This window comes from Acinonyx jubatus, chromosome B3 (genome assembly GCF_027475565.1).
Source record: "Acinonyx jubatus isolate Ajub_Pintada_27869175 chromosome B3, VMU_Ajub_asm_v1.0, whole genome shotgun sequence".
Taxonomy (NCBI): Eukaryota; Metazoa; Chordata; class Mammalia; order Carnivora; family Felidae; genus Acinonyx; species Acinonyx jubatus.
In genome coordinates, this window is record NC_069386.1 from 30,498,714 (window position 1) to 30,570,802 (window position 72,089).

The window sequence follows — 72,089 nt, forward strand, 5'->3', positions numbered from 1 at the left end:
CTTGCTACAGAGATCAAGGGACTAAGGAACAGTCACGAGGAGCTGAAAAATGCTTTAAACGAAATGCAAAACAAAATGGAAACCACCACGGCTCGGATTGAAGAGGCAGAGGAGAGAATAGGTGAACTAGAAGATAAAGTTATGGAAAAAGAGGAAGCTGAGAAAAAGAGAGATAAAAAAATCCAGGAGTATGAGGGGAAAATTAGAGAACTAAGTGATACACTAAAAAGAAATAATATACGCATAATTGGTATCCCAGAGGAGGAAGAGAGAGGGAAAGGTGCTGAAGGGGTACTTGAAGAAATAATAGCTGAGAACTTCCCTGAACTGGGGAAGGAAAAAGGCATTGAAATCCAAGAGGCACAGAGAACTCCCTTCAGACGTAACTTGAATCGATCTTCTGCACGACATATCATAGTGAAACTGGCAAAATACAAGGATAAAGAGAAAATTCTGAAAGCCGCAAGGGGTAAACGTGCCCTCACATATAAAGGGAGACCTATAAGACTCGTGACTGATCTCTCTTTTGAAACTTGGCAGGCCAGAAAGAATTGGCACGAGATTTTCAGTGTGCTAGACAGAAAAAATATGCAGCCGAGAATCCTTTATCCAGCAAGTCTGTCATTTAGAATAGAAGGAGAGATAAAGGTCTTCCCAAACAAACAAAAACTGAAGGCATTTGTCACCACTAAACCAGCCTTACAAGAGATCCTAAGGGGGACCCTGTGAGACAAAGTACCAGAGACATCACTACAAGCATAAAACATACAGACAGCACAATGACTCTAAACCTGTATCTTTCTATAATAACACTGAATGTAAATGGATTAAATGTGCCAACCAAAAGACATAGGGTATCAGAATGGATAAAAAAACAAGACCCATCTATTTGCTGTCTACAAGAGACTCATTTTAGATCTGAGGATACCTTTAGATTGAGAGTGAGGGGATGGAGAACTATTTATCATGCTACTGGAAGCCAAAAGAAAGCTGGAGTAGCCATACTTATATCAGACAAACTAGACTTTAAATTAAAGGCTGTAACAAGAGATGAAGAAGGACATTATATAATAGTTACAGGGTCTATCCATCAGGAAGAGCTAACAATTATAAATGTCTATGCGCCGAATACCGGAGCCCCCAAATATATAAAACAATTACTCATAAACATAAGCAACCTTATTGAGAAGAATGTGGTAATTGCAGGGGACTTTAACACCCCACTTACAGAAATGGATAGATCATCTAGACACACGGTCAATAAAGAAACAAGGGCCCTGAATGAGACATTGGATCAGATGGACTTGACAGATATATTTAGAACTCTGCATCCCAAAGCAAGAGAATATACTTTCTTCTCGAGTGCACATGGAACATTCTCCAAGATAGATCATATACTGGGTCACAAAACAGCCCTTCATAAGTTTACAAGAATTGAAATTATACCATGCATACTTTCAGACCACAATGCTATGAAGCTTGAAATCAACCACAGAAAAAAGTCTGGAAAACCTCCAAAAGCATGGAGGTTAAAGAACACCCTACTAATGAATGAGTGGGTCAACCAGGCAATTAGAGAAGAAATTAAAAAATATATGGAAACAAACGAAAATGAAAATACAACAATCCAAACGCTTTGGGACGCAGCGAAGGCAGTCCTGAGAGGAAAATACATTGCAATCCAGGCCTATCTCAAGAAACAAGAAAAATCCCAAACACAAAATCTAACAGCACACCTAAAGGAAATAGAAGCAGAACAGCAAAGGCAGCCTAAACCCAGCAGAAGAAGAGAAATAATAAAGATCAGAGCAGAAATAAACAATATAGAATCTAAAAAAACTGTAGAGCAGATCAACGAAACCAAGAGTTGGTTTTTTGAAAAAATAAACAAAATCGACAACCCTCTAGCCAGGCTTCTCAAAAAGAAAAGGGAGATGACCCAAATAGATAAAATCATGAATGAAAATGGAATTATTACAACCAATCCCTCAGAGATACAAACAATTATCAGGGAATACTATGAAAAATTATATGCCAACAAATTGGACAACCTGGAAGAAATGGACAAATTCCTGAACACCCACACTCTTCCAAAACTCAATCAGGAGGAAATAGAAAGCTTGAACAGACCCATAACCAGCGAAGAAATTGAATCGGTTATCAAAAATCTCCCAACAAATAAGAGTCCAGGACCAGATGGCTTCCCAGGGGAGTTCTACCAGACGTTTAAAGCAGAGATAATACCTATCCTTCTCAAGCTATTCCAAGAAATAGAAAGGGAAGGAAAACTTCCAGACTCATTCTATGAAGCCAGTATTACTTGGATTCCTAAACCAGACAGAGACCCAGTAAAAAAAGAGAACTACAGGCCAATATCCCTGATGAATATGGATGCAAAAATTCTCAATAAGATACTAGCAAATCGAATTCAACAGCATATAAAAAGAATTATTCACCATGATCAAGTGGGATTCATTCCTGGGATGCAGGGCTGGTTCAACATTCACAAATCAATCAACGTGATACATCACATTAATAAAAGAAAAGATAAGAACCATATGATCCTGTCAACCGATGCAGAAAAAGCATTTGACCGAATTCAGCATCCTTTCTTAATAAAAACCCTCGAGAAAGTCGGGATAGAAGGAACATACTTAAAGATCATAAAAGCCATTTATGAAAAGCCCACAGCTAACATCATCCTCAACGGGGAAAAACTGAGAGCTTTTTCCCTGAGTTCAGGAACACGACACGGATGCCCACTCTCACCACTGTTGTTTAACATAGTGCTGGAAGTTCTAGCATCAGCAAGCAGACAACAAAAGGAAATCAAAGGCATCAAAATTGGCAAAGATGAAGTCAAGCTTTCGCTTTTTGCAGATGACATGATATTATACATGGAAAATCCGATAGACTCCACCAAAAGTCTGCTAGAACTGATACATGAATTCAGCAAAGTTGCAGGATACAAAATCAATGTAAAGAAATCAGTTGCATTCTTATACACTAACAATGAAGCAACAGAAAGACATATAAAGAAACTGATCCCATTCACAATTGCACCAAGAAGCATAAAATACCTAGGAATAAATCTAACCAAAGATGTAAAGGATCTGTATGCTGAAAACTATAGAAAGCTTATGAAGGTAATTGAAGAAGATTTAAAGAAATGGAAAGACATTCCCTGCTCATGGATTGGAAGAATATTGTCAAAATGTCAATACTACCCAAAGCTATCTACACATTCAATGCAATCCCAATCAAAATTGCACCAGCATTCTTCTCGAAACTAGAACAAGCAATCCTAAAATTCATATGGAACCACAAAAGGCCCCGAATAGCCAAAGGAATTTTGAAGAAAAAGACCAAAGCAGGAGGCATCACAATCCCAGACTTTAGCCTCTACTACAAAGCTGTAATCATCAAGACAGCATGGTATTGGCACAAAAACAGACACATAGACCAATGGAATAGAATAGAAACCCCAGAACTAGACCCACAAACGTATGGCCAACTCATCTTTGACAAAGCAGGAAAGAACATCCAATGGAAAAAAGACAGTCTCTTTAACAAATGGTGCTGGGAGAACTGGACAGCAACATGCAGAAGGTTGAAACTAGACCACTTTCTCACACCATTCACAAAAATAAACTCAAAATGGATAAAGGACCTGAATGTGAGACAGGAAACCATCAAAACCTTAGAGGAGAAAGCAGGAAAAGACCTCTCTGACCTCAGTCGTAGCAATCTCTTACTCGACACATCCCCAAAGGCAAGGGAATTAAAAGCAAAAGTGAATTACTGGGACCTTATGAAGATAAAAAGCTTCTGCACAGCAAAGGAAACAACCAACAAAACTAAAAGGCAACCAACGGAATGGGAAAAGATATTTGCAAATGACATATCGGACAAAGGGCTAGTATCCAAAATCTATAAAGAGCTCACCAAACTCCACACCCGAAAAACAAATAACCCAGTGAAGAAATGGGCAGAAAACATGAATAGACACTTCTCTAAAGAAAACATCCGGATGGCCAACAGGCACATGAAAAGATGTTCAGCGTCGCTCCTTATCAGGGAAATACAAATCAAAACCACACTCAGGTATCACCTCACGCCAGTCAGAGTGGCCAAAATGAACAAATCAGGAGACTATAGATGCTGGAGAGGATGTGGAGAAACGGGAACCCTCTTGCACTGTTGGTGGGAATGCAAATTGGTGCAGCCGCTCTGGAAAACAGTGTGGAGGTTCCTCAGAAAATTAAAAATAGACCTACCCTACGACCCAGCAATAGCACTGCTAGGAATTTATCCAAGGGATACAGGAGTACTGATGCATAGGGGCACTTGTACCCCAATGTTCATAGCAGCACTCTCAACAATAGCCAAATTATGGAAAGAGCCTAAATGTCCATCAACTGATGAATGGATAAAGAAATTGTGGTTTATATACACAATGGAATACTACGTGGCAATGAGAAAGGTTGAAATATGGCCTTTTGTAGCAACGTGGATGGAACTGGAGAGTGTGATGCTAAGTGAAATAAGCCATACAGAGAAAGACAGATACCATATGGTTTCACTCTTATATGGATCCTGAGAAACTTAACAGGAACCCATGGGGGAGGGGAAGGGGGGAAAAAAAAAAGAGGTTAGAGTGGGAGAGAGCCAAAGCATAAGAGACTGTTAAAAACTGAGAACAAACTGAGGGTTGATGGGGGGTGGGAGGGAGGGGAGGGTGGGTGATGGGTATTGAGGAGGGCACCTTTTGGGATGATCACTGGGTGTTGTATGGAAACCAATTTGACAATAAATTTCATATATTAAAAAATAAAATAAAATAAAATAAAATAAAATAAAATAAAATAAAATAAAATAACATAACATTTATTTGTTGATGGGGTGCCTGGGTGGCTCAGTCGGTTAAACGTCCATCTTTGGCTCCGGTCATGATCTCACAGTTTGTGAGTTCGAGCCCCGCACCAGGCTCTGTGCTGACAGCTCAGAGCCTGGAACCTGCTTCAGATTCTGTGTCTCATTCTCTCTCTGCCCGTCCCCCACGTGTGCTCTGTCTCTCTCTGTCTCTCAAAAATAAATAAAAATGTAAAAAAATCTTTTTCTAATTTATTTGTTGGTAAAGGTAAACAAATAAAGAATACAATACAGAAGGCAGTGCTCTCAAAGTGCGGTCCCTGGGCCCTGAGGGTCTCCAAGGTCCTTCCAGGAGATCCACGAGGTCAAGATTATTTTCAGACTAAAACTAAGACATTATTATTTTGCCCTTTGCACTGCGTTATCATTTGATCATTCAAAAGAGTGGCAGGTAAAACTGAGCACTGAATTATGGCAGTGGTACCTGAAGGGATCAGCATATACCACCCCCAAATAAGCCTCTTTAGCCTAAGGATTATTTGGACCGGAAGGTAATTGAAAATCAGCGGGTACAGGAAGAATTCTTTGTCCTGCCTTTGTCTGATTAAGGTAGGGCACCAATTTTTCTTTGTGGAAGTGTTTTCGCCCCACACCAGGAAGGGAAGAGCCACCCTCATCACTGGAGATGGAGCACGGACAACAAGCCGAGTCTGCATAGACAGACCTTCTTGAAATAAGCCTTATCTTTCATTAGTTCCCTCATAGAAGTCCTACCTACTTTCCCACATTCCATTGTCCCTTGAAGACCAGAGCTCCTTCCTTTGTTAGAATGGGATATAAACCCTCAAGTTCACCCACCTCTTTGAGTTTCACTGTTTGGTGAATGCTCCGTGCATGTAAATACTAATGAAAATTCCATGCCTTTCTCCTGTTAACCTGTCTTTTGTTGGTTTAATTCTCAGGCTCCCAAATTCTAAATTTAAGAGAAGAGAATTCTAAATTCTAAATTTTTTTTGTTCTCCCCAAAGCATCAGATTGTACTAGTAGTCATTGTATATCTTCATTGCCATGTATTTGCCATGAACATTAAGAAAAATGTTCATGGGGTGCCTGTCTGGCTCAATTGGTAGGGCACGCGGCTCTTGATTTAGGGGGTTGTGAGTTTGAGCCCCATGCTCAGTATAGAGATTACTTAATAAATAAAAGTAAAAACAAAACAACAAAAATTTTTTTTTAATTTTTTTAAACGTTTATTTATTTTTGAGACAGAGAGAGACAGAGTATGAACAGGGGAGGGGTAGAGAGAGAGGGAGACACAGAATCTGAAACAGGCTCCAGGCTCTGAGTGGTCAGCACAGAGCCCGACGCGGGGCTCGAACTCACGGACCGTGAGATCATGACCTGAGCCGAAGTCGGACGCTTAACCGACCGAGCCACCCAGGCGCCCCAACCAAACTTATTTTTTAATGTTGATTTATGAATGTTCTTGATGAAGCAGTAAAAGACATTAATTTTATTAACTCTCAATCTGTGAGTAGAATACATCTTTGTCTTAAAAAAAATTTTTTTTTAACGTTTATTTATTACTGAGAGACAGAGACAGACAGAGAATGAGCAGGGGAGGGGCAGAGAGAGGAGGAGACACAGAATCCAGAGCAGACTCCAGGCTCCGAGCTGTCAGCACAGAGCCTAAGGCGGGGCTCGCTGACGCGGGGGCTCGAGCTCACAAACCCCGAGATCATGACCTGAGCCGAAGTCAGAGGCTCAACCGACTGAGCCACCCAGGTGCCCCCATCTTTGTCTTTTTAATATTCTGTGCAAGAAAGGGGGAAAGTATATATACACACAGCACTTTTGCTGCTTACCAGAGAATGTTGTTCGTCTTAAGGAAAAGCATTTGTGTGATTCTCTGAGTTGCCAGCCAAACTGGCTTTTTTCATGGAATCCCAGTTTTACTTGAAAGAAAGGCTGACAAGCAGTGGGGACTCAGACTCTGATAACTGGCGGACATTTTCTCAAACATTGATTTGAAGTGAGGCTGTCACTCAAGAAACCACTGGCAGTATTTGTTGCTTATAAAGTTTGAGCTCCCAAGCAAAAGTGAGAATTTTGGAAAATTTGTATCAACCATCGTGAGTTTGACAGCTTCCCAGTTGTGATACTGCGATATAATAAGTAACGTGTGTTTGGTCTTCCTCCCTGTTCTGGGCACAGAGCTCCTAAAATCCTTGGAATTTCTGGAGAAACAGGTTGAGTGGAGGGTCTTTTGTTATTCACAATAGACTCCTTTCCTTGGTACCTGAGTTTATGCCATTAGGGTGACTCCTGGCGGATGGGGGCTGGTTGCCAGAGGAATCTGTCCTATGATCAGAGCTGGAACTTTTGGTACCATCGCCTTTCTCTGGGGAGGGGAGAGGACCTGGAGATTGAGTTAATCACCAATGGCAAATAATTAAATCAATCACACCTACAAAATGAGGCCTCCATGAGAGCCCTAACCAAAAGAGTTTAGAGAGCTTCTGGGTGAAAATATACATGAGCTGGGAGCTGGGACACCCCAACTCTATGGGGACAGAAGCTCTTGCACTCAGGGCCCTTCCAGATCTTGCCCTGGGTACCTCTTTATCTGCCTGTTCATCTCTTTACTGTATCCTTTATAATAAACCAATAAATGTAAGTAAGCATCTCCCTGAGTTTTGTGAGACATTATGGCAAATTATCGAAACTGGAAAGGGAGTTGTGGAACCCCAGATTTACAGCTGATTGGTTAGAAGCACAGGTGACAACCTGGCACGTGTGGCTGGGATCTACATTGGGACTCAGTCTGTGGGACTGAGCCCTTAACGGTGGGATCTGCTCTAAGGGCAAGTTGCTGGTGTCAGAACTGAATTGTAGGACGCCCAGTTGGTGTCCAGAGAATTGGTTGAGGTGGGGACCCCCCACATTTGGGGGTCAGAAGTGTGAGTAAGGAGGAAACAATACTTTTTTTCTTTTACTAGTACTTAAAGACTTTTCTGATGAGATTAGTAGTGATAATAGCAAATGTGATTTTTCAATATTGTACAATGCAATGTGTTAAAATTTGGAAGATCTGCATAAATTAGTCAATGTTTTCCAAATATCAAATGCATGTTGTTACAAAATTGTGCGTACGTAGAAAATTCATTCACATTGCAAGGTAGAATAATAGAACAATAGATTTTAATGTAACTGAGTATGAAAATGTCATTACTATGGTTTCAGATTCTACATTGCAACCAACCTTTAAGAAACTGCCACTCATTGGAGCACTGGGTGGCTCAGTTAGTTAAGCGTCTGACTTTGGCTCAAGCCGTGGTCTCACGGTTCGTGAGTTGCAGCCCCACATCAGGCTCTGTGCTGACAGCTCAGAGCCCGGATCCTGCTTCAGGATTCTGTGTCTCCCTCTCTCTCTGCCCACCCTCCCCCCGCCCCAATCATTCTCTCTCAAAAATAAATGATATTTAAAAAAAACTTTTAAATTAAAAAAAATAAGAAACTGCCACTTGCCGAATTTTGATGTGCTATCAAAGAATATACACAAAAGGCTATTAAAATACTCCTCCCTTTTCTAACTTTGTGACACTGAATTTTCTTCACATACCTTAAGTAAAACAATATATGCAACAGAATGCAGAAGCAGATATGAGAATCAAGCTGTTTTCTATTAAGCCAGACATTAAAGAGATTTTCAAAAATGCAAAACAAAGCCATTTTTCTCACTAAAATTTTTTGTTATGGAAAAAATAGTTACTTTTCACACACACAAAAATGTTCTTTACATCACCATATAATTGGCTTATTATAGTATTTATAAATGTATGTATAATTTTTTAAATGTCTTAATTTCTTTCTTTTAAAAAAATTTAATGTTTATTTATTTTTGAGCGAGGCAGAGACAGAGGGCAAGCAGGGGAGGTGTAGAAAGACAGGGAGACCCAGAATCTGAAGCAAGCTCCAGGCTCCAGCCTGTCAGCACAGAGCCCAGTGCAGGGCTGGAACTCACGAACTGTGAGACCATGACCTGAGCTGAAGTCAGACATTTAACTGAGCCACCCAGGCGCCCCTCATTTCTTTCTTTTTCTTCTTTTTAAAAATATTTATTTTGGGGAAAACGCAAGTGGGGGAGGGACAGAGAGAGGGACAGAGGATCTGAAGAGGCCTCTGCACTGATAGTCTGACAGCAGTGAGCCCAATGTGGGGCTCGAACTCAACAAACCGCAAGATCATGACCTGAGCCAAAGTTGGACGCTCAACCAACTGAGCTACCCAGGTGCCCATTAACTCTCATTTCTTTTTTTTTTTTTTTCAATATATGAAGTTTATTGTCAAATTGGTTTCCATGCAACACCCAGTGCTCATCCCAAAAGGTGCTCTCCTCAATGCCCATCACCCACCCTCACCTCCCTCCCACCCCCATCAACCCTCAGTTTGTTCTCAGTTTTTAAGAGTCTCTTATACTTTGGCTCTCTCCCACTCTAACCTCTTTTTTTTTTCCTTCCCCTCCCCCATGGGTTTCTGTTAAGTTTCTCAGGATCCACATAAGAGTGAAACCATATGGTATCTGTCTTTCTCTGTATGGCTTATTTCACTTAGCATCACACTCTCCAGTTCCATCCACGTTGCTACAAAAGGCCATATTTCAACCTTTCTCATTGCCACGTAGTATTCCATTGTGTATATAAACCACAATTTCTTTTATCCATTCATCAGTTGATGGACATTTAGGCTCTTTCCATAATTTGGCTATTGTTGAGAGTGCTGCTACAAACATTGGGGTACATGTGCCCCTCTGCATCAGCACTCCTGTATCCCTTGGGTAAATTCCTAGCAGTGCTACTTCTGGGTCATAGGGTAGGTCTATTTTTAATTTTTTGAGGAACCTCCACACTGCTTTCCAGAGCGGCTGCACCAATTTGCATTCCCACCAAGAGTGCAAGAGGGTTCCCGTTTCTCCACATCCTCTCCAGCATCTATAGTCTCCTGATTTGTTCATTTTGGCCACTCTGACTGGCGTGAGGTGATACCTGAGTGTGGTTTTGATTTGTATTTCCCTGATGAGGAGTGACGTTGTAGCTCTCATTTCTAATAGCCCTCATTAACAGAAGTGCTTTGGGGTCCTCAATGATTTTTAGCAGTATAAAGGAGTTCTGACACCAAAATTTTGAGAACCACTGCGAAATAGATTATGTGAAAAAGTCTTCATCTTATTCCTGAATCTCAGCCTCATTTGTTTCTCTCCAAAGGCAACTGCTGTGACCGACATCTTACCCATCCTCTTCTACATTCTGACTTTGTACCCCAAAGGTCCCCACTATTCTGCACCGGGTTCTGTTCAGTATGAAAAGACTGGGCCATAGGAAGCCGTCCATATCGGCACACATGCGGCTGCTGCCGTCTTTGTAATGGCTGCGTTGTTTGCCCACAATGTGAATGTGACGGAGCCTAGTAAGCCATTCCCCTGTTGCTGCACATTTGGGTTTTTCCTAATTTTTTAAAACTAATTTAAACAATGATGCAATGAACATCCTTGGAAATATTTTAAGCAGGTCAGCGATATGATCAGATTTGCTTGTTAAAAAAAGATCATCCTGACATCCCGAAGGGGTAAACCGCTGAAGAATGAACAAGCTCGGTGGATGCACGTCAATGTCAATTTCCTGCTGGTGAGTAGGATCCTATTGCAAGATGTTATCATTGGGGAAAACTGGGGGGTGGCAACCAAGTGAAGGGGATCTCTCTAGTATTCCTTCTAACTGCAGGTGAACCTGACAATGATCTCAAAATAAAGAGTTTAATTAAAAAATACTGACACCACTAGGAGGGCTGCTGTCAAAAACAACAGGAAATAGCAAGTGTTGGTGAGGATGTAAAGAAATTGGGACTTTTGTGCATTGTTGGTAGGAACATAAAATGGTATACAGCCTCTGTGGGAAACAGTATAGAAGTTCCTTAAGAAAATTAAGGCCAGAATTACCATATGATCCAGCACTTCCATTTCTGCATATATACCCAAAAGAATTCAAAGCATGATCTCAAAGAGACATTTAGACTTTCTTTCCTTCTTCCTTCCTTCCTTCTTTTTTTTTTAAGTAGGCTCCACCCCCAACATTGGGCTCAAACTCACCGCCCTGAGATCAAGAGCCACATGGTTTACCGACTGAGCCAGCTGAGAGCCCCTCAAAGAGATATTTGTACACCCATGTTCATAGCAGAACTGTGCGCAATGGCTAAAACAAGGATGTGACCGAAGTGTCCATCAATGGATGAATGGAGAAACAAAATGAGGTGTATACAATGAAATATTCGGCCTTCAAAATTCTGCAGCAGGCAGTGACCTTGAGGACATTAAGCTAAGTGAGATAAGCCAATCACAAGAAGATAAATATTATGTGATTCCACTTATATGAGCTTTCCAGAGGAGTCAAATTAATAGAAACAGAAAGTAGAATGGTGGTTGCCAGGGGCCGGGTAGGGAGTTGTTTAATGGCTGTAGAGTTTCAGTTTTGCAAAATCAAAAAATTCTGCAGATTGGTTGCACAACAATGCAAGTAGACTTAACACCACTGACCTATCCACTTAGAAATGGTTAAGATGGTCAATTTATGTTATGTCTTTTTTATTACAATTATTAAAAAAAAATTTTAATGCTTATTTACTTTTGAGAGAGAGAGAGAGAGAGACAGAGTGTGAGTGGGAGAGGGGAAGAGAGAGAGGGAGACACAGAATCTAAAGCAGGCTCCAGGCTCTAAACTGTCAGCACAGAGCCTGACACAGGGCTCGAACCCACAAACAGCGAGATCGTGACCTGAGCCAAAGTCAGAAGCTCAACTGACTGAGCCACCCAGACCACCTTACAATTAGGGCTAGTGAAAAAAAAGTTACTCTTGCAGCAGCAAGGTTTGGAAGGGCCAGACTAGAGGCAAGAAGATCTCCTAGCAGAATGTTCTTATTGTGCAATGCTGGGGCTTCAACCAAGTCAGTGAGTGGCATGGAACTAAAGGGGCTATGAGAGATTGGGTTATTGGTCCAGAACGTTGCTCCACTGTAATAGAATTTGGTCTTCGTGGGCAAGGAATATTTTCCCATCTTTGGACTTCGTGTTTGGCCATGTGACTTGCTTTGGCCAAGAGGAAGTTTGTGAATCTGATAAGAGAAGCTTTGAAATGTGCTTGCTCAGTAGGACATGGCCTCCCAAGCTGCAGTTATCTGCCCTGATAAGAACATACCCTAGATAGCGCTTCTTTTTCAATCTGGGTCCTGGAATGAGTCTCCAAGAACAGACCATTTGCCCTGGATAGCCACTGGTGCAAGGAGAATGAGAGCCATGTTAAACACACCTGAACTGAACCTGTAATTTGGAGCCTGAAGCTAGATCAGTCAAGGGATGGCTGACCTACAGACCCACAAGCATGACAATATATAATTATTGCTTTAAGCTTCAGCATTGTTGTGTTTGTTTTTGTTATGGCACAAATAATCATTTTATTTATTTGTTTATTACAAATAATCATTTTATAACGACATTTAGCAGGCTTTTATAACCTCAGCCATCATTTGGCTAATAGCAAATTTTACCATCCAGCAACATTCAACTCCAAATACAGAAGGCTTTCCAAAGGCAGTCAGGAGAGGGCTGAGATGGTTTAAATCCATGTACATTCATGTACTGACTGCTGGTGAAAGCAGAGTAAAGAATCCCAGAAGACTGTTTCCTAGATGGGAGGGAGTATACTAAGTATACTATACGAAGACCTTAGCTGTAGCTCAGTCAGGACAGTGGTATAAACTCTGTAGGAGAACATGATCAGCTCTTAGCACAACCTTTCTGGAGTGGCTGGAGTCTGGAGATTGAAATGAATATATTTTTTATTGGTTGGGATTATTTGAATGCTACTGGGAATAAGCATTGTCCTGTGATGATGAATCACTGGCCCTTGCAGGATGGAAGGGGCCCAGAGCTGTTAACTTGCCACCGAGGAAGCAGCTGGTCTTTTTGAGGAATGGTGTTAGTTGGGGGCCTTGGTGGTCATCTGTGTTGCTGGCAGGTTGGACGTTCTGTAGCAACAGTAGCTAAGTCACCCTTTACTGGGAGCACTTATTTTTTGTTGGGCCCAAGCGTAGCCTCCTTCCCTCTGACTGTGGCTACTTCCCTCATGTGTCCATTATGCCAGCATCAGAGTGGTCAATGACTGAAGCTGGCTGATGTCAGATGATGAAGTCATCTTGGTAGTTTAGTGCCTCTTCAAAGGTGGACACACTTCTGAGTTTTGGGGGGCCGTTTGTTACACAGCCACATTGTAGCTATAACAAACTAATCAGAAGAATTAAAAAACTTACTGTGGGAAATCTCAGACATATGCAAAAATAGTTTGTTTTTGTATATATAGTATATATAATATATATGTATATATATGTGTGTGTATATATATATATATATATATATATATATAGTATTGTATATACTACACATATATATAGTATAATAAATCTCTGGGCACCCCTGTGTCATATGGCCAATCTCAATCCAATCCAGTCCTCCCACACCCTTGGATTATCTGAAGCAAGCTCAAGACATATCATTTCGTCTGTAAATATTTCGGTATGTAGTTCCAAAAGATAAGGAATTAAAAAATACTACATTATCATGCAAAAGATTAATAATGATTCTTTAATAGAAACAGCTATATAGTTTATATTTCTTCTATTATAACTTTCTTTCTCTCATTTTCCTATTTAAAATCTTTTTTTCATTTTTATTTATTTTGAGAGAGAGAGAGCGCACACGTGAGTCTGCACGTGAGCCAGGGAAGAGCAGGGAGAGAGGGAGAGAAGGAGAGAGAGAATCCCAAGCAGTCTCCACACTGTCAGCACAAAGCCCCACAAACCATGAGATCATGACCTAAGCCTAAATCAAGAGTCAGATAGATGCTTTAACCGACTGAGCCACCCAGGAGTCCCTGAGTTACTTTGTTTTTAAGGTTCACACTTTTTACCTTGACTACATCAACCTGAAAAGAGTGAAATGCTTCCTGGTTGGGCCCCAGACTAGGGTGAGGGGGCAGCTGGCTCTAGTTGTGTACCCATTCCCTGGGCCTGGATTTCCTACCCCCTTCCACAGAACTCCAGCAGGGACAGTCACCAGTCTACAAGAAAGAAGGGTTCATGATTTGCCTGGAATTGGGAGTTGCTAGCATCGGCCTTCAAAGGCCTGTTGGGGCCCTTGCAGTTTTCTTGGGTAGGTAGGAAAGCTCCGTGTGTCTACTGGCTCAAACTCAAACTCAGCTTCCTGCTCCTAGTCAGCTGCCCAGGGACCCTGGAACTTAAGCACTCTTCTGGGCTGATTGTATGTTTTGAGAAAAGTACTGTGGAAAGAAGGGAAGGCTTTTCTGAAGAAAGGCAGACTTGGTAGAGAAAGTGGGGAAACTCTGGACTAAATTCTGGCTCAGCAGCTGGTACACTATATGGTCTTGGGCAATCTCTGTAGGCCTCAGTTTCCTCATCTATTAAATGGGAACCAAAGTGACTGTCCTAATATGGTTGTACGGATTCACTGAGATAATGCTTATAAAGCACTCAGCACATGACAGCTAGGAGCCTGGAGCCTGCTTCGGATTCTGTGTCTCCCTCTCTCTCTGCCCCTCCCCCGCTCATGCTCTGTCTCTCTCTCTCTCTCTCTGTCAAAACTAAATAAACATTAAAAAAATTATTTCAATAAAGCACTCAGCACAGTGTCTAGCACATTATAAGGATTAAAAAAGTGGTAGCGTTAGCTCTTACTATTATCGACTGGCCTGTTTTCCAAAATAGGGCATAAAAGGTAGATTCTGGGAACTCCAGAAAAGGATGCTTAATTTCGACAACTTCCTTGATTTGACACTTTTAGAAGAAATCTTAAAGTACATATTAAGCATTTTGGACCATGACATTTACTTCTGTATCTGGCAATATGCAGGCTAGATGAGTAGTGAAATCTTTCCCTTAAAATGCTGAATGTAAAAACTGTGTATTTTTTTAAATTCTGTTTTAATGTTTAGTTTTTATTTTTGAGAGAGAGAGAGAGAGACAGAGCGTGAGCAGGGAAGGGGCAGAGAGAGAGGGAGACACAGAATCTGAAGGAGGTTCCAGGCTCTGAGCCTTCCGCACAGACCCCAATTCGGGGCTCAAACTCCCTAACCATGAGATCATGACCTGAGCTGAAGTCCGACCTCTAGCCAACTGAACGACCCAGGTGCCCCTAAAAACTGTGTATTTAAAGCACAGAGAAGCTCTGAGTCTATTGGAGTCCACAGGGTAGGGTCCCCTTGGGAATCTCTTGGACCTCCACACATGTACATCTGGAGAAGTTAATGCCTATAGGGCCACTCTTGATCACTGGGTGACAGAAACAACAAACGTTTCTCCCTCCAGCCGCTATTTCACAAGGCTCCTCAGAAGGTTCTGTGAGAATCAAGAAATATCAGAGGTCCCCTTGATAAGGTGACCTTGTACTGGCTTCTCTTCTTTCTTTCTTCCACTCTCCCCATCCCTCACTCCTGTTCCCTGGAATCACTTCCTAAATTAAGTACATGCAAGCCTCTGTCTGAAGCTCCGGTTTTAGGAGAACCAAAACAAAGCAGGACAGAGAAGAAAAAGCCTTAGGTCTGTGCCTAAAAGAGGTCATCAAGGACCCCATCAAGGATCCCAAATTTGGGGCTTTCTCAAAAGTCAGTGCTCTAGGGAAGAAACGGGGGTAAATAGTTCACCCACAGAAGGCTTTCCTATGTCACTCAGCTCTGGGTGGAGTAGGAACACAGGGAATAAAAGAAGTCTGTGAGGATTCCTGACACAAGCTAACACTCATGCAGAGGGAAGCCCCAAATCATCTTTCTTATGTGACTAGATAAAACCCAAGACCAAAACTTACTTAAAAGTAGTTCTGAGTTGGGGCACCTGGGTAGCTCAGTTGGTTGAGTGCCCGACTTTTGACTTCGGCTCAGGTTATGATCTTGCAGTTCGTCAGTTTGAGCCCCACAGAGGGCTCTGTGCTGGCAGTGCAGACCCTGCTTGGGATTCTGTCTCCCTCTCTCCCCTTCCCCCACTTGCTCTCTATCTCTCTCTCAAAATAAATAAAAACAAACTTAAAAAAAAAAAAGTAGTTCTGAGTTGGAAGTACCCCTAGGTGACTGGCAGAAGCAAACAAAGTCCTCTCTGGAGTAACAGGTTTTATTTATTTATTTATTTTTGAGAGAGAGAGAGAGAGAGAGAGAGCACGCACGCAAGTTGGGGAGGGGCAGAGAGAGAGAGGGACAGAGGATACGAAGCAGGCTCCACGCCCAGTGCAGGGCTTGAACTCACGAACCCATGAGATCATGACCTGAGTCAAAGTCCGAGGCTCAAAAGACTGAGACACCCACGTGCCCCTGCAATAACGGATTTTAAACACAAATCTCAAAGAATTCCAAGGAACATTAAGCTCAAAATAAAAAATCAATAAACTCATGAGGAAACAAACCACAAGGATCATGAATTAGCAGAAACAACACATACCATGGTGAAATCTACAAATACTTCATAAAATGGAATAAGAAACAAAGTAGAAAAAAGTGCTTGACTATTTTTAAAGAAGTTTTAAAAAATATTGAAAATATGATGACAGAATAATATACTAACAAAATTATCTAGACATATTTGAATATGAACCAGATAAAACTTCAAGAAATGAAAACTATAATAATTCAAATAAAAAACCTCAAAGGACAAGATCAAAAGCAGAGTAGACAAAGTCAAAGAGAGAATTACTAAACTGAAATATAAAGCCTAAAAATTACCAAGAATTCAGTAATGAATGATAAAAATGTGAAATATGAAAAAGAAGTTAAGAGGAATAGAAGAGATTCAACATTTATTCCTGATAAAAACATCTCAGCAAACTAAGAATTAAAGGGAATTGCCTCAACTCCATGAAAGACATCCACTAAAAACCTACATCTGCTTATATTTTAAGGTGAAACATTGAATGCTTCTCTCTCTAAGTTCAAGAACAAGCAAAGATGTACACTCTTACCACTCCTGTTGCATTTTTTTTTAACGTTTATTTATTTTTGAGAGAGCTCGTGTGCATGCACAAGTCGGGGGGTGGGGGTGGGCAGAGAGAGAATCCCAAGCAGGCTCTGCACTCAGAGCAGAGCCCAACATGGGGCACAATCTCACCAACTGTGAGCTTAATCAAGAGTCGGGCACTGAACCTACTGAGCCGCCCAGGCACCCCCTCCTGCTGAACATTTAAATGGATGTGCTAACCAGTGTAATAATAATTCAAGGAAAAAAAATAAAAGGCATATAGACTGGAAAGGCAGAAGTAAACCATCTCTGTTAACAAAGAACATAATTGTCTATGTAGAAAATCACAAAGATCTACAAAAAACTACTCTAATAAATGAGTTTAGCAAAGTTACAGGATACAAAGTCTACACAGAAAAATCAATTGTATTCTATACATTTGCAATGAAAAATTCTAATGGAAATTTAAAAAATAGTATCATTACAATAGCATAAAAAGCACAAAATACTTGGTACAAAATCACAAAACATATGCAAGCTTGGTATTCTGAAAACAACAAAATAAGAGAAACTAAAGGAGATCTAAATAAGTATTTAAGGATTGGAACAATCAGTATTGTTAAGGGGCCAATCCTTCCCAACTTGATTTATAGATTTAATGCAATCCCAATCAAAACCCCATTAGGTTTTTTCATAGAAATCAACAAGGGGATTTAAAAATATTTATGGAAATACAAAGGAACTTGAATATCCAAAAAAACAACATTGACAAAAAAACCCCTACTTTATTTTCAAGATTTACTATAAAGCTACAATATTCAAGACAGTGTAGCACCGACACAAGGATACACACATATGTCCATGAAACTGTTAAAGTAATTATACAAGAGGGCAATTAGACTGAGGAGGCTCTAACGCCCTGGCATCCTACGTAAGCAAACTGAACCCAATCCAGAGTAAACCCTGTAAACGCGTCATGGTTAAGAAGTCAAAACTTAAGAACAACCAATTACAAATAGCCAACTAGACTTTCCCAAATAAGGCAACTACTTAAGCTATAGTGAATCAAACGATTTCCTTGCTTTGCTTCCACATCTGCTCTATAAAAGCCTTTCCCCAAAGCTCCTGCAGGTGAAATGCCCCTAGTGGCTTTTGTTTCCTACAGTCTCTTACATGTGCTTTCAGAAAGGGGATAAATAATGTGTCCACTCTGTTCCTTCATTTAGAAAAAGCTAAATGGAGTCTTATTCCTGGTGGTCAAATTTCAGTGTTCATATTTCCTCCCTTCTACAAGTAAATGCATTTATATAATGTGTCCTAAATGCTTTTCTGTATAATGAATAGATCATCGTTTTTATTTTTATTTTATTTTATTTTTTTAAATGCTTATTTATTTTTGAGAGTGAGAGAGAGTGAGCAGGAGAGGGGCAAAAAAGTGAGGGAGACAGATAATCTGAAGCAGGCTCTGCACACTGTCAGCACAAAGCCCGGTGTGGGGCTCTAACCCATGAACTGTGACATCATGACCTGACCTGAAGTCAACTGACTGAGCCACCCAGGTGCCCCAGATCATTGTTTTTAATGTTAACAACCATTGTTCGTTCTTTAATTAAAATTTTTTCAACTAAAAAAAAATCGATTTTCTGCTCAAATAAACTTTTTTGTTGCTCAAATAAACTCTTTCAAAATTTAATGTACTTTAGTTTATCTTTCAACAGATCAGAATTGAGAATCCAGAGTTATACTCATACATGTACGGTCAACTGAATTTTGACAAAGGTGTTAAGTCTATTCAATGGACAAACAATATTCTTCTCAACAAATTGTGCTGGGACAACTGGAACATTCATTTAAAAAAAAAAGAAGAACCTCAACTTATTAAAAAATTAGGTTTAAAGTGGACCAAAGACAGAAATATAAAACCTAAAACTATGAATTTTCTAAAAGTACACATAGTAGAAAAATCTTTGTGACCTTGGGTCAGGCAAAACTTTCTTAGCTATTATACCAAAAGCACAATCTATAAAGAAAAAAATATCAGTAAACTGTATTTCATAAAAATTTTAAGGTTTTCCTCTTTAAAACACACTGTTAAGTAGATAAAAGGACAAGTCACAGCCTGGAAGAAAATATTTGCAATACACATATCTGATAAAGGACGAGTATCCAGAATGCATAAAGAATTCTCAAAAGTCAATAACAGGAAGGGGGCCTTCTGGCTGAGGAGACATGAAGAGGTTGGCAAATAGTCTTCCCCGGAAACAAATATAAAACTGGACACATTTTCCAAAAAAGAAAAAAACAAAAGAAACAAACAAACAACCTTTAGAGGGTTCTAGCAATTAACCAAAGGCAAACCACAGGGTTCTGAGAAGCATTTATTCATGAAAAAATGTTAGAACTTTGAAAAAAAACAACGGAATTTTGCAGTTTTCCTGCCTACCCCCTCCCCACCCCCTGCCCCCAGCTCAGTCATTAAGAATGATAGTGTTACCAGAGTAAGGAAAATGATGAAAACCAGACGTATATCCACAAGAGGGGATGTATTTGAATTGAAGCAAGTAAAAACTGAAGCCGGCAGCGTTGTTAGTAAACGTAGGAAACAAGTGGGAAAAATCTGCAGTTTTGCTAGCCTGCTTGGGGTGAGCAACCAACCCCTGAGAAATTCAGTGGGAGATCCTTGATATCAGAGAGCCTTACAAGGACTAGACTCCATAGATGCCTGGCTGACTGAGAAAGTATATATATTCACAAAGGAGATCTATGAGAGCTCTCGTGAAAAGTAAAAGTAGACGCAGTCTTGAGAACTGGATGAACCATGAATAAATTCCACAACCCATACACAGATCAGTCGGCAAAGGGTGAAACCTTATAGATTCAAGGTATTTGAGCACATCCCCTGCCCAAATTCTTGGCAGATCACTAAGCTATGCAGATGCAGGGCAATCACTAGGAAGCTGGGATAAGCATGAAAATAAGAAAGAAAGGTGAGAAAAACACCCTAAACAGAGATGCCAGTGGAAGTACACCACAGGGGAGACAATCTGCAGTTTAAGTCCAGGCAAATTACAAACAAAAGCAAAAACAAAACATTCTTGGGAAAAATGAAATTATAACCCAGAGTTTCTCGATATTATTATTAATAAAAAATTATGAGACACACAAAGGAATAAGGAAGTATAATCCACACTCAGGGAAAAAAAGGTCAACAGGAACAGACTGATTGGGTATGGATGTTGGATTTATCAGACAAAATTTCAAAGGTGCTTTTATAAAGATATTCAAAGAGTTAAGGAAAATATGATGACGAGAATCCAACAAACAGAAATTCTCAATAGAAAAATAGAAACTTTAAGAGCTGAAAAGTAAGAGTTAAACGCCTGAAAAGAAAAATTCACTATAAAGACCGAGCTGCAGAGCTGAGTTAGCGTAAGAAATAGTGGACTTGCAAACAGATAAGAAGAAATGATCCAATCTGAAGACCAGAAAAAAAGAAAGATTGAAGAAAATGGAAACTCTGTACCCATCAAATATTAACGCCTCATCCTCCCACAACCAGCCCTAGCAATCACCATTCCACTTTTTGTCTCTATAAATTTAACTACTCTAGGAAACTCATATAAGTGGCATCAGATGCTATTTGTCCTTTTGTGACTGTCTTCATTTAATTTCTTTTAGAGGAATAAAACTATACACAACAAAAATTATAACATTGTATTGTTAAGTTTGTAACATATATAAATGTATATATGTATATAACATAGGTAAATGGGTGTGTGTATATATATATATATATATATATAGTCACCAAAGACGGGAGAAGAAATGGAGTTGTATTAGAGGAAAGTTGCTATATTTTACCAGAATTAAGTCAATATAAAAGTGGACAGTGATAAATTAGGATTTTAACCATTTACCAACTACTAAGAAAATAACTTTAAAAATACGATTTCAGGATGCCTAGGTGGCTCAGTTGGTTAAGCGTCTCACTTTGACTCAGGTCATGATCTCGCAGTTCGTGAGTTTGAGCCCCATGTCAGGCTCTGTGCTGACAGCTCAGAGCCTGGAGCCTGCTTTGGATTCTGTGGCTCCCTCTCTCTTTCTCTGCCCCTCCCCCGCTCATGCTCTGTCTCTCTCTCTCTCTCAAAAATAAATGTTTTTTAGAAATTAAAATATTTAACACAGATGAAGGCAATGAAGGAAGAACAGAACAACAACAACAAAGACATGAGATATGAGAAAATAACAGAATGGATTGATGTAAATCAAATCATATCAATACTTACATTAAATGTGAATGCTGTAAACACTTCAAAGAAAAGATAGAGATTGTCAGAATGGATCCAACTATATGCTGTCTCTAGGGGTCACATTTTTATTAAAAAAATTTTTTTTGAATATTTATTTTTGAGAGAGAGAGAGAGCGAGAGAGAGAGAGAGCACAAGCGGGGGAGGGGCAGAGAGAGAGGGAAACAGAATCTGAAGCAGGCTCCGAGCTGTCAGCACAGAGCCCAACTCGGGGCTCGAACCCAGGAGCCCTGAGACCATGACCTCAGCTGAAGTTGCTCGCTCAACCGACTGAGCCACCCAGGCGCCCCTAGGGGGCACATTTTTAATTCAAAGACATAAATAGCTTGAAAGTAAAAAGGACGAAAGATTAAACATCATGTAAACAATAACACAAAAGAGTGGGACAAAATTAGACTTTAAGACAAGAAACAATACTATAGACAGGGAGATACTCTATAATGATAAAAGAATCACTACATTAGGAAGATAAAACAATTATAAATACATAAATATTCACATAATAACAGGGTCCCAACATTTAGGAAGCAAAAACTGAAAAAACTGAAAGGAGAAATGGACAATTCAACAATTGTGCCTCTTCAGGAACTGGTAGAACATATAATCAGAAAATATTAAGGATGTAGAAGACGAGCAATACCATCAAACAACTTCATCTAACTTTTATAGAAAACTCAAACCAATAACAGTGGATCAGCACATTATTTTCAAGCAAACATGTAACATTCTGTAGGACAGACAATATACTAAGTAATAAAATAAGACTCAGTAAATTTTTTAAAAATTGAGATCATACGAAGCATTTTCTCCATATGCAATAGAATCAAATTAGAAATCAAAAAGAGAAGAAAATTGTGAAATCTCCAGGTTTTGGAAATTAAACCAGGCATTTAATAACCCATGAGTCAAAAAAGAAAACAAAATGCAAATTAAAGGATAAGTTGAACTGAAAGAAAATTCAAGCACAGCACATCAATATGTATGGGATGTCATTAAAGCAATGCTTAGAGGAGCACCTGGATGGCTCAGTCAGTTAAGTGTCTGACTTCAGCTCAGATCATGATCTCACGGTTTGTGAGTTTGAGCCCTGCATCAGGCTTTGTTATGACAGCTCGGAGCCTGGAGCCTGCTTCGGATCCTGTGTCTCCCTCTCTCTCTGCCCCTCCCCTGCTCCTGCTCTGTCTCACGCTATCTCTCAAAAATAAATAAATATAAAAAAATAAATTAAATAAATAAAACATTTATTAAATAAATAAAAACATTAGAAATAACAAAATTCAGCAAGTTTACAGGGTTTGAGATCAATATACAAATATTAACTACATACAGTAGCAATGACCAATCCAAAAATGAAATCAAGAAAACAATTCCATATAAAATAGCATAAAAATAATAAATTATTGGGGTGCCTGGGTGGCTCAGTTGGTTAAGCATCCGACTTGGGCTTAGGCATGATCTCATGGTTCCTGAATTCGAGCCCCGGGGCTCTGTGCTGACAGCTCAGAGCCTGGAGCTTGCTTCAGACTCTGTGTCTCCCTCTCTCTCTGCCCCTCCCCCGCTTGTGCTCTCTCTTTCTCTCTCAGAGATAAATAAACTTAAAAAAATTTTTTTAATAATAAATTATTTAGGAATAAATTTAACAAAAGAAGTATAAGATGTACACTGAAAACTACAAGCGATCATTGAAAGAAATTAAAGAAACATCATTGAAAGAAATTAAAGAAATAAATAAATAGAAAGATACCCCATCTTCTTGGATTGAAAGACTTAATATTGTTAAAATGGCAATGTTCTCTAAAATGATCTACAGATTCAGTGGAATCTCCATCAAACTCCCAGTTACTTTTTTGCAGAAACTGAAAAGCTGATTCTAAAATCCATATAGAAATTCAAGGAAACCAGAATAGCCAAACTAATCTGCAAAAAGAACAAGTTTGGAGAACTCACACTTCCTGAATTCAAAACTTCCTACAAAGCTACAGTAATCAAGACTGTAGTACTGTCATAAGGTAGACATATAAATCAATGGAATATAATTGAGAGTCCAGAAATAAACCCTTACATTATGATCAATTAATTTTCAATATGGGTGACAAGACAATTCACTAGGGAAAAAATAGTCTTTCAACAAATGATGTGAGGACAACTGGATATCTACACGGAAAAGAGTGAAGTTAATCCCTTCTTACATTACACACAAAAGTTAGCTCCAAATGGATCATATACCTATATAATAGCTATATATAGCTATATAATAGCTAAAATTATAAAACAGAAGAAAACATAGGCATAAACTTTCATGACCTTGGGTGAGGCAAAACCTTTGTAGATGAAACAGCAAAAGCATAAGCAACAAAAGAAGAAATAAAGAAACTGTACTTCAAATTAAAAACTCTTGGGGGCATCTGGCTGGCTCAGTCAGTAAAATATGTGACTCCATGGGGCGCCTGGGTGGCGCAGTCGGTTAAGCGTCCGACTTCAGCCAGGTCGCGATCTTGTGGTCCGTGAGTTTGAGCCCCACGTCGGGCTCTGGGCTGATGGCTCAGAGCCTGGAGCCTGCTTCTGATTCTGTGTCTCCCTCTCTCTCTGCCCCTCCCCCGTTCATGCTTTGTCTCTCTCTGTCCCAAAAAATAAATAAAAAACGTTGAAAAAAAAATTTAAAAAAATATGTGACTCCTGATCTCTGGGTCATGAGTTCAAGCCCTATGTTGGGCATAGAGCTTATTTTAAAAAATAAATAAATAAAACTCTTGGCTTCAAAGGACCCTATCAAGAAAAATGAAAAGATAAGCCAAAGAATGGGAGAAATTATTTGCAAATCATATATCTAAGGGACTTACATCCAGAACACATAAAGAGCTCTATAATTCAACAATAACGACCCAGTTAAAAAATGAGCAGAAGATTAAATAAATATTTCACCAAAGAAAGTTTCTTTAAAAGTTAAACATATACTTACTATACAATGAAGCAAAACCACTCTTAGTTATCTAGCCAAGATAGTAAAAACATATGTTCAAAGACTTATATGTGAACGTTCATAGTAGCATTGTTTATAATAGCCAAAAGCTGGTAACAATCCAGATGTGCACCAACTAGTGAATGGATAAACAATATGTGATATAACCATATAATGTAATAGTATTCAGCAATAAAAAAGAAACAGACTAGGACCACTTAGGTGGCTCAGTTGGTTGAGCATCTGACTCTTGACTTCAGCTCAGGTCATGATCCCAGGGTCGTGGGATCGAGTCCTATGTCAGGCTCTGCACTGAGCATGGATCCTGCTTAAGATTCTCTCTCTCTCTCCCACTGCCCCTCTCCCCTGCTCTCTCTCTCTCAAATAAATAAATAAATAAATAAATAAATAAATAAATAAATGAAACAAACTATTGGTAGATGCTATAACATCAAAGAATCTCAAAAACATTAAATGGAAGAAACTCGACATAAGATACAGCAAATTGTATCATTCCACTTATATAAAATCCAAATAATACAATCCTATAAATGCACAAAACAGATTAGTAGCTGCATGGGCTTTGGGGTGGGAGCAGAGATAGAGAGTGCAAGGGATAGATGGGCGCAAGGAAAATTTTGGGGGTGACGAAAATGTACTAAAACTGTATTGTGCTAGGGGCGCCTGGGTGGCTCAGTCAGCTGGGCATCTGACTCTTAATTTCGGCTCAGGTAATAATCCTAGGGTCATGGGACTGAGTCCCACATCAGGCCTTGCGCAGTGTGAAGCCTGTTTGAGATTCTGTCTCCCTCTTTCTCTCCCCCTCCTCTACGTGCGTGTGCACGCACGTTTGCTCTCTTTCTCTCTCAAAAATAAACAATAAAAATAAACTTTTTAAAAAACCCTGTATTGTGCTGATATGTCACAACTTTACACTTATGATGAGTGAACTTTATGTCATGTAAATTATACCTCAATACAGCTGCTTTTCAAAATCTTCGATCAGTGGCTCCTGGGTGGCTCAGTTGGTTAAGCAGGTCACGATCTCATGGTTTGTGAGTTCAAGCCCTGCATTGGGCTCTGTGTTGATGGTTTGGAGCTTAGAGCCTGTTTTGGATTCTGTGTCTCCCTCTCTCTCTGTCCCTCCCCCGCTCACGATCTGTCTCTCTCTGCCTCAAAACTAAATAAACATTAAAAAAAATTTTAAATCTTCAATCATATGACCAAAACAACCTAGTTTAAAAAAATTGGGAAAACATTTTAACAGAAACCTCCTCAAAGACAATATTTAGATGGCAATAAGCACCTTTTAAATTGTCAATATCACCAGTCAATAGGGAAATTAAAATTTAAATCACAATGTGATACCATTACACACCTATTAGATTGGCTACAAGAAAAATGGAGAGAATGTAGAGAGTGGAGAGCATCTGGAATTCTTATGTTACTGAGTGAAATTATAAAATAGTGCAAAGATTTTTCAGGGTGGAATTGTACAATGGTGCAGCCACTTTGGAAGACAATTTGGCAGTTTCTTATAGTAAAATATACACTTACCATATGACTCAGCAGTCTGACTCTTAAGTATTTACCCATGAGAAATGAAAACATATATCTACACAAAAACCTGTATGTTAATGTTTATACCAGAGTTGAGGAGACAGAGCTGAGAACTCCAGAAGGAGAAAGGGGCTAGAATTTGCAAGGCAAAGTACTGGAGACAGCAAATCTTCATGAGAAAGACAGCTCCAGTAATCTGCAGTCTTCAAGTGAGTACTGATCAGCACAGATCTGTGAGAAAGCTACCAATGCTGGGGGGAAAGACACTGAAAAGAATGGGGTAACAATCACCAGAACACAGCTGGGAATAGTTCATGTTCCCAACAGCAGAATGGAAAGAACTCCTGAGAAACCAGGCATCACCCAGAGGTTTCAGAAGGGTATTGCCAACTAAACTCTAGATTAAAGACTATTTTGGACCCATGTGAAAAAGCTTACAAACAAGTCCCAAGAATCAGATTGCTTCCAAGTAACAACTGCATCCAAGATCAAAGCTTAAAATTAAAAGAATTTTAAAATCCTCCAGAATTTTACAAACCATTGTAAAATTCAATGCCTGACATCCAATAAAAAGTTACCCCATATAGAGGAGTATTCTGGGAAGATGGTGGAGTAAGAAGCACCAAGAATCTGTCTCCCCATCTAGGCAATGATTGCACTGGCAGAAACTGTTTGATATAACTATATTAGAGCTCTGGAGCCTGTTGAAGTCTTACAGCTTCCAGGGAAAGACTTCAATGGTAAATTGTGATTAATTTCAGTCAATTTCAGCTCTCAGCACTATAGCAGCTACCCCTCCACCTCCAGCCACATGGCAGGCAGCTGTAACACATATCCCTGGAGCAGCTAGCACATACCTTATGGGAACTAGAGAGCACAAAAAGGGCCCTGTCCTCCAACTGTCAGGGATCTCGGTTCTGATTGCTGATTGCTTCAATACAGGTGCAGGCAGAGAGGAGGGCTGCCATTGTTTTTTGCACCTCCCCTCTGGCTGAAGTGACTTCCAAGAGATTTAAAGGGTCAGCATCCTATTATTCCCTCCTTTATTTTTCATTTTTTCCTTTTCGAAAACCAGACATTAAAGACTAGGACATTAAAAAACAACTGCATATAGAGGGAATATTAGAAAGTAACCATGCATTCCCAGAAAAAGGTTTGGAAAAGACCTAAGAAATCTTAAGTTTACACCTCAGGCTGACCCTCAACACAGGGACAGCATAAACAATATAAATAAATAAATAAATAAATAAATAAATAAATAAATAAATAAATAAAGAACCAAATAATAGCAAACCCTGGGGAAAGGGAAGAATCTGACTTCCAGACTTACCACATTGTTAGATTAAAATGTCCAGTGTTCAGCACAAAAAATGACAAGGTATATAAAAACACAAAACAAAAATAGGAAAATATGGACCACTCAAAGACAAAAAATAAACAAACTCTCCCTGAAAAAGACACAATGGCAGATATACTAGGCAAAAACGTTATAACAACCATATTAAAGATGCTCAAAAGAACTAAAGGAAGATGCCAAGTCAAAAACGTTATAACAACCGTATTAACAATGTTCAAAAGAACCAAAGGAAAGTCAAGAAAATTATATGTGAACAAAGTGGAAATATCAATAGAGGGAGAGAGAACCTAAAAATGAACCAAAAAGAAATTCAGAAGTTGTAAAGTACAATAACTAAAATGAAAAATTCACTAGAGGAACTCAAAGACAGATTTGAGCAGGAGGAAAAAGCAGTGAACTTAAAAATAGGACACTGGAAATTATTGATCTAAGGAACATAAAGAAAAGAGATTGAAGAAAGCAAACAGAGCCTAAGAGACCTGCAGGACATCATCAATCAGATCAACATATACTTTGTGAGAGTACCAGAATACCATAAAGAGAAAGGGGAGCAGAGAATATTTGAAGAAACAATGGCTGAAAACTTCCCAAATTTTATAGAAGATATGAATACAAACATCCAAGAAGCTCAACAAACTCCAAGAGAGATGAACTAAAAGAGATCACACTGAGATACATTAAAATGAAAGTTTCAAAAGACAAAGACAAAATATTGAAAGCAGCAAGAGAAAAGCAAAACATCACATGCAAGGAATCATCAATAAGATGTATGTAGATTTCTCATCAGAGATTTTGGGCCAGGAGAGAGTGGGCTTTATTCAAAGTACTAAGGGGGAAAAAAAGTCAACCAAGAATCCATTATCCAGCAACCAAGAAGCCTATATCCAGCAAAACTTCAAATCCTATTCCCTTCAAAAATAATGGAGAAATTAAGACATTCTCAGATTTTTTAAAAAGCTGAGGAAGTTTGTGACCACTAGACCTGTCCTGCAAGAAATGTTTAAAGGAGTCTTACAAGATGAAATGAAGGACATTTGACAATAACTCAAAGTTATTACAGAAATAAAGATCTCTTTATTTCTTTAAAAATAAAGAAGTAAAAGTAAATGGGTAATTATAAAAGCTAGTTTTATTGTAACAATGGTTTATATCTTTTTGTTCTCTACATGATTTAAGGGATTGATATGTTAAAAGAAAATTATTAGTGTAAAAGCTAGTATTAATGTAACTTTGGTTTTTCACTCCAAATCTTGTTTTCTACACAATTAATAGTAATGCACTTCTAAATAATTATTTTTTAAGTTTATTTATTTTGCGAGAGGGAAAGAGGAAGAGAGCATGAGCTGAGGAGGGGCAGACAGAGAGGGAGAGAGAGAATCCCAAGCAGGCCCTGAACAGTCAGCCCAGAGCCTGATGTAGGACTCAATCCCATGAACCATGAGATCAGGACCTAAGCTGAGATCAAGAGTCCCATGCTTAACCAACTGAGCCACCCAGGCAACCCTAAATAATTATTAGTTTATCTTTGGGGACATACAATGTATAAAGATATAATTGTGTGATATCAACAGCTAAAAGGAGTGGGTAAGGAGCTGTGTAGAAACAGAGTTTTTGTATGTTATTAAAGTTAAGCTGGTATAAATTCAAATTATAACTTGAAGATGTTAGCTATAATCCCCATGGTAACCACAAAGAAAATTGCTATAGAATATACACAAAAGGAAATGAGAAAGGAATTTAAACATTTCACTACAAAAAAAAAGAAATAAACACAAAAGAAGACAGTAATGCAGAAATGAGTGACAAAAGAACTATAAGCCATATAGAAAACAAATAGCACAATGACAGAAGTAGGTCCTTATTTATCAGTAATTACTTTAAATGTAAATGGAGTAAACTCTGCAATCAAAGACAGAGATTGGAAAAATGGATAAAAACACATGATCCAACTATATGCTGTCTACAAGAGACTCACTTAATATCCAAAGACATAAGCACGTTGATATTGAAAGGATGAAAAGATATTCCATGCAAACAGTAACCAAAGGAGAATAGTGGTGGCTATACTGATATCAGACAAAATAAAATTTAAATAAAAAACAGGTTATATGAGATAAAGAAGGACAAAGGTGTATAGATATATTTTTAAGTTTATTTATTTATTTTGAGAGAGAGAGAGTGAGCAGGGGAGGGGCAGAGAGAGAATCCCAAGCAGGCTCCACACTGTCAGCGTGCAGTGGCTGACACAGGGCTCAATCTCACAAACCATGAGATCATGACCTGAGCCGAAACCAAGAATCAGACACTTAACTGACTGAGCTACCCAGGCACCCCAGGACAGTACATATTAATAAAAGGTTCAATAGAGAAAGAAGATATAACAATTATGAACGTTTATGCACTTGATGACAGACCATCAAAATACATAAAGCAAAAAGTAACCAAATTAAAGGTTACAATTCTACAATAACAGTTGGAAGTTTTGTTTTGTTTTGTTTTGTTTTGTTTTTTAGGGAATTGCATTTTATTTATTTATTTTTCTGTTAAATCAACATCTTTTTTTAAATTGCTTTAATTTTATTTTTTATTTTTAAAAATTTACATCCAAATTAGTTAGCATATAGTGCAACAATGATTTCAGCAGTAGATTCCTTAGTGCCCTTTACCCGTTTAGCCCATCCCCCCTCCCACAACCCCTCCAGTAACCCTCTGTTTGTTCTCCATATTTAAGAGTCTCTTCTGTTTTGTCCCCCTCCCTGTTTTTAGATTATTTTTGCTTCCCTTCCCTTATGTTCATCTGGTTTGTCTCTTAAAGTCCTCATATGAGTGAAGTCATATGATTTTTGTCTTTCTCTGACTGACTAATTTCACTTAGCATAATACCCTCCAGTTCCATCCACACAGTTGTGAATGGCAAGATTTCATTCTTTTTGACTGCCGAGTAATATTCCATTGCATATCTATACCACATCTTCTTTATCCATTCATCCATTGATGGACATTTGGGCTCTTTCCATACTTTGGCTACTGTTGATAGTGCTGCTATAAACACGGGGGTGCATGTGTCCCTTCGAAACAGCACACCTGTATCCCGTGGATAAATGCCTAGTAGTGCAATTGCTGGGTCATAGGGTAGTTCTATTTTTAGTTTTTTGAGGAACAGTTGGAAGTTTTAAGACCCTGCTCACAATAATGGATAGAACAACCATACAGAAGGTAAATTAGAAAACAGAGCATTTCAACACAACACAATACACCAACTAGACCTAACAGACATATACAGAGCACTCTACCCATCAACAGAATACACATTCTTCTCAAGTGCACATGAGACCTTTTCCAGGATAGACCATATTTTAGGCTACAGACTAAGTCTCCATAAATTTTGAAAGGTAGATATAATACAAAATATCTTCTCTGATCACAATGGAATGATGTTAGAAATCAATAACAAAAGGAAAACTGGAAAATTTGCAAAATTTTGGGAATTAAACAGCATTATTTTATTTTATTTTTTAAAATGTTTATTTATTTATTTTGAGAGAGAGAGAGCATGTGCAAGAGAGAGCAGGGGAAGGGCAGAGAGAGAGAGGGAGAGAGAGAATCCCAAGCAGGATCCACACTGTCAGCACAGAGCACAGCATGGGACTCGACTCCATGAACAGTGAGATCATGACCTGAGCCGAAATCAACAGTCAGACGCTCAACCAACTGAGCCATCTAGACACCCCTAAACAGCACACTTTTAAACAAATAATGGGTCGAAGAAGAAATCACAAGGGAAAATACTTAAAGAAAATAAAAGTGAAAATTAAAATTCCCAGTGTACCAAAAATTATGGGATGCAGGAAAAGTGGAGCTAAGGGGGAATTTGTAGCTATAATTGCTTACATTAAAAAGTAAGAAAGATTCAAATCAGCAATCTAATTTTGCAACTTCAGGATCTGGACAAAGAAGAACAAACTAAGCTAGAAGAAGGAAGGAAAAATAAAATTTAAAGCCAAGATAAATGAAATAGAAAACAAAAAAGCAATAGAGAAAGGCAATGACATCAAAAGTTAGTTCTTTTAAGAAACCAACAAAACTGAAAAACCTTAGCTAGATAGACTAAGGGGAAAAAAAGAAGGCTCAAATTACTAAAACTAGAAATGGAAGTGGGGACATTCTTACCAATTCTACAGAAATAAGGGTTATAAGAGAGTACAATGACTATTGTACATCAACAAGTTGGATAACCTAGATGAAATGGAAAAATTCCTAGACACACAAAACCTACCAAGACTAAATCATGAAAAAAGAAAGGAAGGAAGGAAGGAAGGAAGGAAGGAAGGAAGGAAGGAAGGGGAAGGGAAGGGGAGGAAAGAAGGGGGAAAGAAAAGAAAAGAAAAGAAAAGAAAAGAAAAGAAAAGAAAAGAAAAGAAAAAAAGAAAAGAAAATCTGAATACACCTAGGATTAGTAAGAAGATTGAATCAGGAATCAAAAATCTTCCAACAAAGAAAACCAGTGGGCATGCTCCTTTCATTGGTTAATTCTATGAAACATTAAAAGAACAACAAACACCAATCCTTCTCAGATTTTTCCAAAAAATTACAGAATAAGAAACACTTCCTAACTCATTCTATGGAACCAGCATAACCCTGATATTAACACCACACAAGGACACTACAAGAAAAGGTAGCCACAAACCAATATATCCCTTATGAACATTGATGCAAAACTCCTCAATGAATACTAGCAAACAGAATTCAGCAGCATATTAAAAAGATTACACACAAGTCCAAATGGGATTTATTCTTGGAATGCAATGATGATACAACATACAAAAATCACCAATATGGGGACACCTGACTGGCTCAGTTGATTAAGTGTCCGACTTCGGCTTGGGTCATGATTTCACAGCTCCTGGGTTGAACCCTGCATCAGGCTCTGTGCTGAGAGCTCAGAGCCTGGAGCCTGCTTCTGCTTCTGTGTCTCCTTCTCTCTCTGCCCCTCCCCTGCTTCCTCTCTCTCTCAAAAATAAATTAAGACATTAAAAAAAATTTTTTAATCAACCAATCTGATACTCCATATCAACAGAATGAAAGGAAAAAACCCACAAGGTAACCTTGATTGATGAAGAAAAAGTATTTGAGAAAATTCAACACCAATTAATTAATTAATTAATTAAAGTAGGCTTCATACTCAGTGCAGAGCCCAATGTGGGGCTTGAACACACAACTCTGAGATCAAGACCTGAGCTGAGGGGTGCCTGGGTGGCTCAGTCAGTTAAGCATCCAACTTCAGCTCAGGTCATGATCTCATGGTTCATGAGTTTGAGCCCCAAATTGGGCTCTCTGCTGTCAGCATGGAGCCTGCTTCAGATCCTCTGTCTCCTTCTCTCTCTGCCCCTCCCCCATTTGTGCGCGCTCTCTCTCTCTCTCTTTCTCAAAAATAAATAAACATTAGGAAAACAGTATGGAGTTTTCTCAAAAAATTAAAAATAGAATTATCTTACAACCCAGCAATTGCTCTACTAGAAATTTATCCAAAGGATACAGGAGTGCTGATTTGAAGGGGCACATGCACCTCAATGTTTATAGCAGCACTATCAACAATAGCTAAATTATGGAAAGAGCCCAAATGTCCATCGACTGATGAATGGATTAAGAAGATGTGGTACACACACACACACACACACACACACACACGAATACTACTTGGCAATAAAAAAGAATGAAATCTTGCCATTTGCAACAACATGGATAGAACTGGAGGGTAGTATGCTAAGCAAAATAAGTTGGTCATAGAAAGACAGATACCACATGATTTCACTCATGTGTGGAATTTGACAAACTTAGCAGATGATCATAGGGGGAGGGAAGGAAAAATAACACAAAAACAGAGAGAGAGGCAAACCATGAGAGACTCTTAAATACAGAGAACAAACTGCGGGTTGACAAGGGTAGGGAAAATGGGTGATGGGCATTAAGGAGGGCACCTGTTGGGATGAGCACTGGGTGTTGTATGTAAGTGACGAATCACTGGATTCTGCTCCTACAGCCAAGACTACACTGTATCTTATCTAACTTGAGAATGAAAAAAAAATAGTTAATTTCAGACGATTTGTGTGGTAACAAACTTGAAAAAAAGAAATAAACATTAAAATAAATAAATAAAGTAAAATCTTAAAAAAAAAAAAAAAAAAGACCTGAGCTGAGATCAAAAGTCAGATGCTTAGGGGGGCCTGGATGGCTCAACTGGTTAAGCATCAGACTCCTGATTTTGGCTTAGGTTGTGATCTCACAGTTTGTGAGTTCAAGTTCTACATTGAGCTCTGCACTGACTGTGTGGAACTTCCTTGGGATTCTCTTCCTCCCTCTCTCTCTGCCTCAAAATAAATAAATAAACATTTAAAAATAAATACATAAAGGTTAAAAAAGTAAGACATAAGTATATGAAAACACAACCAACATTCATGAATTAGAAGAGTTAATATTGTTAAAATGTCATTACCCGAAGTGATCTACAGAGTCAATGCAATCCTATCAAAATCCCAATTATTTTTTGGCAGAAATAGGAAAACTCACCCTAAAATCCACATGGAATGTCAAGGGACTTCAAATAAGCAAAACTGTCTGGAAAAGGAAGGTCAAAACTGGAGGACTCACCTTTCCTGATTTCAAAACTTACTACAAAGCTACAGCAATCAAAATACTGTGGTACTGGCATAAAGACTGATATATAGACCAATGGAATAGAAGAGAGAGTCCAGAAATAAACCCTCACATATATGGTCAAATGATTTTTGACACGGGTACCAAGACCATTCAATGGGAGAAAGATACTCGTTTCAATAAATGGTGCTGGGAAAATTGGGTAACCATACGTCAAAGAATGAAGTTGGACCCTTATTTAACACCATATATAAAAATTAATTTAAAATGGATCAAGGAAGGACCTCAATGTTAGATCTAAAACAGTTAAATTCAGAAGAAAATATAGGACAGAAGTTTCATGACATTGGATTTAGCAATGATTTCTTGGCTACGATACAAAAGGCACAGGTAACAAAAGAAAAAAATAGACAAATTGGGCTTCGTGAAAATTAAAAGATTTTGTGCATTAAAAAGACATTATCCACACAGTAGAGGGTCAACTCACAGAACAGGAGGAAATAGTTGCAAATCATATACCCGAACAGGGATTAATATCCAGAATATATACAGAACTCCTAAAACTCAACAACAAGAAACAATCAGATTAAAAAATGGGCGAAGCACTTGAATAGACATTTCTCCAAGGAACATACATGATTGACCAAGCACATGAAAAGATGCTCAATGCCACTGATCATGAGGGAAATGCAAATCAAAATTATAATGAGATACCATCTCATACCCATGAGGATGGCTACTATGGAAAAACCAGGAAACAAGTGTTGGCAAAGCTGCGGACAAATTGGAATCCTTGTGCACTGTTGGTGGGAATGGAATATGGTACAGCTGCTGTGGAAAGAAGTATTGTTTCTCAAAAAATTAAAAATAGAATTACCATATGATCCAGCAACTCTGCCCTGGGTATATACACAAAAGAATTGAAAGTAGAGTCTCAAAGAAATATTTGTACCCCCATCCATGTTCGTGCTAGCGTTATTTACAATAGGTGAAACATGGAAGCAACCCAAGTGTCCATCAACAGATGAGTGCATAAACAAAATGTGGTATAAAAATACTGTGAAATATTATTCAACCTTAAAAAGGAAGGAAATTCTGACACATGCTACAATGAGTATGAGCCTTGAAGACATTACGCTAAGTGAACCAACCCAGTCACAAAAAAATAAACACGGTATGATTCCACTTATATGATGTAAAGAGAGTGGTCAAAATCATAGAGACAGAAAGCAGAATGGTGGTTGCCAGGGGCTGGGGAGAGGGGAGAATGGATTGTTGTTGTTGAATGGGTACAGACTTTCAGTTTTACAAGATGGAAAGAGTTATGGGGCTGGATGGCGGTGATGGCCTCACAACAGTGTGAATGTACTTAACCACGTGCTTAAAAATGATGAGGTTGGTAAATGTTATGTGTATTTTACCACAGTTTTTAAGAAGAAGAGGAAGAAGAACCTGGAGAACCCTGGAGACTACACTGTTTGACCACAAGCACCATAGCGTTCATAGAAGTCCTTTGCGTGGTCAGATCTGGAAGTATAACTCTGTAATGGTGAGAAGTAGAGAAAGAGTCTGGCTCCAGGGAGGCTGGGAGGGGACAGGCTGGCAGGAACAGAGGTCAGGCTGGAAGGCACTGAGAAATTCCTTGGCATAGCAAGGTCTCACTGCAGACATTACTAGCAGTGATAGTCTAGAAAGATCATCAGGAATACAGCGTACAAGCTGGAGTGCACCGGCCACCGGTCAGAAGCTATGAGCAAGAAGGACCTGAACTAAAGAGTTGCAGCAGAAATAGAAAAAAAAAGAGCAGAAGAAAGCAAGGAGTGGATAGAGGGAGAGAAGGAAAGGTAGGGACTGTCTTAGTGAGAGAAGAAATGATAGACCCCAAGAAGAAAAAGGCAGAATCAATCAAGGTCGGTCAGATGCATTATTGCCAACAGAAAAGGCGTCCTTAGGAAGAGTAATAAAACATCCCACACATGCTCATCAAATCCTACTATCCGGACAAGTGTTCATAAGAGAAGCTGTCCCCTTAATATAATAAAAGCATTTCTCCTTCTGCCTCTGTCCACTTACTAAATGTAAAACTGTGCCATCGAGGCTGCCCACTAGCAGTCCCCAGCCCAGTGGAGGAAGATGACAGCATTCTAACTTGTAACAAGGGTGACACAAAGTGGGAGGGGGGGGGGCACAGAGAGGGTGACACTGGCAAGGCATTCAAAAGGAGCCCACCTGGGAATCCACAGACACCCCCCCCACCCCCATCCCCCAAGGAGGCTTACTCAGGAGCTGGGCCTAAGGGCAGGCAGATGGGACCATGCGAGGAAAAGCATGGGGTCAGGCGCCAAGGAACCGATCACGGCCAAGAACGCCCTAGGGACACGCCAGGAGAAACTGTGAACCTGGGTTGGAGCCAGACTAGGAGGAGGCTTCAATGCCATCATCATGCAAGTGACAACAGACTATAGAGGTATGCCAGCAAGAGAGCCACGTGGTGTTGAAACCGCCAGAAGGGGCTGCCACTGTCAGTCAGAGACCTTGCAGTTGCGCAAGTGCTGATTGACGCACAACTAGGAATTCCCACCCGGAAATGAAGCTGCATGGAAACTTCTGCTTGTCTGCCAACTAAGGGATGGGCAGCCTGCAGGATGTTGCATCTCTGAGGTTGAGAAAATGCACTGGGGGTGGCCTGTGCCCATTTGCAATTCCCTTTTGTCACTGTCAGGCTGCTGGTCTGAAGTGACACTGCTTCCTGCCCTCTGCTGATCTGCCCACGAGACACTCTTGGGGCGGGGTGGGGGAGGGGGTGAGCCTTGTGGTTCCTATTCACACACAGTGTGTCCTCATTATGTCTTTCTGTTCCTGATGACAGGCACCTCAGGCCACCTGACACAGAAGGGTTCTCTGTGACAACTGATAAAATGATATAGACTTAATGTTGCCATGTTCTTGCCAGAAGAACCACCCCCTTTCTTGTATATGCAAGGGTCTGCTTAGGCAGGCGTCTATATCCATATTATTTCCCTCTTCCTTCTCACACCTTCTGTGAAGCAGCATAATTTGGTCACCTTGCTGGTTCCTTGCTAGCAAGTTAACAAATTTGACATATTCTCAAGAAAAAAAAAATGACCAGGTATACGAAGAAGTAGGGAAATATGACCCATAATGAGAAAAACAAGTCAATAGAGACAGCACCAGAAACCACTCAGAATTAGTAGACAAGGACATTAAAGCAGTAATTATAAATATATTCCATATCTTTGAGAAAGTAGACAAAAGCCTGAACATAGTAAGAGACACGAAATCTATATCTAAAAACCCAAATTTAATTACTAGATAAGAAAAATGCAGTATATGAGGTTAAAAATACACTTGATAGGGGCGCCTGGGTGGCTCAGTCTGTTGAGCGACTGACTTCGGCTCAGGTCATGATCTCACGGTTTGTGAGTTCAAGCCCCACATCAGGCTCTGTGCTGACAGCTCAGAGCCTGGAGCCTGTTTCAGATTCTGTGTCTCCCTCCCTCTCTGCCCCTCCCTCACTCATGCTCTGTCTCAGAAATAAATAAACATTAAAAATTAAAAAAAATACACTTGATAGAATTAGCAGCAGACTAGGCAATGAAGAAGAATGATTAGTGAATTTGAAAACACAGAGTGGAAACTATCCAAAATGTAATACAGACAGAAAAAAGACATTAAACCCAACATACATCTAATTGAGATTCCAAAAGAAGAAAAGAGAGAGGGAGACACAGAAAAGGGTTTGAAGAAGTAATGGCAGCATAAAATTCCCAAATTTATGAAAATCACCAATAATTATAAAAAAGCTCATGAAACCCAAACAGAAGAAGCATGAAGAAAATTATACAAAGGGACGTCATAATCAAAATGCTTAAAACCAATGATCTTCAAGACACTCTACAAGGGGCATCTGGGTGGTTCAGTGAGTTGTTTCTGGCTCTTGATTTTGGCTCAGGTCATGATCTCATGATTTGTGAGATGGAATCTTGCTTAGGATTCTCTCTCTCTCTCTCTCTCTCACTCTCTCTGCCCCTCCCCTGCTCATGCACATGCTCTCGCTCTCTCTCTCAAAATAAATAAATAGGGGTGCCTGGGTGGCTCAGTCGGTTGAGCTTGCGACTTTGGCTCAGGTCATGATCTCACGGTCTGTGAGTTTGAGCCCCACATCGGGCTCTGTGCTGACAGCTCAGAGCCTGGAGCCTCCTTCAGATTCTGTGTCTCCCTCTCTCTCTGACCCTCCCCTGTTCATGCTCTGTCTCTCTCTGCCTCAAAAATAAATAAACATTAAAAACTTTTTTTAAATAAATAAACATTAAAAAAAAGACATTCTATAAAATGAAAAGGAAATCCATCCCCTGAGACTAGATTTAAATTCAACACCCAGCAAACATTAAGTCTAATGAATTTCTAAACATCAGCAATAAAGTTAGAAAATGCAGTTAAAGGGGAGGCTGGGTGGCTCAGTCAATTAAGCGTCTGACTTAGGCTCAGGTCATGATCTCACAGTTCATGAGTTCAAGCCCCACATCAGGCTCTGTGTTGACAGCTTAGAGCCTGGAGCCTGCTTGGGATTCTGTGTCTCCCTCTCTCTCTGCCCTTCCCCCGCTCATGCTCGCTCTCTCTCTCTCTCTCTCTCTCCTTCAAAAACAAATAAAAATGTTAAAACAAAATTTAAAAATTAAAAAAAGGAAAATGCAATTAAAAATTTACAATAGCAATGAAAAATATAAGGTAGCTGAAAATAAATCTAACAAAAGATGTGCAAAACTTTTATGTAGAAAGTTATAGCACCTTATTGGAAGACAATAAGAAAACTAAGTGGAGAACAACACCATGTTCTTTGATAGAAAGGTTCAATTCTGTAAGGGTGTAATTTCTCCCCAATTGATTAATAGCTTTATTGCTATTCCAGTCAAATCCTAACAAAATTTTTCACACATACAACCAGAAAAAACTTAGTAGTCAGGTCTTATAAATCAATTAGGAGGACAACTAATCCAATAGGACATTTTTCAAAAACATGAGCAGGCATTTCACAGAAGAGAAAACACAAATGCCCCATTAAATTTATGAAAATATACTCAACCTTGTAAGTAAAAAGGTAAATGCAAATATAACCACAAATTACCACTTAATGCCCACTGATGTGGAAAAAATTGAAAAGATTGACAAAACCCTGGTGAAATATAACTATTAGATGGCTGTGGGGCTAGAAACTACTATACTCACTTTGAAGAATAAGTTTGCATTATTTGGTACAGATGAACATTCACATACCCGATGATCCAGCAATTCCACTTCTGGAGACATCAAGGGAATATTCTATTCTATCCTATAAATATTGCTATTTATAATAGAAAAAAAGAAAGAAAGAAAGAAAGATGAAAGAAGGAAAGAAAGAAAGAAAGAAAGAAAGAAAGAAAGAAAGAGAAAAAAAAGAAACAACTCAAATGTCCACTACAGTAAAATGAAATAAATTGTAGCTCAATCATACAATAAACTATTATAGTAAAATAGAAAACTACAGAGGCACCTGGGTGGCCCAGTCGGTTAAGCATCTGACTCTTGATTTCGGCTCAGGTTCTGGTCTCACAGTTTGTGGGATCAAGCCCCACACTGTGCTCTGTGCCGACAGCACGAATTTTCTCTCTCCCACTCTCTCTGTCCCTCCCCCGCTCACGTGCGTGCGCTCTCTCTCTCTCTCTGTCTCAAAATAAATAAATGTTAAAAAAAATAGAAAACTATAGCTCCATGAATCAACATGGATGAAGCCAATTATATTTTTCAAAGATGGTCACCACAATATATACCATTGCGCATGCTCTTCTCCCCTTCTTAGATGAAAATGACATGAATATCGGATCTTTTGTTATAATCCTACAGGTTTCTAAGGCTCTGTTTACTTCTACTTTGTCTCTTGTTCAGATTAGGTAATTTCTTATTGTTCATAGATTCTTTCTTCTGTCCCCCTCCATTTTACTGCTGAGCACATCCACTGAAGTTTTATTTTGGTTACTGTACTTTTTAGTTCTAAAATTTCTATTTGGTTCTTCATATCTTCTATTTATTTACCAAGATGTTCTCTTTTTTCACGTTTCTAGTGTGTTTATAGTTGTTTACTAAAGCATTTTATAATGGCTGTTTTAAAATCTTCCTTAGATAGGAAATCAAAAAATACACGGAGGAAAATGAAAATGAAAACACAATGCCCCTAAATCTTTGGGATGCAGCAAAAGCTGTTCTAAGAGGGACATTTAGAGCAATACAATTGCTCTCATACAATACAATTCTTCAAGAAGAAGCGGGGGGAGACTCAAATAAGCAACCTAACTTTACGCCTAAAGCAGCTAGAAAAAGAACAAACAAAACTCAAAAAGAGTAGAAGGAAGGAAACAATAAAGATTAGAGCAGAAATAAACGAAATAGGAACTAAAACAACCAAACAAACGAAAGCAAACAAAGTAAAAACAATAAAATGGATCAATGAAACTGGGAGTTGGCTCTTTGAAAAGATCAACAAAATTGATTAACCTTTAGCCAGACACATCAAAAATAGAGAGGACTCAAACAAAATCGGAAATTAAAGAGGAGAAATAACAACCAACATCACAGAAATACAAAAGATTGTAAGATAATATTATGAAAAAATTATATGCCAACAAGTTGGACAAGCTAGAAAAAATGGATAAATTCCCAGAAACATATAACCTCCCAATACTGAACCAGGAAGAAATAGAAAATTTGAACAGACCAATCACTAGCAATGAAATTTAATCAGTAATCAAAAAAAACCCCAACAAAAAAAGTCCAAGACCAGATGACTTCATAGACAAATTCTACCAAACATTTAAAGATGAGTTAATACCTATTCTTCTCAAACTATTCCAAGACATAGAAAGGGAAGGAAACTTCCAAACTTATTCTACAAGGCCAGCATTACCCGGATACCAAAATCAGATAAAGATACCACAGAAAAAATAACTACATGGGAATGCAAGCTGGTGCAGCCACTCTGGAAAACAGTATGGAGGTTCCTCAAAAAACTAAAAATAGAACTACGCTAGGACCCAGCAATTGCACTACTAGGCATTTATCCATGGGATACAGGTGTGCTGTTTCGAAGGGACACATGCACCCCCATGTTTATAGCAGCACTATCAACAATAGGCAAAGTATGGAAAGAGCCCAAATGTCCATCGATGGATGAATGGATAAAGAAGATATGGTATATATATACAATGGAGTATTACTCGGCAAGCAAAAAGAATGAATCTTGCCATTCGCAACTGCATGGATGGAACTGGAGGGTATTATGCTAAGTGAAATTAGTCAGAGAAAGACAAAAATCATATGACTTCACTCATATGAGGACTTTAAGAGACAAACCAGATGAACATAAGGGAAGAGAAGCAAAAATAATCTAAAAACAGGGAGGGGGACAAAACAGAAGAGACTCTTAAATATGGAGAACAAACAGAGGGTTACTGGAGGGGTTGTGGGAGGGGGGATGGGCTAAACGGGTAAAGGGCACTAAGGAATCTACTCCTGAAATCATTGTTGCACTATATGCTAACTAATTTGGATGTAAATTTTAAAAAAATAAACAATAAAATTTAAAAAAATAATACTAAAAGCTAATAAAAACAGGGTATCTAGAGACTAAAGACTCCCAATGAAAAGCAAAAAAAAAAAAAAAGAACTACAGTCCAATATCTCTGATGAATAAAGATACAAAAATCCTCAACAAAATATTAGCAAACCAAATCCAATAATACATTTAAAAAATTCACAGGACGCCTGGGTGGCTTAGTCAGTTAGGTGTCCAGCTTTGGCTCAGGTCATGATCTCATGGTTTCTGAGTTTGAGCCCCGCGTCAGGCGCTGTGCTGACAGCTCAGAGCCTGGAGCCTGCTTCAGATGCTGTGTCTCCCTCTCTCTCTGCCCCTCCCTGGCTGTCTCTCTCTCTCTCTCTCTCTCTCAAAAAATAAATAAACATAAAAAAAATCACTTACCACGAGCAAGTGGGATTTATTCCCAGGATGCAAGGGTGGATTAATATTGATGCATCAATAAATGTAATACATCAATTCAACAAGAGAAGGGATAAAAACCATATGATCATTTCAATATTTGCAGAAAAAGCATTTGACAAAGCACAACATCCATTCATGATAAAAAGTCTCAACAAAGTAAGGGAACATACCTCAATATAATAAAGGCCATCTATGAAAAACTGCCAGCTAACATCATACTCAGTGGTGAAAAACTGAGAGCTTTCCCTGTCAGGTCAAGAACTAGTAGGGAAATCCATTCTTACCACTTTTATTCAACACTACAGTACTGGAAATCCTAGCCACAACAATCAGACAAGGAAAGGGAATAAAAGGCATCCAAATTGGTAAGGAGGAAGTAAAACTTTCACTATTTGCAGACGACATGATAGTGTATACAAAAAACCCTGAAGATTTCACCAAGAAAGTATGAGAACTGATAAATGAATTCAGTGAGGTTTCACGATATAAAATCAATGTACAGAAATCTACTGCATTTATACACAACAATAATGAAACAACAGAAAGGGAAATTAAGAAAACAGTCCCATTTACAATTGCACAAAAAATAGAAACCTAGGAATAAACCTAACCAAAGAGGCTAAAGACCTGTACTCTGAAAACTATAAACATTAATGAAAGAAATTAAAGATGACACCAACAAATGGGAAGATATTCCTCCCATGCTTATGGGTTAGAAGAACACATATTACGAAAATGTCCGTAATACCCAAAGCAATCTACAGATTTACTGCAATCCCTATCAAAATACCAACAGCAGTTTTTCACAGAACTAGAATAAACAATACTAAAATTTGCATGCAGCCTCAAAAGACCCAGAGTAGCCCAAGCAATCTTGAAAACAAAACACAAAGCTGGAGGTATCACAACTCCAGATTTCAAGTTACACGACAAAGCTGTAGTAATCAAAATAGTATGGTGCTGGCACAAAAAAATAGACACATGTATCAATGGAACAGGATAGGCCCAGAAACAAACCCACAATTGTATGGTCAATTAATCTATGACAAGGGAGACAAGACTATACTATAGGAAAAAGTCTCTTCAACAAATGGTGTTGGGAAAACTGCGACATGGGCAGCGACATGCAAATGAATGAAACTGGACCATTTTCTTATACCATACACAAGAATAAACTCAAAATGGATTAAGGACCTAAATGTGAGACCTGAAACCATAAAAATCCTAGAAGAAAGCATGGGAAGTAAATTTCTGACATCGGCTGTAGCTACTTTTTTCTAGATACGTCTCCTGCGGCAAGGAAAACAAAAGAAAAATAAACTATTGACACTACATCAGAACAAAAAGCTTCTGCACAGCAAAGGAAACAGTCAACAAAACTACAAAACAGCCTACTGAATGGGAGAAGATATTTGCAAATGACAAATCCAATAAAAGGCTAGTATGTAAAATATATAAAGAACTCATAAAACTCAACACCAGAACACCCACGAAAAATCCAGTTAAAAAATGGGCAGGGACCCCTAGGTGGTTCAGTTGGTTAAGCATCCCACTTCAGCTCAGGTCATGACCTCACAGTTCTTGAGTTCGAGCTCTCTGTTGTCAGTGCAGAGCCCGCTTCAGATCCTCTGTCTCCCTCTCTCTCTGCCCCTCCCCTGCTCATGTTCTTTCTCTCTCAAAAATAAATGAGCTTTAAAAAATGGGCAGAAAACATGAACAGATGTTTTTTCAAAGAAGACATACAGATGGCCAACAGATACATGAAAAGATGCTCAACATCCCTCATCACCAGAGAAATGTAAATCAAAACTACAATGAAATATCACCTCACACCTGTTGGAATGGCTAAAAACAAAAACAAAAACAAAACAAAAACAAAAACAAAAAAACAAGAAACAACAAGTGTTGGTGAGAATGTAGAGAAAAAAGAACCTCATGCAGTGTTGGTGAAAATGCAAACTGGTACAGCCACTGTGAAAAATAGTATGGAGATTCCTCAAAAAATTGAAAATAGAAATACCCATGGGGTGCCTGGGTGGCTCAATTGGTTAAACGCCCGACTTCAGCTCAGGTCATGATCTCACAGTTCGTTGGTTGAAGCCCCGCATCAGATTCTGTGTTGACTCTCAGAGCCTGGAGCCTGCTTTGGATTCTGTGTCTTCCTCTCCCTCTGCCCCTCCCCTGCTCATTCTCTATCTCTCAAAGATAAATAAATGTTAAAAAAAAAAAACTTTTTTTTAAGAAAGAAATACCCTGTGATCCAGTAATTGCACTACTGGGTATTTACTAATTTGAAAGGATGTATACACCCTATGTTTATAGCATCATTATTTACAATAGCCAAATTATGGAAGCAGCCCAAGGGTCTATCACTAGATGAATGGATAAAGAAAATGTGGGGTATTCCGTATATACAACGGAATATTACTCAGGCATAAAAAATAATGAAATCTTGCCATTTGCGACAATATAGATGGATGTAAAGAGTATAATGGTAAGCGAAATAAGTCAATGAGAGAAAGACCGATACAATATGATTTAACATACATGTGGGATTTAAGAAACAGAACAAATGAACAAAGGGGGGGAAAGAGACAAAACAAACAAAAATAACCAGATTCTTAACTATAGAGAACAAATAGATGGTTATCCCAGGTGGGGGGGGGGGGGAAGTATGGGCGAAATAGGTGAAAGGGATTAAGAGTACACTCATCATGATGAGCACTGAGTAATGTATAGAATTGTTGAATCACTATATTTTCCACCTGCAACTAATATTAACACTGTATGTTAACTATACTGGAATTAAAAATTAAATTTAAAAAATTCAAAAAAACAAAAACAAACAAAAATCTTCCTTTGATGATTGGAACATTTCTGTCATCTTGGCATTAGCGTCTCTTCACTGTCTTTTTTCATGCAGTGTGAGACTCTCCTGGTTTCTGGTATGACAATAATCTTCTATTGAAACCTGGACATTTTAGGTATTATGTTATGAGACTCTGGATCTTATTTAAACCTTCCATTTTGACACTGCTCCAGAAGAGAAAGGGAGACGCCACCTCGTTACTGCAAGGTGGAACTAGAAGTCCAGGTCCCTCACTCAGCCTCTGTATTAGTCATCTAGGATACACATAACAGGATAGCCATAACAGGATACCACAGAATGGGTAGTTTAAAGAACACAAATTTATTTTCTCATGGTTCTGGAGGCTGAAAGTAAAGATTAAGGTGTTGGTTCCTTGATGAGACCTTTCACTTTGGTTTGAAGACAACCTATCCTCTCACTGTGTGCTCACATGGCCTTTTCTCTACTGGCACATCCCTGGTATCTCTTTCTTTTTCTTATATGGATGCCAGTCTTACTGGATTAGGGACTCCTTATTGCTTCATTTAACTTTAATGACCTCCTTAAAGGCACTGTCTCCAAATACAGTCACATTTGGGGGGGTCAGGGCTTTAACTTGTGACTGAGGGAGAAGGGCAACAATCCAGTTTATAACAGTCTCCATTGACTCTTGAGTTTGGGGTACTGCTTGTCACTGATGGAAGGGCATGAGAGTTCTGGCTCCCACTGCACCCCCATTGCTAACTCTCTGGCTGTGAGGGGCAGATATGTCTCCTTCCTCTTCCCCACATGGCCTCCACTTACACTGGACTCTTCAGGATAGTAGCAACCCCTAGAGTGGACAAAGGAGATATAATTTGGGAGGAGACAAAAGAGGCTTCAAGGAACTGGGAATTTTTTTTTTTTTAGTTGGGTGATAGGTATGCACGTGTTAACTTTATTGTTATTATTTAAACTGTACATATGTTATATAAGGCATACCCTTTTGTATATATGATATATTCTAGAATTTAAACAGTAAAAAAATTGAACCCCTCCCCCCAAATAGAAAAACCCAACCACAACAAAACAAATATGGTCTCTTAGAATATTTATAAATGGGCAGAGAATCTAAATAGATATTTTTCCATAGAAGACATACAGATGACCAACAGGTACATGAAAAGGTGCTCAACATCACTCATCATCAGAGAAATGCAAATCAAAACCACAATGAATTATCACCTCACACCATTACAATGGCTATTATCAAAAAGACAAGAAATAACAAGTGTCGGCAATGACGTGGAGAAAAGGGAACACTCATGCACTGTTGGTGGGAATGTAAATTAGTGCAGCCACAATGGAAAACAGTATGGAGATTCCTCAAAAAATTAAAAATAAAACTACCATTTGACCCAGCAATTCCACTTCTGGGTACTTATCTAAAGGAAGAAAAAAAAAACCCACTAATTAAAGAAGCTATATGCAACCTCATGTTCATTTCAGCATTATTAACAACGGCCAAGAACTGAAAGCAACCTAAGTATCCACCAGTGGATGAATGCATAAAGATGTGGTGTATATGTACAACAGAATATTATTTAGCCATAAAAAAGAATGGAATCTTGGGGTTCCTGGGTGACTCAGTCAGTTAAGTGTCTGACTTTGGCTCAGGTCATGATCTCACAGCTCATGAGTTCAAGCCCCGTGTCAGGCTCTGTGCTGACAGCTCAGAGCTTGGAGTTGCTTCGGATTCTGTGTCTCCCTCTTTCTCTGCCCCTCCCCTGCTCTCTCTTTCTCTGTCTCTCTCTCTGTCTGTCTCTCCCTCTCTCTCAAAAATGAATAAGCATTTAAAAAATTTAAAAAAAAAAGAATGAAATCTTGCCATTTTCTATAGTGTGGATGAAACTTGAAGGCATTATGTTAAGTGAAATAAGTCAGACAAAGAAAGACGAATACTATATGATCCCACCATATGTGGAATCTAAAACAAAAAAACAAACAGAAAAATCAAGCTTATAGATATAGAGAACAGATTGGTGGTTGCCAGAGGTGGGGGCTGGGGATGGACACAATGGGTGAAGGGTGTCAAAAGGCACAAACTTCCAGCTATAAGTAAGTCCTTGAATGGTGACAGCATGGTGACTATAGCTAATAATAATACTGTATTATATTTATTTGAAAGTTGTAAAAGGGTAGATTTTAAGAGTTCTTAACACAAGAGAAAAATGTGTTAACTATGTATGGTGATAGATATTAACTAGACTTATTGTGGAGATAATTTCACAATATATACAGATATCAGATCATTGTGTTGTATACCCAAAACTAATATAATTTATATCAATCGTATCTCAATTAAAAAAAGAATATTTAGGGGCACCTTGGTGGCTCAGTCAGTTAAGTCTCTGACTTTGGCTCGGGTCATGATCTCATGGTTTGTGAGTTCAAGCCCCGCATCAGGCTCTGTGCTGACAGCTCGGAGCCTGGAGCTTGCTTCAGATTCTGTGTCTCCCTCTCTCTCTCTCTCTGCCCCTCCTTATCTCTCTCTTTCTCTTTTTCTCTCTCTTTCAAAAATAAATAAACGTTAAAATTTTTTAAAAAGAATATTTATAACATAGCAGAGGTCTTCAGAAATAACAATCTAACATTGGTGTGAGTAGGCATTATGTACCAGGCAGTGTGCTAAGCACTTTACACATATCATCTTATTTATTCCTTACCACACTCCTAGGAGGTAAATATTAACCCATTTTACAGATGAGTAAATTTAGATTTGAAGAGGTTATGTCACATGTCCAGAATCACAGAGATGGGATTCAAGCCTAGGCCTGTCCCATAGTACATTGAACAAGGTTAAAACCAATTAATATCTTTCAGCATAACCATTGCATGCCACACACCTGCCACAGCTAATAAAGTCTGACAGAGAACATCAGACTCCAACAGGACAGATAATGACTCTTGTGAGTACAAGTCATGCCTGTACCCAAATTAATGCAGGCTATGACCTGAAGTGGATCAGGATCCACCCAGGTGGGTGGCCAGCCAAGAACTGTGCTGAGGCCTGTCAAACTGTGTGGCCAGGGCCTTGAAAGACAGCAGAATGGGGAGGAAGGGGAGCCAGAGATGGGGAACCATGAAAGGGATCTCATCTCTTCTTTCAGAAGGAGGGATTCCAACAGTGGGGCAGGAGCAGTTTGAGCTGGAAGTATGGAATGGGGCCTGAAATGGGAAAATACTAGATCTACAGCCACAGAGACCCAGACACAATGTAGCCTGCCCTGTCCACACCTCCTCTGAAGCATAGAAGTGGGAGGCCACAGAAATCGAGTGATGATGTGCTAAGGTGGCCCTGTTGGGGAGCTGCAGGTCCTGCTCTAAACCACCTGCCCAACAACTGAGTGGCAAAAGACCTGCCTGGCCACTGGGCTGAGGGAATAGGCTGAGCCACCAGTCAGGAGCCCACATGGTCATTGACCATGGGAAGGTGGCTAAGGCCAAGAAGATGGCAGTTTCCATCAAGGACTATCCAACCCCCACTCTAAGGCCACAGGCCCTGTAGTCCACTCCAGAATCAAGCTTGGAGTGTTCGTGCACCCCAGATTCAAGCTGAATCCCTAGCAGCTGAGAGCTTGCCTAGGATGAGGGAGACATATCTGGGTACTCTTTTAGACATCAAACAGAGTGACTAGGGTGGCAAGTGGCCCATACATTTCCCCTCAGAGCTGCTGAAAGGGCAGTTCTCCCAGCCCCAGTACATTCTGGGGATGGGTAAGGGCAGCCAATTTACAGCTGATGATGGCTTGGAACCTGGTCTGGCTATACAAGTGGGCCAAATAGATAACCCTTTAGGAATTTCATATTATTAAATTATTCCCTCTTTTCCTCTCATAATACTTCTTAAAGTCTATATTTCTAATACTAGTGTATCCATATCAGCTTTCTTTGTTTAATGTTTACAGACATACTTCTCTGTAACCTTTTACTTTGACTTTCTGTGTTTTTCTACTTAAAGTGAGCCTTTTGTATGCAGCAGGATTAAATTTTGGTTTTTTATCAAATCTGCTAATCCTTGTCATTTAATGGCATATTTATACTGTTTACATTCATTGTAATTACTGATATAGTTGGATATCTCTTGCTATTTGTTTTCTACTTATTCTTTGTACTTTTATTCCTTTTTTCACTTTCCTTTGAGTTAATCAAGTTTTAATTATTGTTGTTGCTATTATTCCATTTTGCTCAACTATTACCTTTTATTTTTTAATGTTTATTTATTTTTGAGAGAGAGACAGAGGGAGGGGCAGAGAAAGAGGGAGACAGAGGATCCAAAGCAGGCTCTGCACTGAGAACACAGAGCCTGATGTGGGTATCAAACTTATAGATTGTGAGATGAGGTCATGACCTGAGCTGAAGCTGGATGCTTAACCAACTGAGCCACCCAGACGCCACTCGACTATTAGCTTTTTATAACTCCATTTAGTTCTCTCCCATCTTTGGTGCTATTATTGTGCATTTATTTTTATGTTAAATTCTTATATTTTGTTATTTTAAATAGTCAATATAACTTATAATCATATACATACTTACCCTTTGCCATAGTCTTCATTCCTTCCTGCAATTCCATCAGAATTCATTTTCTTTCAGCCTATAGAACTCCATAAGAATTTCTTCTAGGGAACCTGGCTGGCTCAGTCAGTGGAGCATGTGACTCTTGATCTCAAGATTGTGGGTTTAGGCCACACATTGGGTGTAGAGGTTACTTAAATATAAAATCCTAAAAAAAAAAAAAAAAAAATTCTTGTAGTAGAGATGTGTACTACTAACAAACCAAATTCTTTCAATTTTTGTCATCTGGACACATTTATTTTGCCTTCATTTTTGAAGAATATTTTGCTGGGTATAGACTAAATTGACAGGGTTTTTTTCTGTTAGCACTTTAAAAATGTCATTTCATTGTCTTCTGGCCTCCATAGCCACCAATTGTATTGTTGATACTCTGTCTGTCTCTGTTTAAAAATACGGTTGCTTTAGGGGTACCTGGGTGGCTCTAAATCGACTTCAGCTCCGGTCATGATCTCACGGTTCATGAGTTTGAGCGCTGCATGATAGTACAGATCCTGCTTGGTATTCTCTCTCTCTCTACCCCTCCCACACACACTCTCTCTCAAAATAACTAAATAAATAAATAACTAAATAACTAACTAACTAAATAAAATATATAACCATATTTATTTATTTTTGCTTTTAAGATTTTATGCTTTGTCTGAATTTTCAGAAGTTTAACTATGATGGGCCTATGCATAGTTTTCTTTACACTTACCCTGCTTAGAGCTCATTGATATTCTTGAATCTGTGACTTGATGTCTTTCATCATATTTGGAAAATTCTCAGTCATTATGTCTTCAAATATTGCTTTTGTCCTATTCTTTTTCTTTTCTCCTTGTGAGATTCAAAACACATATTAGACTTTTTGAGCATGTCCTACACATCTCTTATGGTCAGTTCTGTTTACTCCTTTATTTTTGTTCATTCCGTGCTTTAATTTGGATAATTTCTATTGACTGGTCACTAACCTGTGTTCTGCTGTATACAGTCTCCTGTTATACCCATACAGCAAGTTCTTAATTTCAAATATTTTATTTTGCAGCCTCCAGTGTCAACTTTTTCAGTTTTATAGATTCAAATTTTCTGTTTACATACTTAGTCTTCTCACCCATTTTACCCATTTTTTGTTCTATTCCCTTCAACATATTAATCTTACTTATTTTATTTTTAAAAGTTTATTTATTTATTTTTTAGAGAGAGACAGCATGAGCAGGGGAGGGACTGAGAGAGAGGGAGACAGGAGACAGAGAATCCCAAGCAGGCTCTGTGCTGCAGGGTTCAAACTCCCAAATAGGATCATGACCTGAGCTAAAATCAAGAGCTGGACTCTTAACTGACTGAGTCACCCAGGTGCCCCATTCTTGTTTTAAAGCCCTTGTTTGCTAAATCCAATATCTGGATCATCTCTCAATCTATTACCTCTTTTATCTTTTGATTTCATGTCACTTTTTCCAGTTTCTTCATGTATCTAGTAATCTTGATGGTAGTTACTACATTTTAGAATCTGTGAATCTTATTATCTTTCCTTGACAAGTGTTAGGTTGTGTTCTGGTAAGCATTTAAACTACCAGTGGGTCACCTTCATCTGTAGAGGTTTGGTTTTAGGCTTTCTTAAGGTAGTCATTTCAGTTTTGCCCTTTCTCCCAGAGTTTAGCCTTTACTCTTGGGGCATAGCCTTTCTAGAATCCTAGTTGAAGCTCTGGGATACTTACCACCATCTCTCCCCTTTGCCTGGGCCTGAATTTTAGAGTGTCCCTGGGATTGTTCAGCCTCTGAAGTCTGCCCGGCTCCCTGGATCTTTCAAACCCTCACCCTGAAACATGTGTAGGTTAGAAGTTGACCAAGGAACCAAAAGGAATTTTTACAAAGATTTTTGTATCCTACACTCCAAATCCAAGTGCACATATCTAATTTTGAGGTGGGGGAGCAGTGAGACACTCACTTCCTGCTTGGTCCAACTTCTTGCACTTCATTTTGGAAAATAGCCTCAGGGGGCAAGCTGGGTAAATGTAGGACTCACCTTGTGTGCCCTCTGTCTTTCAAAGATCATAGCCCTATACTGACTGCTGTCTACTGCCTACAAAAAACTGTCATATATATATATATAACATATATATATTTGCTTAGGATTTATAGTTGTTTACCAGGGAAGGTTCAACCCAAACCTCTACCATGACTGGAAGTTCCTCCCTTTGGAATTTAAGAGTTTGAGGCTAAGTTGAAAAGGGGAGTATCAAAGAGGTCATGAAACTATGTCTGAACTCAGAGGTCATGCCCAGTAAGCTAAAAGATGAAGAAGTTGAAACAAATAATTTACTATGAGGAAGAGAAAACTGAACATATGGTGGGGGGGGGGGTGGTATGACAGAAGAGGAGAAACCCCAAAGGAGGTCAGGAAGTGCCATAAGGCTATCTACCATGCCTTCTTGTCCTGACCCTATAGTGCCCTACACCCTGTGCCAAACTCTAGCTCCAGCGTCCATGCAGCCTGGAAAGCAGAGTGTCAGGGCAGAGTCAAGAGCCTAGAGAATCAAGCCCTAAGGCTCCTGTGAGCCACTGGGGCCCCTGAGGATGGCTGGAAGAGGGAGTAAGGAAGCATGAACAGCCTTCAGGCCTGGGTCTCTCAGTCAGAGAGGCCATGGAATAAGATGAGACAGCTCTCTTGGAACTATCCTCCACCCAGAGGAACACAGTATCCCATGTCTACTAGAAACACCAGGGCCCTTAATACTGTTCACATTTATTTGCATCTTTTTGCATGTCATTTGTCATTTTCACGGGGTCTCATTTTATGCCAAATCCACTCTTTCCACTTACTCTTCCCTATCTGGATGCAAGGAGAGGGTGGGCCTCCAGCTAAATCCCTTGGGAAATTTCATTTTAACTCACAGTATACCATCAGGGTCCAGATCAAACAGGCTGTGAAGAAGCTCTATGACACTGACATGGCCAAGGTCAACACCATGATCAGGCCTGATGAAGACAAGAAGGCAAACGTTCAACTGGCTCCCGATTATGATGCTTTGGATGTTGCCAACAAAATTGGGATCATCTAAACTGAGTCCAGCTGGCTAAATATAAATACATATTTTTTTTACCAAACAAGAACAAATAAATAAATAAAACATATCATTGGACTTGAGTGATCTTTTTTTAAAATATGTATTTATTTATTTTTGAGAGACAGAGAACACGAGCAGGGAAGGGCTGACAAAGAGGGAGACAGAGAATCCCAAACAGGCTCTGCACTGTCAGCACAGAGCTCAATGCAGGGCTCAAACTCATGAACTGTGAGATTGGGACCTGAGCCTAGTTCAAGGGTTGGATGCCTAACCAACTGAGCCACCCAAGCACACCTAGACTTGAGTGATCTTATTTTTTCCTAGATCTTAAAGCATTTTGCTGTTTCATCCTCCTCTAAGAATTATTTCATCATTATTCATTTATTCCCAATCATGTTTTTTTTTTTAAGAGAGAGAAACTAAAATAATAATAAAACAGAAGAGTGAAGGAACTTCCTGGAAGATTGATTCAATAGTGATATGAATCACTATTATTCCACAATTCTTCAGCTTTTCTTACTGCTTTCTCCAAAGCATTAGACCATCTTTTGAGGAGGTGTAAAAGGAGTCTGGAGACATTATCTTTGTGTGTGGTGTGTGTGTGTTTTAGCTTCCATTGCACACAGATGAGAATTCAAAATATTTCATTTTCCTACAAAGAAGGAGAAGACTGACAGAAGAAGACATTTCATGGTTATTACAATGCAATGTGACAGACAACAGCAATCTAGACTGTAATGATGATGGTAAAATTATTGTATAAGCAACGTTGCAGACCATGAGTCTTCAGGTGAGGCTATCCTAGATGAATTTTCTCAAATTCAATAATTGTCCTCATTTTCCTGAGGGATCAGAGAGGAGGATACCAGAGAGGGGTGTTTCTTTTCCCAGGATCTCGTTCTTGCTTTGTCTATTACACAGAGATCTGTGACTGATCCATTCTTTCTCATGGCATAAAATAGGTTCTGCCTTGCCAGACAGGATAGAGATGGCTCTTGAGGTGAGGAGGCTGTCCAAATGCTCAAGTGCTGGCGCTCACCCAACTCATCCTGCCACCTTTACTTAAGCCTTGGGGTTCTTGAAGCTGTGGTTTTCCTCTGGGTGGTGACTCAGTGGCCAGGGCCCACCCCAAAAGTGATCCTCCCTTCCCCTGGGCCTCACTGACCACCCTAAAGAGAAGGCAGCTGTGGTTTCCCCTGAAGCAACAACCACAAACTGCCAAGCCCATTCCACCTACCCTCCATTCCCCACCCCACCCCTCAGTGCCCTTGCCCTAACCTCAGGGTGTCAACTGTAAGAGAACTGGGAAGGGTTCACACATCCATGGGCTGTGGTGTTTTTAATGAGCTATGCCTTTCAGAGCATGCTTGTAGAAGATATACCCATTAAATAGATGCAGAAAATGAGGCCAAAATGTTTTAGGGGCTTCTTTCAATGTAATCAACTCATTCATTCATTCATTCATTCATTCATTCATTCAACATTCCTCAAAAGCCCACTAAAATCCAGGACAGTAGACACAGAGATGCAGTGCTCATATTCCCCTTCAGGGAAAGACTTGGTGTCCAGGAGGGTGGAAGGTCGGGGTGGGGCTGTAGCAGATGCTGGGTCTGGTCTGGGATACCTGGAGGGGAGAAGACAAGGGGCCAGAAGGAAGCAGGCACAGGATGATGGTCTTGATACACCACTGAGTCATAAATTGTCGAGGCAGTCAGGAAGCTGTAAGACTTTCCTGCCCCTTCACCAGACAGAGTGAGAGAAGTAGGTCTATAGTAGAGGAAATTTCCTAAGATCCCACAGTGACATGGAAGCAGAGTGGAAGCCCAAAGTGTGGATTCTTGGTTTGAAGATCAGCCTTGGGCTGAGGGGTAGACTGCATGCCCCTCAAGGCCGGCAGAGGACTCTTGGAGAAGGCCCAGGGAGACAGAAGGAAGTCCTTCCCAATTATTTGACTTGTCCAGCTCTGGGAACTCTCCTGGGGCTGATAAGAGATGAGAGTGGCTAGAAGTCAGCCTGCCCTCCCGACTGACCCTAGAGGGCTGCTTAGAGGAGATGTCCATCACTAAGAGCAGGGCAGCAGCTGCAATAAGCCAGTTTTCTGGCAACTCCCAGAAATCGTGTTGGAGAAATGTTGACTTGGTGAAAGATGGGAATGAAGAGTCCAGTGTGGGAAACAGCCAGTTCAAGTTGTATTTGAATATTTTGATTAGTGAGATTACTCCCTTGCAGCAGAGAAGCCGTAAAAAGTGCTTTCCATGCCAGACTCCTTTGTTTTGAACAAGGATGACTCATCACAGAGTGCACCATGGGCCCCACAATCCTCCACCCGCTCAAGGAGGAGCAGTGGGAGGGGACAGAAATGGACTGGGCACAGATTGTGGCTTTGAGTCTAGTCCAGGACGGAGGGAAACCACGTCAGAAAGTTTAGCCAGGCCACAGCTGCACCAACTCTGTCCCTGAGACAGCACTGGAGAGGGATGGAACCCGGCCATCCATGTCTTCTAGGCCAGGCCCAACTTATGTTTGTAAACACCATTAAGGAAGCTAATGGCGAGGGGTGAGGGCTCAGTCTGCAACCAGCATCAGGACTGTCTATGACCAGGATCAGGGTTCACAGCGTGACCAGGATGAGAGCTCAGTCTGTGCTGGCATCAGGGCCCTCACATTAAGGATCACCCTCTGGGTGGGGCTCAGAGCCAGAGAAGTTGTGGACAGTGTCCGAAGGCAGCGGGGCGGGGGGGGGGGGGCTGGGGGAGAGGTGAGAGGAGGAAGCATGAGTGCTAAGAGGTAGCTGGGCCTGATGCCAGCTGAGTAGAAACTAGACAGGCGGTCAGGACTCCAGCTGTGCCACTACCTGGCTGTGTGATTTGGAAGGTTACTTCCCTTTTGGGGGATCTCTTTTTTTGTGTGTGTAACATGAGAGATGTTTCATTCTGCCATGCCTGATACCAACCATCCAAACAACATGCAACTTCCTATTTTACAAAGAACCGCTCACAAGAACCCTCTCAAGGCCTGCCTCCCTGGACCACTGACAAGGGTGAGAATGCACTTTATGGCATAACTGACAAACTGGATAGAACTATTTGCTCAGTTTTTAAAGGGGAATTGCTTCAGAGGACAGGAAACTCTCAAAAGGGAAGACCCTTATTGTGGTCATGGTTTCTCCTCATACGTCTTTTAATTTTTATTTTCCAAGGTAATACATGCAAAGTGTTTGCAGAGTCACAGTGGGCTAAAGGGCTGTAACAAAAATAGCACTCTCCAACCCCACTCCATCCTGCTCTCCAAAATCAACCACTCCAACTCATTTGCTTACTTCCTCTGGTTTTTATCTCCTAAAGAAAGTATTTATTGCTATTATTGCTATCACCAGAGAGGTCCAATTTAGATACTGTTTCTTTGGTTTTCCTGTCATGACAAGTGAAGTTCACTTACGTCCTTTCTCCTCTCCTTTCAATATCACCAACCCCATATTTCTTAATTACATTCTCATCAGTAAATAGTGCTCACTGCTCTTGACACAAAATGAACAAATCTTTTAGAATTTCTAAAAAAAAAAAAAAAAGGAAGAGAGTTTTATTGAAGCCCAAGTTAGGACAGTTGCCTGGGATACACAATCTTCACAAAGCAGAGAGTTCTCCAGCAAAGGAACATTTGGTGTAGGGTTATATACAATTTTTACATGAAAGTTACCAATCAGGGACACCTGGGTGGCTCTGTCAGTTAAGCATCTGACTCTTGATTTCAGCTCAGGTCGTGATCTCATGGTTTGTGACAATGAGCCCCACTTTGGGTTCTGTTTTGATAGTGCAGAGCCTGCTTGGGATTCTCTGTCTCCCTCTCTCTCTGCCCTTCCCCTGCTCACAGGCTCTCTCTCTCAAAATAAAGAAATAAACTTAAAAAAAAAAGAAAGGAAGAAAAGTTACAAATCATTAAACAAAGGACATTTTGAAAATAGACCTTATCTTACATTTCTGGTATCATACAGGGCTGTATGACTTTAATCTTATGGGGACCAGGGAAGTGAATTCCTTTGTCTTATTTTTGTTCAGAATGCTCCTTTTTGGTAATTTTCTTTTTTTTTAACGTTTGCTTATTTGTTTTTGAGAGAGAGAGAGAGAGAGTGTGTGCGTTCGCGTGCAAGGGACAGAGAGAGTGGCAGACAAAGAATCCCAAGCAGGTCCCACGCCATCAGCGCAGAACCCAACTTGGGGCTTGAATCCACGAACCATGAGATCATGACCTGAGCCGAAATCAAGAGTTGGAGGCTTAACCACCTGAGCCACCCAGGAGCCCTTGGTTATTCTCTTTAATGAAGCAGATGTGCAATGTGTGCTGGGGGCAGAAATAGAGCCCATGCTTTGAGGATTTTCCCAAGTCATTTTGACTCTGGTTAATGTTAAAGTATAGCTTCTGTGGGAACCCAGGAGCAGTACACACAAACATTAAAATTTGAAAATTTCCTTTATCACTGTTGAACCAATATGCTAGTACTACCTGCCTTTCCTTTCTTTGTAAACTTCTTTTCCCCTTCAGAGTTAATCATTGACTCATTTTTTTCACTTGCTTATTTTTTTTTGACTCGTAGTTAAACCTTCCCACATCCTACAAATGCCCTACAAAATGACTGTTAATACGCATTTCCACTATCAGTTCCAATTCCTTTAAAAAATTTTTTTTCCCTCACAGACACCCTTTCTGGGGTCTTTGGTTCTCCTGTCTCCATCTGAGCTAAAGGCTTTCTAGATCAGCTACACAGCTGTCATCCTGGAATTTCTCTTTGCCATTCCTGAAACTTCTTCTCTTTCTTTCCTGGATTCCATTTCTTTTTCTTGGTTTATGCCCTTCTATGGTAAAATACATCCTCTAGTAGCTTCCTGAGGAAGTTTGCATGGAAGATAATTTTTCAAACCTTGCATATATGAAAATATCTATATCCTACTCTCACACTATACTGATACTTCGGCTGGATATAGAATTTTCAGTTCAAAATTATTTTCCCTCAGCATCTTTAAGGCATTGCTCAATAGCCTTCTAGCTTTTAATGTTGCCATAGAGGGGTCTGATGCTGGTCTGATTCTTGATCCTTTGTATAAGATCTGATGTCACTTTCTGGACTTTCCTAGGATCTTCTTTCCATTTTTAAAAACAGCTTTATTGGGGTGCCTGGGTGGCTCAGTCAGTTAAGCATCCGACTCTTGATTTCTACTCAGGTCATGATCTCACAGTTCATGAGACTGAGCCCTACATCTGGCTCTGTGCTGACAGCATGGACCCTGCTTGGGTTTCTCTTTCTCCCTCTCTCTGCCCCACCCTCACTCGCACACATGCATTCTTTCTCTCAAAATAAACATTAAAAAAAAAACAGCTTTATTGAGGTACAATTCACATACCATACAATTCATCCATCTAAATTGTACAATTTAATGGTTTTTAAGGCATTCATAGAGTTGTACAGCTATCACCACAATTGATTTTAGAATATTTTCATTACCCACAATGAAACGGTCTCCATTACAAGTCACTCTCCACTTCCCCCAAATCACTCAGCTCTAGGTAACCTCTAATCTACTTTATACATGGATTTGTCTATTCTTGACATATATATAAATGAAATCAGGGGCGCCTGGGTGGCTCAGTCAGTTGAGCGTCCGACTTCAGCTCAGGTCATGATCTTGCGGTCTGTGAGTTCGAGCCCCGTGTTGGGCTCTGTGCTGATGGCTCACGGCCTGGAGCCTGCTTCGGATTCTGTGTCTCCCTCTCTCTCTGCCCCTCCCCTGCTCATGCTCTGTCTCTGTCTCTGTCAAAAATAAACTAAAAAAATGAAAAAAAAATGAAATCATACAATATATGGTCTTTTGTTACTGGCTACTTTTGCTTAGCACCATGTTTTCAAGGTTCATTTACAATGTATCACACATCAGCACTTCATTCCATTTTATGGCTGAATCCTATTGTATTGTAGGGATATATCACATTTTGTTTACCCATCTGTCAGTTGATAAATGGTTTTTTTTTCAACCTTTTGACTACTATAAATATAGCTGCTATGAGCATACCTGTATAAATTTTATATGGACATAGTTTTCATTTTTCTTGAGTATATACCTAGGAATAGAAAGGCTGTCATATATGGTAACTCTATGTTTAACCTTGGAGGAGCAGCTGAACAATTTTTCAAAGCAAGTCTACAATTTTATATTCCCAACATCAATATTTGAGGGTTCACACTTCTCCATATCATTGCCAATACTTGTTATCTGTCCTTGTTATTATAGTGGATATAAAGTGGTGGCTCGGGGTACCTGGGGGTTAAATCAGTTAAGCATCCGACTTTATCTCAGGACATGATCTCATGGTTCATGAGTTCGAGCCCCACATTGGGCTCTGTGCTGACAGCTCAGAGCCTGGAGCATGCTTCGGATCCTGTTTCTCCCTCTTTCTCTGCCCATCCCCTGCATGTGCTCTGTCTCCCTCTGTCTCTCAAAAATAATTAAATACTAAAAAAAAAAATTTTTTTTAAGTGGTGTCTCATTGTGGCTTTGATTTGCATTTTCCTGATGCTTAATGATGTCGAGCATGTTTTCATGTACTTATTGGCTATTTGTATATCTTCTTTGGAGAAATGTCTATTCATCTCATTTGTCCATTTTTTAATTGGATTAAGTTTGTCATTCTATTATTGAGTTGAAAGAGTTCTGTATATGTTATAGATACAAGTCCCTTATCAGATGCATACTTTTAAAGTACTTTCTTCCCTTCTATAGGTTGTCTTTTCACTTTCTTGACAGTGTATGTTAGGAGTTGAATTGTGTTCCCCAAAAAGATATGTTGAATACTAACCCCCCAGTATCTCAGGATGTGAACTTATTTGGGAATACAGTCATGGTAGATGTAATTAATTAGGCCAAGATCAAACTGGAATAGAGTGGGCCTTAATCCAATATGACTGGTGTCCTTATAAGAAGACGACGTCAAAACACACATGGAAACCCTGTATCCATTACCAGTCACTGTGATGCCAGAGAATACCAGGTAATGACAGAGCAGAGATTGTAATTACCCAGTTGCAAGCCAAAGTATGCAAAGGATTGGCAACTAGGAGCTAGGAAATGGCAAAGAAGGATTCTCTCCTACAGGTTTCAGAGGGAATGGCTCTGTCAACACCTTGATTTTGGACTTCCAGACTCTAGAACTACAAAACAATAAATTTCTCTCGTTTTAATCCATCTAGTTTGAGATACTTTAAAAAAAATTTTGTTTAATGTTTATTTATTTTTGAGAGCAAGACAGAGTGTGAGTGGGGGAGGGGCAGAGAGCGAGGGAGACACAGAATCAGAAGCAGACTCCAGGCTCCGAGCTGTCAGCACAGAGCCCGATGCAGGGCTTAAACCCACGAGCCATGAGATCGTGACCTGAGCCAAAGTCAGACACTTAACTGATTGAGCCACCCAGGCACCCCAAGACACTTTTTTAATGGCAGCCCTGTGAAATTAATATAGTGTCCTTGTAGTGGAAGTGCCTGATATTAAGCTTTTTTTTTAATTGTAATATAAGTATGTGACATTAAGTTTTTCATTGTTGAGGCATCCATTTCAAAGGCATACATCTTGAATAAACATATTGCCAGCTGTATGACACAGGTACCAGCTAAACAATTAGATACGAAGCCAGGCCACCCCCACCCATGAAGTTCCACTTTCAGAAAGTCTTCAGTAACCTAGATAATGAACCACTTGACAGACCCCTGTTTTTCTCTTTAAACATCCTAATTCCCACTCTTATGCTTTAAATTTTCCAATAAAAAGTGAACCCATGAAACCCTAGGCACCCACTCACAACCCCAAAGGCAGACCTCCAGGTCTGCACTCTCTCTCTCTCTCTCTCTCTCTCTCTCTCTCTCTCTCCATGAAGCCTTTGGTGTGTGACCCTCAGGGTGGCCATGTAAGAACCTATAAGTAATAAACCTTGTTTTTTCCCTGATGGATATCGCTGAGGTACATCTCAAAATCATAAGAGCGTCAAGGGCCAGTCCAGCCTCAACATTGGCTGCAGATGGAGAAATGTCTATGGGGGGTCAGTACAGTAGTATGGGTCCAGGAGAGTGCCTTGGGCCTTTCTAGCCAATACTAACAGAAACCAGTCCTTTGAGGCAAAAACAATATTAATTTTGATGAAGTCTAATGTATCTATTTTTTGTTCTGCTGCTCATGTTTTTAGTGTCATATCTAGCAATACTTTACTGAATTCATGGTCATGAAGCTTTCCCTTCTATTTTCTTCTAAGAGATTTTTTAGTTTTAGCTCTTACATTTAGGTCTTTGATCCATTTTGAGTCAATTTTTAAAAATGTTTATTTATTTTGAGAGAGAGAAAGAGCACAAATGGAGGAGGGGCAGAGAGAGGGCGAGAGAGAGAATCCCAAGCAGGCTCCGTGCTGTCAGCACAGAGCCTGATGCGGGGCTTGATCCCACGAACCATGAGATCATGACCTGAGCCGAAATCAGGACTTGGACACTTAACTGACTAAGCCATCCAGGTGACTTTTGAGTCAATTTTTTTATAAAAGATTTTATTTTTAAGTAATCTCTACAATGAATATATTGGGCTTCAACTTACAAACTTGAGATCAAGAGTCACATGCTCTACCGACCGAGGCAGCCAGGCAGCCCTGAGTAAATTTTTGTATATGGTGTGAGGTAAGGATTCAATTTCATTCTTCACATGTGGATACCGAGATCCTCAGAACCATTTGTTGAAAAGACTGTTTTGGGGTGCGTTGGTGGCTCAGTCAGTTAAGCCTCCAACTCCTGGTCTCAGCTCAGGTCTTGATCTCAAGAGTTGTGAGTTCAAACCCCCATGTTTCAAAAAGAAGAAAGAAAAGACTATTCTTTCCCAATTGGATGGTCTTGGCACCCTTGTGGAAAATCAGTTAACTCTAGATATATAGGTTTACTCCTGGACTGTCAATTCTTTTTTTATTTTTTAATGTTTTCTTTCTTTCTTTCTTTCTTTCTTTCTTTCTTTCTTTCTTTCTTTCTTTCTTTCTTTCTTTCTTTCTTTCTTTCTTTCTTCTTTCAAGAGAGAGAGACAGAGAACAAGTGGGGGGGGGGGGGTAGAGAGAGAGGGAGACACAGAATCCAAAGCAGGCTCCAGGCTCTGAGCTGTCAGCACAGAGCCTGACACAGGGCCCAAACTATGAACTGCGAGATCATGACCTGAGCCAAAGTCGAATGCTTAACCAACTGAGCGACCCAGGCACCCCATGGGCTGTCAATTCTATTGCATTTATCCATATGTCTATTCTTGTGCCTGTACCACACTGTCTTGATCACCACTGACTTGTGGGAAGTTTTGAGTCTCCCAGGGAATGTGAGTCTCCCAACTTTGCTCTTTTTTATTTTTTTTTCAAGATTGTTTGGCTGCTCTGGATTCCTTGAATTTCCATATGAATTTTATAAACAGTTTGTCAATTTCTGCAAAGAAGCCAACTGTATTAAATCTGTAGATCAGTTTGGGGAATATTGTTATCTTAATATTAAATCTTTCAATCACAAATATGGGATGTGTTTCTTCCCTTCCCTTCCTTTCCCTTCTCCTCCCTTTTCTTCCCTTTTCTTTTTTCTTTTCCTTTCCTTTCCTTTCTTCCTTTTCTTTTCTTTTCTCTTTTCTTTTCCCTGCCTTTCCCTTCCTTTCTCTTTTCTTTTCTGTAGGCTTCATGCCGGGCATGGACTCAATGCAGGGCTTGAACTCATGACCCTGGGATCAAGACCTAAGGTGAGATCAAGAGTTGGATGTTTACCTGAGTCACCCAGGTGTCCCCCTCCCATGGAATGACTTTCTATTTATTTAGATCATCTTTCTCTTAATATTTTATTTTTAAGTAATCTCTACAACCAATGTGGGACTAAACTCACAACGTTGAGACCGAGTTGCACACTCCAATGACTGAGCTAGCTAGGAGCCCCAAGATCATATTTAATTTCTTTCCGCAATGTTTGAGTTTTCAGAGTATAAGTTTTGCATTTCTTTTTAAAAATTTACTCCTAAATATTTTATTATTTTTGATGCTATAGTAAATGGAATTGTTTTCTTAATTTCACTTTTACATTGCTCATTGCTAACATGTATAAATACAGTTGATTTTTGTGTATTGATATTATACCCTGAAAACTTACTGAACTTGTTTATCAGTTCTAGCAGTTTTTTATGGGTTCCTTAGGATTTTTAATATTTGAGATCATGCCTTCTGCAAATAAAAATGCCTTTCTAATTTCAATGTCTTCTATTTCATTTTCTTGGTTAATTGCCTTGGGAAAACCTTCAGTACCATGTTGAATAGAAGTGGTGACAGTAAACATCCTTGTCTTATTCCTGATCATAGGGAGAAGTTTTCAGTCTTTAACCATTAAGTATGATGCTAGCAGTGGGTTTTTAATAGGTGCCCTATATCAAGTTGAGGCAGTTCGCTCTCCCAGTTTACTAGTTTTTTTAATTAATTTTTTTAATGTTTTATTTTTGAGAGAGAGAGAGAGAGAGAGTGCAAGTGGGGAGGGCAGAGAGAGAGGGAGACACAGAATCCGAAGCAGGCTCCAGGTTCTGAGCTGTCAGCACAGAGCCCGATGGGGGGCTTGAACTCACAAACGACAAGATCATGACCTGAGCCAAAGTCGGATGCCCAACCGACTGAGCCACCCAGGCACCCCCCCCCCTTTTGTTTTATCATGAAAGGGTGTTGGATTTTGTCAAATGCTTTTTTTCTGCATCTATTGAAATGATTGTGTGAGTTTCTCCTTTATTCTATTAATATGGTGTATCTTATTGATTGGTTTTTATATGTTGAGCAAACCTTGCATTCCAGGAAAAATTCCACTTGGTCATGGTGTTTTGTTTTGTTTTGTTTTGTTTTGTTTTGTTTTGTTTTGTTTTAGTATCTGGAAAAGAACCTAGAGTCTTTTCATGTTTCTAGATTTAGTTTGCTAGTATTTTAATGAGGATTTTTTGCATCTATATTTGTAAGAGATATTAGTTTGTAATTTTATTTTCTCATGGTGTCCTTGGTTTGGATATCAGGGTAATACTGGCCTCATAGAATGAGTTAGTAAGTTTTACTGCTTCTATTTTTTTTTGTAAGACTTTGTGAAGAACTGTTGCCAATTCTTCTTCAAATATTTGGTAGAATTCACCAGTGAAATCTGGGCCTGAGCACTTCTTTGGGAAGTTTTTAAATTACTGATTCAATCTTCTTATTATAGATCTGTTTATATTTTCTATTTCTTCTTGAATCAACTTCAGTCATTTTTTCTTTCTAGAAACTTGTCCATTTCATTTAAGCTATCTAATTTATTGGCATACAGTTGTTCATAGTATTCACTTATAATCCTTTTTAAGTTTCTAAGGTCAGTAGTGAAATTTTCATTCTTGATTCTAGAATTTTGAGACTTCCTTCTCTTTTCTTGGTTAGTCTAGCTAAAAGTTTGCTCAATTTTGTTGGTCTTTTCAAAGATCTGACTTCTTATTGTTTTTCTCTGTTTTTCTACTCTTTTTTAATTATTTATTTTTATTTTTATTTTTCAAATGTTTTGTCTTTTTTTGAAAGAGCGAGCGTGCAAGCAGGCTCCACACTGACAGCAGCAAGCCCAATGCAGGGCTCAAACTTATGAACTGCGAGATCATGACCTGAGCTGAAGTCAGACACTCAACGAACTGAGCCACCCAAGTGCCCCTCTACTCTTTTTTTCACATGTTTACTTATTTATTTTGAGGGGGGGAGAAGGGGGGAGATAAAAAGAGCATGCAGGAGTGGGGGAGGAGCAGAGAGAAAGAGAGGGAAAGGGAGAACCCCAAGCTGACTCCATGCAGTCAGCGAAGAGCCCTACATGGGGTTCAGTCTCATGAACCATGAGATCATGACCTGAGCCAAAATCTAGGGTTGGACACTTAACCAACTCAGCCACCCAGGAGCCCCCATACACATCTTCACTTATCAGAATGTAGTTCAAATTTATTCTAACTTAATTCCAGTGAGATATAAGAACATTACTCCTATACAGCTTTGTTCTCTTTTCCTTGTACTATTATTATTATTATATGTTGTTATTATACATGTTGATATGTTTATAAATTATGTTTATAAATGTCTATATGTTACAAATTCAACAGTATATTGTTGAGATTATTACATTCATATAGTTGTATGTTTTGGAAAGAAGCTGAGAGAAGAACGGGTGTGTATTTATAGAGTTTGTTACTTACCAGTTTTGATCTCTTCCTTTGTTCCTGTGGATCCAAGTTAACATTTGTTGTCATTTCCTTACTCCAATAGAGCTGTTTCCACCCACCTCCTTTCTGTTGTTATTGTCAAATTTATTTCATGTCTATATGTTATAGACCGAACAATACAATTGTAGACACTGTTCTATACAACTGCCTTTTAAATAAGTTAAGAGAAGAAAGAAGAAGAAATATACTTATACTGTTTTATAATTACATAATTACATTTACCAGCATTCTGATTTTTCATATGGTTTTAAATTCCTTTCTGGGTTCACTTGCTTTCAGTCTGAAGAACTTCCTTTAGTATATCTTATAAGATAGGTCTGCTGGTAACAAATTCTCTCATATTTGGGAATGTCTTTATTTCACTTTCATTTTTGAAAGCTAGTTTTGCTGAATATAGGATTCTGGGTTGACAGTTTTTTTTTTTTCTATCAGCATTTTGAGTATGTCATCCCTCTACCTTCTGGCCTCCATTGTTTTGATGAGAATGTAGCTCTTATTTTTATTAGGGTTTCCTTGGACATGACAAGTCATTTTTCTCTTTGCTGTTTTCAAGATTTTCTTTGTCTCTAACTTTCAAAAGTTACTATAATGTGTGTGTGTCTGTGTGTGTGCATGTGCGTGTGTGTGTGTGTGAATGTGTGTATGTGTGTGTGTGTGTATCTCTTCATGTTTATCCTACTTGGAGTTCATTAAGCATCTTAGATGTGTAGATTAATGTTTTTCATCAAATTTGGGAAGTTTTCAGCCATTATTTCTTCAAATATTTTTTATGTTCTTTTCTCTTTCTCCTCTCTTTCTGGTACTCCTGTTATGCTTATGTTGGTGCACTAAACAGTATCCCACTTTTCTCTAAAGCTGTGTTCATTATTCTTAAATCTTTTTTCTTTCTTTTCTTCAGATTGCATATTCTATACCATCTATCTTCAAGTTTGCTGATTCTTTCTTCTGCCAGCTTAAATCTGCTTTGAGCTTCTCTAGTGGATTTTTTCATTTCAGTTCTTATATTTTTCAACTTCAGAGTTTCTATTAGATTCTTTCATATAATGTCTATCTCTTTATGGATGCTATCTATTTGATGAGATAGTATCATCATATTTTCTTTTACTTCTGTATGCATGGTTTCCTTTGGTTCTTTGAACATATTTAGAATGACACCTGTAAAGTCTTTGCATGCTATATCTGACATTGGGACCAAGAGGCAGCTTTGTCATTTGCTCTTTTTTTTTCTTGTGTATTGGTCACACTCCTGTTTCTTTGCATGCATCATACTTTTTTGTTGAAAATTATATTGTATTTATTTACTATATTATAAATGTGTATTTGTAATATAAAAATATATTAACACTTTAGATAATATATTGCAGCAATTGGATACTAGCCTCAACCCCGACACAGTTTGCTCTTGCTGTTTGCTTATTTATTTAGTGATCTGGCTGGACTATTTTGAAAAGTATTTCTTTTGCAGTGTGCAGTCTCTGATGCCACTCCTAAAAGACACAACGTTGGACATGTGCACTGTCACCTCGGGATGACAGTGGTTTTGAGAGGGCTTTGTCTCTTTCCTTGACTTTCTGTTAAGTATCACACCTATCTATTAGTCTCCACTAATTGCTGATTACTGTATTGTTTTCAACAATGCCCTTGGTCATAAATTGCTTCACAATCTAATCCAATTAAATTAAGCCCTTTGCAGGGGCAGTCTTTGAGGCTAGACTTCGAGCTCTGTTCTGAACCCAGAAGGGCTCTTCTCAGCTGTCTCTTTCCCTTCTTCTCTCTGATAAACTTCTAACTGGTTAAATGGTGTAGCTTATTTTTCTCATGGAGCTACCAGCTTTCTCTTCATTGCTTACCACCAATATCTCCATTGTTTGTGAGAGCACCCGCAGGCTTGAATTTCCCCATCCTCTATTTGAAATAAAATCAGTTCCCTCGAGGAAAGCTTCAGGGTTCTGTTCTTAAGGCCTCTCTCTCTCTCTCTCTCTCTCTCTCTCTCTCTCTCTACCAAACCTCTGAAGTGTGTGTCTTGGAGTGACTCCCCTACTTTACAAGGGTGCTGGGTTGGAGCAGTAGCCTAATTAGCAGAGCTAGTTTAGAAAACTAGCCTCTCTCAGTGTGGAAACTCCACTCCATGGGTGAACCAGGGTGAAGAAGATCTGGGCCCCCATAGTCTCAGCCTGCCATGTTTGGGATAGTTTTCTCACCCTATGAGTTGGGGATGGGTTGAGAAAGAAAGTCCTCTTAGCTACTCTTTCCTGAAATAGAACTTCTGCAACACAGGGGTGAAGGAAATGGGAAATGCTGGTAGTATGTCACCCCCAGAGAGATACAGTAGCCCTCAAGTGGGAGCCAAGGTAACAAGAACCCTGTGTTCTTGGCTGTACTCTCCTAGAGTGATGCTTCTGTTACAATGAGCTGCAAGGAGAGAGGGAGGAAGCAAGTCATAGCTCAGATGCCACAATCTCCTATTCTTCTTACCAAGTTTTAGATTTTCTTAAATAAATGTTTCTTTATTTGCTGTATGTCTTCAGAATACTTTTGAGAGAAATTTTTAATTAAATTTCATTGGTTATCATTGTTTTATTATAGAGAGAAGATCTGTGGAGCTCTTCTTGTCACCATTCCAGAAATCATCTCTCTAAGATCTCTTAAATCCTGGTGTTCTAAGATTTCACAATAACAAGCCTTGGTGAGAGGTTTAGCTTTGTTTTGTTTTCATTTACTGTGCTGGATAGTCAGTGGACTCAATGTGGAAATGTTTATTGTGGGTTTTAGTTGTAGGTAGACCCAGATATATATAGATATAAATATAGGATATAAGATCATATATATGATCATATATCATATATATCTATATGAGCAGCAAATATGTATCTTATATATATCTCATACCTATCTATATCTATCTATATCTATCTATATATCTATATCTATATCTATATCTATATCTATATCTATATCTATATCTATATCATCTATATCTATATATCTTCTCCCCTGACAGTTGTCCCTATTCTCTCTTTCAATAATTGGAATCAGTCAGATAGATGGTGAATCTCAAATAGATCTAATTTTCTTATCTCTTTTATTCTATTATCTATGTTTCTTTCTGTTTAACTCTCTGAAAGGTTTCCTTGACTATCTTTTCTATCACTTAAATGTACTTGTTCTCTCATTGTTCCCCTTCTTGTGGCATCTTGTTCTTGTTTCAGGGTGCAATACTTTTCCCATTCTCTCTGAGATTATCAATGATAGTTTCTTTGAGGTTTTCTTCTGTTCTTTGCAGCATCTTCATTCTGAGATCTTCGTTTCTGAGTTCTTTCTTTCTGTTGTTTTGGACTCTCTTACATGCTGGAAGCTTCCCTCAAATGCCTGGGGATTGGCTCTTTGTTTTGAAGACAGACATCCCAACCTGAAGTCATGTTCATGGCACCTGGACATCACTTTCCATGGAAGAGAAAAAGAGCCAGCTTGGCAGCTAGTCACACCTGACTCAAACCTCACCTCCACACCTCCCTGCTTCTTGAATCTGATTGGGTAAATCCCCTGAGAATCAGTTTCTCTTTTAGTAGAATAAGGATAATAATACACCCTTGCAGATCCCAGACGTTCCCATCAGTAACCCAATGTAAGGTACTTGCGTTAATCCTTATTGTCTCCATTGAGCATTGATGTTCACTTCTCCTTCTCTCCCTCCTTTCCTATCTGACATATTGTCATGACCATGTCTCTGCCAATTATGGAGGAACAGGCCATTCCTAATCATAAGAGCTTGCCATCATGCTGTCTTAAGAAGAGTGGTTAACTAGACAAATTTTGGTATCAGGTGGACCTGGGATGCAAGCCCTGCACTGAGCCCTGAAACAACAGATATGATGTAAGAGCAAAGATTCACCCAATGTCCCCAAGCCTTATGTGAGACCCATATTTACTACAGTCAAAAGGATGAGAGGAGGGGAGCCTGGGTGGCTCAATAGGTTAAGCATCTGACTCTTGATTTCACCTCAGGTCATGATCTCGCAGTTTGTGAGTGTGAGCCCCACTGGGCTCTGTGCTGACAGTGCAGAGACTGCTTGGGATTTTCTCTCCCTATCCCTCTGCCTCTCCCATGCTCTCTCTCTCAAAATAAATAAAAAACTTTAAAAAAATATTTTAAAATAAAAAAATAAAAATAAGCAAAAAAGATGAGAGGAAACAGGAACAATATACTCTGAGGGGTGTAGAGCCCACCCAAGGGGAAGATCCTCAGTGACAACTGGCAACTGCTCCCCAAAGAACTGGAGAGTCATGTCTTAGAGCAAAGAGCACATCTTCAAGTCTCAACAGCCTGGAGAAGACACGGTTCTCCGGAACAGCTGTTGGACTTCCCGTGCCACATACACATGCTTCCCTGCCTTCCCACTTCCCCCCAACTTCTTCCTGCCATTCCCATTTTGCTGCTCAAGCCGAGGCCAAGGTTCTGTTTTCTTGAGGGTACCATGTCCCGAGCAAGGTTGTGAACTAAGAGAAGGGAAGGGACAGGCGCTCCCAGGGAAGGACACCCAGCAGGGAAGGTTTTGCTTCCTAGTGAGAATCCATGCCCTCTAACCACCCTCAGAACATTCTGCACCAGCCATTCAAAGTCTCCTCTGAGTTGGGTCTGGCCCTATTCCTTCAGGTCTCTGAACCAACCATGGCTAGTGCTCAAACCAGAGGTCTCTGGGCCCAGGTTGGGAGCTTAGCTAGCACCCACGTCATAAACAATGCCTTCTGGGAAGGGCATTCCATGCAAGGAGTTCCACACATCTGAGCCCTCTGTTGAGAATATGTGCCTCCAGACCTGTGTACCTCACCCTGGAGGTGTTGGGTCGCTTGAGTGGAACCAGCACAGTCGGTGCTCAGGGATTCTCCTGCACTCCAGTGACCCCATCCTTCATCTCTGTCACCTCTCCCACATTTCTGAGGGACACATACTGGGCACATATTCTGAGATATACTTGGCGAACTCTACACCCTTCCATCTAATGGACCTCAAGGGGCACCTCCTATGGGCATTGCTCTGTGCTAGGTCAGGTAGGATAAGGCAAAAACAGTAAACAGGATGTATCCCCGTCCTCCAGCTAGTTGGAATAAAGGGCAACACTTGCTAAGTGTCCGATAATAATGCAGTAGGAGCCTAGAGGACGGATCTATTTTAAAAGGATTGACCTGAGGGGCGCCTGGGTGGCTCACTCGGTTGAGTGTGTCTGACTTCAGCTCAGGTCATGATCTCACAATTTGTGATTTTGAGCCCTGCATCGGGCTCTCTGCTGTCAGCACGGAGCCCAGTTCAGATCCTCTGTACCCCTCTCTCTCTGCCCCTCTCCCATGCTCTCTCTCTCTCTCTCTCTCTCTCTCAAAAGTAAACATTTAAAAAAATTAAAAAATTAAAAAAAAAAAAAAAAGGATGGACCTGGAAATGTTCTCTAGCTTGATCTAGGTGGTAGTCACACAGGTGTATGCACATGTAAAAATCATCAAGCTGCACAGTTAAGATATATACATTTCAGTTACAAAAAAATTGTAACTGGCCCCAACCCCAGAACTCAGCAGAGAGTAGACAAGTGGGGAACAGAAGGCAGGAGGCAGTGCCATGGGGAAGAACAGGTCTGGCGGCAGTAGGAAGGAGCTAAGAGCACAGGATGGAGCCCTCGTCAAGAAAGAAGACAAAGGCCTGGGGACTAACAGAATGGCAAAGACAGAGAGGATCAAGAGTGAGCGTTCTGGGGTACAAAAGCCACAGCAGCCCTCTCTTTAGAGAAACAAGAGTTTTGGAAAGTCTCAGTATGCACACAGTTGATGGGGAAGTAAGGGACGGATTTGCTGGCTTCTTTTAGATTCTGACTGAATGGGGACCATATGATCGACAGCTGGAATGTCCAGGGTACCAGAAAACACTCAGATTTTGGAAGAGGTGCCCTGGTTAATGATTTCAAATGAGGACCAGCAGCAGCCAGCCCACAACCCAGAGACCATCCCCATTCCCAATGCCTGGTTTCCTGAAAGCAATCTAAACAGAACAAACCCAGAGCCCACTCTAGGCTAGCCAAGGTCAGCCCACCACCATCTTGGCCCAAGACCCTGTATTCTGGGGACATGTGTGGGTGAGTCTCCAACTCAGAGGTGGAAGAGAGAGGGCAGACAGGATGTGCTGAATCAGTGCCGAGGGCTGAATCTAGACTGCCCATTAAGCTAAGCAGTGTCCCTCTCCACATCTCTGATCCCCCAGAGCAGAAGGCTCAGCACCTCACAGCAGCTCGCTCCATTTTTCATAAGCCCGAAGTCCCAGGGTGTTTCTCTCTCTATGGGATTGAACTTTGTCTCCAGGAGATTCCTTGGAGTCTAACACATACTCCTGTCCCCTGGGGCTGCTCTTCTCTGCTCATCCAGCATTCTTGTGCACCGGTTCAGTTTGTTGGCTCTTCTGCAGATATTGGGTGGTGAGGACTCTGAAAGAATCACAACCCTTCAGGTGCAGTCTGGGCCAGGAGGAGAAACAATCACCTCCTTTGATCTGTATGCTATGGCACTATTAATGCAGCCCAAACTTCTGGGGAAGATACATGCATTGTTGTGTGTTCTCATTTACCTCATGGCAAAGAGAGGAAACGGTCATTTCACAGGCACCTGCCTTGGTTTCGCACAGATACTTGCTGTGCCCCTCCAAACCCTGCCCCACTGGGCTTCTGCCCATCCTATCCACCTTCACCCATTATCCTATGCCCTATTTAAGATTCTTCTTTCAGTTCCCCCAGCTAGCCCTCCCCTTCCTACCTTTGCACATGTAGTAGCCTCGGTCTGGAATTTTCTGGCTCATCTTCTCCAACTAACTCCTGGTCACTCATATTTCTTCTGCTCCTTTCCCCCAGAAATCTTCCCCAAAGCCCCCCTCTCGCCATCACTAAATTAGGCCCCACAGTTACCACTCCCATAGCATTCTGTACTTTTCTTCCAGGGTGCTTATCAGAGTGTTTCCTCTTCCTTATCTGATAAAGTCTGTCTCTCCCCGAATCTAGCTAGCTGGTCCCTGAGGGCAGGGTGCCTATCTGCTTCTGCCCCTCACTGTACCCCCAACACTGAACACAGTGCCCGGCCTGAGGTATATGTACAATAAAGAGGGATCAAGGGAATGAATGAACGGACGGTTTGCCACACCACTCCATCCTGCCAAGACAGAGCAAGACGCCGCAATGTGGAATGTGGGCTTGAGACACAGGCCCACGTGGGCCCGTACTCCAGCACTGCCGCTTACCAAGATTATGCCTTTGGTGAGTCATTTCACCTCTCCAGGCCTCAGTTCACTCACCGGTAAAATGGGAATGCTAACGGTGTCTACCGCACAGGATGACAGGTGAAATACAATCATGTACACAAAGAACCTGACACACAGTACTCAGAACATAACGACTCTCTTTTCCAGGCGGTGAGAAAGGCGTGCTCACAGCCTAGGACCTCCAACAGGTATGT

The 72,089-nt window shown here is 39.8% G+C and overlaps 1 long non-coding RNA gene across 1 annotated transcript; it reads right to left on the bottom strand.

Annotated features, from left to right (window-relative positions):
- Positions 1-6,892: 6,892 nt before the first annotated feature.
- LOC128315898 (uncharacterized) lies at positions 6,893-50,186 on the bottom strand. The gene is made up of 2 exons (XR_008299035.1): positions 49,244-50,186; positions 6,893-7,291 (listed from the first exon to the last, which is right to left on the bottom strand). It is a non-coding gene; the product is annotated as an uncharacterized LOC128315898 (long non-coding RNA).
- Positions 50,187-72,089: the final 21,903 nt, after the last annotated feature.